This window comes from Marmota monax, unplaced genomic scaffold (genome assembly GCF_021218885.2).
Source record: "Marmota monax isolate L192 unplaced genomic scaffold, Marmota_monax_Labrador192_F-V1.1 WCK01_AAM20220418_F8-fsc00122, whole genome shotgun sequence".
Lineage (NCBI taxonomy): Eukaryota > Metazoa > Chordata > Mammalia > Rodentia > Sciuridae > Marmota > Marmota monax.
This window is the reverse complement of record NW_026695223.1, coordinates 6423248-6486949: the sequence shown is the minus strand read 5'-3', so window position 1 is coordinate 6486949 and position 63702 is coordinate 6423248. Positions and strand designations below refer to the sequence as shown.

General features: G+C 41.9%; 1 protein-coding gene, 1 long non-coding RNA gene and 4 gene segments (V, D, J or C); all 6 read right to left on the bottom strand.

The window, feature by feature from the left end:
• Nucleotides 1-13213: 13213 nt before the first annotated feature.
• On the bottom strand, nucleotides 13214-13976 carry LOC124086132 (T cell receptor beta variable 24-1-like). The segment is given in 2 exon segments: nucleotides 13214-13754; nucleotides 13883-13976. Coding segments are annotated over 2 exon segments (399 nt in total).
• A 5877-nt stretch (nucleotides 13977-19853) lies between these two features.
• On the bottom strand, nucleotides 19854-23967 carry LOC124086134 (uncharacterized). Its single transcript, XR_006849711.2, has 3 exons — nucleotides 23835-23967; nucleotides 23321-23728; nucleotides 19854-21608 (listed from the first exon to the last, which is right to left on the bottom strand). It is a non-coding gene; the product is annotated as an uncharacterized LOC124086134 (long non-coding RNA).
• A 13235-nt stretch (nucleotides 23968-37202) lies between these two features.
• Nucleotides 37203-38114, bottom strand: LOC131423810 (T cell receptor beta variable 20-1-like). The segment is given in 2 exon segments: nucleotides 37203-37723; nucleotides 38013-38114. Coding segments are annotated over 2 exon segments (552 nt in total).
• Nucleotides 38115-41818: 3704 nt separating this feature from the next.
• LOC131423809 (T cell receptor beta variable 20-1-like) lies at nucleotides 41819-42591 on the bottom strand. The segment is given in 2 exon segments: nucleotides 41819-42195; nucleotides 42500-42591. Coding segments are annotated over 2 exon segments (408 nt in total).
• Nucleotides 42592-49983: 7392 nt separating this feature from the next.
• On the bottom strand, nucleotides 49984-51466 carry LOC131423808 (T cell receptor beta variable 20-1-like). The segment is given in 3 exon segments: nucleotides 49984-49995; nucleotides 50237-50685; nucleotides 50992-51466. Coding segments are annotated over 3 exon segments (630 nt in total).
• A 2913-nt stretch (nucleotides 51467-54379) lies between these two features.
• On the bottom strand, nucleotides 54380-56563 carry LOC124086122 (uncharacterized). 2 transcript variants are annotated; one of them, XM_058575743.1, is made up of 2 exons: nucleotides 55138-56563; nucleotides 54380-54831 (listed from the first exon to the last, which is right to left on the bottom strand). In XM_058575743.1, the coding sequence occupies exons 1-2, from the start codon at nucleotides 55427-55429 to the stop codon at nucleotides 54443-54445; spliced, it is 681 nt and encodes a 226-aa protein (XP_058431726.1). In that variant the 5' UTR covers nucleotides 55430-56563; the 3' UTR covers nucleotides 54380-54442. The 2 variants fall into 2 exon arrangements, with proteins under 2 accessions (XP_058431726.1, XP_046290099.1); XM_046434143.2 differs by having other exon boundaries at nucleotides 54381-54834; nucleotides 55138-56562.
• Nucleotides 56564-63702: the final 7139 nt, after the last annotated feature.

The window sequence follows — 63702 nt, the reverse complement described above, 5'->3', positions numbered from 1 at the left end:
GTAGGGCTTTGGTATAATCCTGGGGAACCATCTCCAGTTTGGGATGAGGGATATGGAGGGCAGGGTCTCCCCCTTGGTTTGCCCCTTTTTGTGCAGAGAGGGACATGGCTGTGTGGTGCTATGGATTCACTTCTGGCATAGAGGTACACAGATGTCTGGTTGGCACAGGTAGACTCCAGGGTAAGGGGGAAATGTCCTATCTCACTTCGCAAGACGGAGTACCCCCCAGAGACGGCTCCTTTTTCAATGATGTCAGTATTGGGTGAATAATAGACCAGTTGCAGCCCAAATCCTGGGTCTTGTCAATACATTGCAAGGTGATTTATATTCTGGGACCCCTGTAGCGTTAATTCTTTTCCTGTCCCAGAGATCCTGTGTCTTGGGAAATGTGTGACTACAGCATCCTTGAGGCCTATGTGGAAAGAAAAAAAAAAAGATCAAATAAAGACAGAGGCTGGGGGAGGAGAGGATGATGCTATTGTCATAAGGTGTTTTATAGGGAGAGCCAGGGAGCCAGCAATAGGGATTCAAGACCTAAGCCAGGGCTCATCTGCTTCCAGGAGACAAATGACCTCACAGCAGAGGGGCCTGGTGCTCATGGCATCATTGGAAGCATAAAGCTGACTGTTACTCGGATGAATTTAGGCTCTATGACCAATGCTTTTCATCTACTTCCTGTCCAGAGAGCACATCCTCCTCCACTGCTTCAGACGAGAATCAAAGGACTCTCAGAAAACAGGGTGTGATAGTTCCATTTATTCAGGCCAAGGAACTGTTTATGTTGTTCCTTTGAAGAATCAGCAAGGCAGGTTTTTATTTTTTCTTTTTGGCCTCTGTGAACATTCTAATTTCCCTTACACATCCTTTGTGATATGATGATTTTGTGCCCTTTGAATGTGTACTAAAGTATGGTGGTAGATTTACTAGTATTTCATGGGACCGTGAGTGTATTCTCTGAACAATTCTCTGGGAACTCTTTTCCACCTTATCTCTATACCCGACTGTCAGTCATCTCTTTGACCAATCTATGTTACTTGTTTCCATGAATGTTGTGCAATTTCTACATAATTTCCTATAAGACGTGTGTCCTTTTCCTGGTGTCTCTCTTGGGGCTCTTGAGGGAGTGGGAGGCTATGGAGCAGCCATATATATTCAAAGGTAGGACAAACTAGGAGGTGCCTTAAAGTTCAGAGAGGATTTGGGGCTGGCGTAGTAATTCTTCTCCCCAGTGGTTGCTTCAAATGGAATTGGGGATTGAGACTTGCTGGTGATCTGTCTCTGGGTCATGTGACTATTCCACTAACTATTCAGAAAACTCTTCACTTTGGAGAAAAAAGCATTTGAGGAAGTTGAGGAATGCTACTCGGAGATGCTGAGGATCAGGGGTCACTGTTGTGACTTTCTGTTGTTTGGTATTATTTATAGGAAGATAGTTTCTCAAATTCTAGGCCAACTGAGGATGTGGCTGTGAATTGCCTTGGATGACCCATTGGGGCAGGGGTCCCTAGATGTCTCTGGGGCTAAGAAGAAACCCTCTCTTCTCCCTGGAGATACTGCACTCATTAGGGACCTCTCCTTCTTCACTCCTGCTAGTAACAAGGGAGTAGTGGCTTCATTGTTGCCCTAGCCCAGGGTCTTGGTCTTACCAGTACATGCCACCAGGACAAAATATTTAAGACATTTGAGCAAAGGTCTTTGCCTGTCCTTCTCCAGATATGAAGGCCCTAGCTTTTCTAACATCCAAGTGCCTTACAGGGATTGGAAGAAGTACCTACCAGGAAGTCCAATGTGTTGACCCTGATTTTTTAAAAAAATGCTTCTATTGGAGCCTAGAAATCCCAAGTCCTTATAATTTCTGATTTCACCACTTTTGGGGGACAGAAGGGAGCCTGATATGGAAGGTAGGACAGGGGAAGAACTATTTCAGCTATGAACATCATCGTTTATTACCGAGTCTTGTTTTTGTATGGAGATTATTTTAAACAACTTACGTGAAGTTTCTCAGCTAAATAAAACTTCTTGGAACCAAATATCACTGACTTCAGTTTTTCTAAGAAATTACTTTTAGAGAGGTTAAGTAACTTTGAAAAACTGGAGAGTGACTTGATAAATCAATTTTCAAAATCTGCATTTTCAGCTATTAATAATGAATTTTCTCAAGATTCTCTACTTTGCATTTTTTCTTTTTCCTTTCTCTTTTTTTTTCAAGAGTGATTGGAGACTTCTTTTTGCAGAAGTTATTTTTAATTTTGCTCTATAAACTAAAACTATACTTTATATACTATTCCCAGACTTCCTGAAATTCAAAATATCTTTTATTTCCAGGTGTGCTGCACTAGTTCTGTTGATTTTTTTTTTTTTCTGAAAACCTCAAGCACTCTTATAACAAGTGGCTTTCTCATGGCCAAGTCCTTTGTGCCTATGTTCTGGGCAGATCTCCTGAGAGTGGCTTCTGGGAAGCGTGGCCTTTTTATCTTTCTAGTTGAATCCTTGGTTGTCCTACTTCGACACTGATTCTCTTCAGCATTCAGCATACCCTCAACAGTCCTCCACAGTTCATTATGATGCTGAGTCATTCTGGAAACTGGGTTGATGTCTTGTCATGAGAACTGTGATAGAATTTGGAGGCATTGCATCTCCATACAAACATTTCTGTTTCAGAGTAAAAATCTCATCCACCTGAACATGATTTTTTTTAACAATTTCTCTTCCTATTGGCTACTAGCTTGCTTCCAGGGGAATAATTTTAGGATGGACATGCAGTTAAATTCGTTACATAGTGTCCTACCAGTCCTCCTTGGTGTTGCCGCCATATTGTTGCTGGGTGGGGAGAGTGCTGATATGTCCCTGTGTGTATCTGTAGGTTCACTGAGGGGAGGATATGGGATGGGGAATGGATATGCTTTCTGCATATTATAAAGAGAATAAATTACAAATTGAAAGTCCCTCAAAGGGTTACTTTCTGTGTCCCTCTGTCCTTCTCTGACCTTCCTCTCAAGAGCAGTATATGGTGGATTCCTGCTGCTCTGCAAAGGCCACTGTCCACACTACTGCCCTTAGGGGCAGTGAGCTCTGTGTTCCTCTGAACCCAGAGGTCACTGTGGATCCCTCCATTGGAATATTCTACCCCTGTTCCTGTGAAGGTGAGGCATTTATAGAAACGGGTGGGCTTAAACCACTGCCGTGACAACTAACATCAGAAAAGTAAGACTATTCTTATTCCTGTGCCACCCCTTCAGCTCTTCACACAGAGGCTTGTTTACCAGCCTCCTACTGTAAGCAATAGGTCCTGCCCTTGATGAGGGAAGATGGGTGAAACCTGAGACTTGAAAGTCTTAATAAATAATTTTTTGATGACCAGAGGATGGCAGGGTACAACTTCAGGGTCAATTCTCCAAGAGTATGTTGGAATTTATTCTACTGAACCAATGTATATTGAACAGTTTCTGTGTGCATCACATGTAGTACTCCACTAGGATTTGAAGGTGAACAAATCTGCAAGGTCTTTGCTTCCATTGCTTATCAGTTTGTATATCATGCATAGACCTAAGCTCCAGAACCGTAAGGATAGAAGGATGTTTAGTCTCTCAAGGACTAACTTTGCCAACAAGCAGTCAGACATGTCCAACAGAGCCTCACTATGATGACAAAAATTGAAGTTTGCTTATATTGTTGTCGGCACAAGGAAGAAGAGACCTCCATACTGCTCTAGGGAGGGGGACTTCAAAGAGGTTGTGTCATTTTAAGTAAGATTTGTAGGGAAAAAATTGTTTCTGATAGACTAGGCAGAGGGACCATGTCCAAGAGAACATGAAAATTTCCAGTATTTTGGGAGTCTCTGACCTATAAAAATTCGATTAAATTCCTGTGAGAAGCCAACTGGAAGGTGCTTTTCTGTGAGGAAATTCTATGACAATCATTTTGTCTTTTTTATTTTGTAGCCACTGTTCTGTTTACTCTTTCTATCCATATTAATGTCAATTTTGTTAAATTATATGTTCCTAAAATGTGAACTATTTCATTTTGGCTGTTAGGTAATTATTTGCAGAGAATTAAACAAAATATATTTAAAAAAAACAGTCTCTATGATGATATTGTTTCCTCTGGTCATTTCTTATTTATTATATTTGTTTTCTGTCCTGTAGTTGGCGAGTAGTTTTCTATTTTTTCCAATTATCTTGTTTATTTCTCTTAGTTCTACCATTTATATCTTTTCTGCCTCATTAACTTCTGTTTTTATGTTTATGAATTTCATCTCTCTGCTTTTTTTTTTCTGTGTCTACAAAGAGTCTCCTGTGGCAGTGTCACAGAAAAATACGGCACTAGAAAGAGACAAGCGGCACTTGGTGATGCAGAAGAGCAAGGTTTGCTCATCAGAGTCTTCTCCAAAGCTGAGCACAGCCCTTTGTTCTCAGTATCTTTCTGTGTCTCAAGACTTTCTTGGGCAAGTAGCCTTGACCCTCCCCCTTTCTCCAGGCAGCTCTGGTTCCCATCACAGCTGCTGAGCACAGATGATCACAGAAGCAGAAACTAGCAGGTTGCAGCTATTAACAGAGAGAAAAAGAAACATCTTAGGAAGGAGCTGCCGCTTCAGTGGAGGGCCAGCGTCCCCTCAGGAGGCTTCTGAGGAGGATCTGTCCCCTGCCTCTGCTGGCTCCTGGGTGTCCCTGCAGCATTTGCCTCCTGGTCCTGCTCCATCTCCAGGGTGCGTCCCTCCAGTCTCTGCCTCCACTGTCACTTCTCCTTTCTCTGAACCTGGTCCTCCTGCCTGCCTCTTGTAGCAGTCTTGTGATGATGTCGGACACACCCGGATAATCCAGGATATTTTCTCCATTTCAGGATTCTTAACTTAAATCATGTCTGCAGGGTCCTTTTAGCCCACACATAACAATATATTCACAATTTCCAGGAATTAGAATATGAACACTTGGGAGGGATCATTATTCAGTCTTCCACAATGAAAAAAAAAAGTAATTGCAGCAATAGTTTTGGAAAAGTAATAAACTGAGATCATATCTTTGCTGGAGAGGCAAGAGCTGATAGATAGAAAGCTGGTTTACTCCTTTATTCAATGAATAGCAGCCACTGATTCTGTTTGGGACACATACTTATGTTAGAAATGCAAAAATCCAAAACCTTAGACATGATCCCTGACCTCATTAAGCATAGTTTATATTAAACTTATTAACAAAAATCTATTAACAAATTCAACAGTGAACTCTGATTGAAGTTCAGGGTTCTGTGGGGCATTTGCCATAATCAGAGTTTAGCCGAGTATAGCTTTAACATGAAGGAGCAGCTAGTTGGATGCACAGGTCTCCAGGGACAGAAAGATTACTCTTGGTCCTGTGAATGGCATGTGCAGAGGCCTAGGAGTGAGGGAGAAAGCACTTGGGAACTTTGGGAGAAGTGACATATTTGTTCATGATTTGGTCCAGGGAGTGGATTAAGGATATGTGAGTTTCACAGTGGAGAAGTGTGCAACGACCAGAACATGGAGGAGTTTAAGAATTTGTAGGTTGGAAAAGAGACATTTACAGTTTAGCATTTGGTTGAATGCCTAGTATCAATGGAATGGGTTGAAACACAAGTAAGACCCCAGATAGGTGGATTATCTGGGAGATGTTGGAATCATTCAAATGAGAAATATCAGATGAGGGTTGGAAAGTTATGGTGGAATGTGGGGGGTTTTAATAAATAGAAAATTTAAACTTGTGATTATGCATTAGATGTGAAAGGACAGTGTCACAAGGGCAGGGAAGACATTCCTGGGTCTCTAGAAAGAGAACTTGTGTAAATGGTCGTATCATTTAGGGATTCGGGTGAAGCAGGAGATGTGTTACAATATGGCTTAGAGCAGATTAACAGTGTCAAGCAGCTGAAGATCCAGGATCAGGACCAGGATGGGGAGAGGTGATATGTGCACTTGAGTGGGATTAGGGAGGGGCTATTCTCTCTGAGGAGCAGTGAAGCTGGAAGGGTACATAAAGGGTCTTGATATGTGCAATTTAGTCTCATAAACAGAGAATGGTTCCATTTGAATGGGAAACAGACTGGGAGAAGTTTTCCATCCTCTGCACCCACTGGGATAGCACAAGAAGATTAAGGAAATATTGTCTTCTGGCCTTTGAAGTCAGAGGTAAGGATGCAGCTCATGTCAGATTGCACAGGAAAATCTCTTGCTGGAGACTCTGGAAAAGGCCACTCTGTACTCCTGTAGGAGAGGCTCTTCATCTGCATGGGGTGCTCTCCTGAGATGGGAGGCTACTGCCTCTTGAGACCACTATCTTTGTGCAGTGAACACAATACCCCTGCTGTGCTGTGGAAAGCAGAGGCACAGAGATGTCCAGAAGGCTCTGCAGATTTCAGACCTGAGTAGGGTAGATTATAAACTTTTGTCATAAAATATTGTTTGTAACAGAGACGTGTCTCTTGTTAATAACATCTTAATCAAATTCAACTCTGATTCTTATAGATACTGTTATAAACTTCCCTGGCCCAAGTTCTGAGAACTCCTTTTCTACCTCTGCAGTCAGGTGTCTTGGGGTCTGGGGTCTTCAGCTTCCATGGGACCTGTAAGGTGAGGAGACCAGATGGAGACAAAGCCCAAGGGAGAGCCTTATGCTGCAGTGTTTGGAACCTGGGCTGTGCCCTGGAAAGCGTGTAATTAAGATTTACCAAATATTGCTTAGACCCACCTGCTCCCAGGAGACAAAAGAACACACAAGGAGGTATATCCAATTACTCAAGAATGAAAAGGTCAGCAAATCTTCCTCATCGAAGGTGAGTAAAACTCCAAAAATTCTAATTAGAAGGAAGATATTTTCTTTTAAAAAAATTAATTTTTTTTTTACCCAGAATAAGGCACACATGTCTTCATGGCTCTCTGTGGGCTGTAAGCAATCATTTGAATCTGAATTTTATGCAAACACTTGTTTAAATTTAGTTAGTAAAAAAAGTAAATTTTACATTATGCTGCTATTTAAACTGTCTTAGCTGAAAGCTATCCCATTTCTTTTCCATTTTCTTATTTATTTTAAATTGACAAATAATTGCATATATTTATGAGGAGTGAACAACATGATGTGACATTTTGATATATGTATACATTATGGAATTATTAAAACAAAAAATATAATAATGTGTGTGTGTGTTGTATAAAATTTTTGTTTACATCATACTGCCATCGAGTTTGGATTCTGTCTATTATATCTCCACCATTTGAGCATTATGCCTTCAGTGTTCATATAATTCATATATAACACAAGTAGACTCCTGCTCATGCTTGCTCTCTCACATACATCCCAAAGGAATATAACAATTATGAATTACCAAACCCTGAAATAATCTTTTCCCATTTGGGGCTCCTGTAAAACAAAGGTAATCATTAATAATGTTGGGCATTTGCCTTTATAATAAAAACTAATCTTATCTTGGTAGGAAGTGCTGAGAAAGAAAAAGTAAATGAAAATTTACTCACCCTTGCTGAAAAAAGATGAAAAGTGAACTGGACACTTAGAGATTCGAGAAGATTTTCTCTGATGGATTTTAAATCAATTAGAAGAGGGGCTCCCAGTTGTGCCAATTGTGAGATGATTTAAAGATGAATGATGAGTTGACCCAAGTCCTGGTCAATGATTTAATGCAAAATCTATACCTCACTGTAGAAAGGATTAAATAGAGATGGAAGAACAAAAGCATAGATGTTGGGTTGGTAGGAAATTTAAGAGAGGCTCAACCCCTATTAAGATAAAGGGGTAATTAGAAGGTGAACCATGTGTCCTTCTTGCCCAATATAGGAATAGCTCATGCATGGCCAGACTTTTACTGATAAATGCATTTTCTGCTTTAGGTAGAGAAGTCTCTGAAACAGTTTCTGGTAATTTTTAAATGCCATCAATAAAGGATAAGGGAATTACCAGAGAATATTATTACGTATGTCTGTATACAGTTTTGGGTCAGTAAAATATTCTCATAGGAACTCTGGGATTCAGGACCTTGTCATCCTTCCAGTGTCCATGAAGTTACAAAAGAAAGAGATTCCAATAAGGGCAACAGATAAAATGGCACCAACATTCAGCCAGAATGGAAAAATCTAGAACCAGAGGGTAGAGCTGCTGAGTCAAAACTTCATATCATGACAAAAGGACTCACCAGTCGTCAGAAGAGGCAGAAGGAAGAGAGAAGGTCCTGGTTTCCAAACCAGGATGGCCTCCTGATTCAGGGCCCTGGCTCCATGTGGAAGTGGAATTAACTCTGAGAGTTAATCTGACCACACTGTTGCAGGAATCAGGCAAGAAACAACAACCAGCACTTGGGAGAAATCAAACTTTATTTTACACCAGCAGGCCCAGAAGAGATCAACGTTCCAAATTCTAAGCACTCCTTACCAGTTTTTCACAACATTTATAGGCTATCTAGTGAATAAATATCCTTGTCTAAAATAATACATTGTTGTGCACAGGACTTCAAAAAATGATATATGATTGTGTGTAAGAGTTTTCAATCAGAAAATAAAATATCAATAAATGGGATGGATTCAAACTAAAAAGCTTCTTATCAGCAAAGGAAATGATCAATAATGTGAAGAGAGAGTCCACAGAGTGGGAGAACAACTTTATTACATGTGCATCACATAGAGCAATAATTTCCAGGATGTATAAAGAACTCAAAAAACTTAACACCCAAAAAACAAATAACCCAATCAACAAATGGGCTCAGGAACTGAACAGACCCTTCTCAGAAGAAGAAATACAACCAATCAACAAATATATATATAAAAAGATTCAACATCTCCAGTAATTAGAGAAATGCAAATGAAAACTACTCTAAGATTTCATCTCACTCCAGTCTGAATGTCAATTAATTATCAGGAATACAAGCGACAAGTGTTGGAAAGGACATAGGGGGGAAAGATGCACTCATACATTGCTGGTGGGATTGCAAATTGGTGTAACCACCATGGAGAGCAGTATGGAGATTCCTTAGAAAACTTGGAATGGAACCACCATTTAACCCAGCTATTCCAGTCCTTGGTCTATACCCAAAGGACTTAAAATCAGCATACTATAGTGACACAGCCATATCAATGTTTATAGCAGCTCAATTCACATTATATAACTGGAACCAACCTAAATGCCCTTCAATAGATGAATAGATAAAGGAACTGTGGTATGTATACACAATGAAATATTATTCAGCATTAAAAGAGAATAAAATTATGGCATTTGCAGGTAAATGGATGGAGTTGGAGAATATCATGCTAAATTAAGTAAACCAATCACGAAAAAACAAAGGCAGAATGTCTCTCTGATAAGTGGACACTGATTCATAATGGGGGTCAGGGGCATAGGAAGAATGGAGGAACTTTGGATTGGGCAAAGGGGAGGGACAGGAGGGGAGAGGGCATGGGTGCAGGAAAGATGGTGGAATGAGTTACCCTAGGTACACGTATGATTGCACAAATGGTGCGACTCTACATTGTGTATGACCTGAGAAATGAAAAGTTGTGCTACATTTGTGTACAATGAAATGAAATGCATTCTGTTGTCCTGTATAATTGATTAGAACAAATTTTTTTTTTAAGAGTTTTCAAGGGGAAAGCATGTTTACAGAAGCAGAGTGCGAAAGGGGGACCTGGCTCTTCTTATAAGGCCTTCTGCAATGGGAGCTTAGGTTTTATGCAGTGGCTTGCATGTCTGGATCCCCACTAAGTGCCTTTTATGAGCTCCTATACCATGTTTTCAACCATGCTGAGCCAGCACTTGCAAGTTGCAAAGGTTCTTAGAGCACAATTCATTATCCCTGCTCCACACTCTGCTTTTTGTCCATCATAATAAAACCAGAACTCTGAGCATGAACTCAAATTACTAAACATTTCAACTAAATATATTTTAAAATCCATCCCAATAGATGGATATATAAGTTTGTGTTCAAAATTGAAAAATAAAAACAACAAATATGTACATACAGACACATTTTTACATGTCCTCTGCCTTAAAACCCAGACTCTATTAAGGAAGACAGGTTTCATTTCTCCTGCAGTATGCTCCCATGAATATTTGGGATTATGGTTCATTTTCCCCTTGTTCTCAGTCAATTATATATTACCATGAAGTATTATTATCAGATAAAAATTGTTACATATATTTCTATGTATTTTTGGTCTAGTAAAATACCCTCTCTCACTTTCCACACTTCTCCTTACCAAACATGCTTTGTTTTAAAGAACTTGTAAGTGGGAGGTGTGAGGGATTTAAATACCATGTACCAGAAGTTAGAAAATATGATACTTGGAATAAAGTCTTGAAGAACTACTTGGTGACTGCTCCTCCCGCCATTGTATTCTATTATTCCTCCACTGAGCTAGAAATTGTACCAAGTTCTAGGAATGTAAAATTAGAAGGAGATCACTCTTAATATAAAGAATACAGAGTCTTTTGAAGAGCCAGTATAAAAATAATCATAAAAAACATAACCACAGTACTTCAGGACTATATAAACTATGCTGAATCTTTTCTGTCCACAAGAGTCAGAAAAACTCTATGGATCAACTTCTCTCTGACCTGTAAACTGAAAAATGGGTACAAGATACTCAGGCAGTCAGAAAGAGCTCCGTTCAGATATAGGAAAGAGTGTTTGCAAGGGTGCAATGAGCAATTTAGTGTGGTCTATTCAGGGAAATAGAAGAAGTTCAACTGCACCAGAACCTACAGAGCTGGAGTGAATGTGGACGATGCAGCCACATTTCTACCCAGAGCAGTGTTCACAAAGGGCTTCACATAGTATGTGAAATATCATGGTCACAGTCACCCTGGTGGCAACATGGAAGCAGCGAGGTTAGAGGCCAGCACACCAATGACAAGGCCTCTTATCGTTTCCTCGGTAACAGATGATGAGGATCTGCACCAAAGCAGAGACAGTGAGGAGAGAAGCAGCTGAACCACGTGAGCACATGCATTGGGAATGGATGCTGACAGCCCTTTTGGTAAATTGCTTTGGTTAAAGGGACTGCTCCTCCTTGTCAAGTGTGTGGCCTCAGTGAAATGATGTGATTGTCCAATGACACCGTTGCAATGAAAATGGGCATAAGACCTGTCTCCCTGCCATAACTTAGATGACTCCGGGGCGGTCAGGCTTTGGAGCTCCCTGTAGGGCCAGCAAAGCTTTTGTGGAGGCTGTGGCAGAGCCCAACTCTTCGCTGTGCCCAATCCCACTTCCTGTCTTTCACAGCCATCCATGTTGACTGCAGGGCATTTTCCAGTAACTCCTCTGCACATGCTGATCTCCCTCTGTCTCCCCAACAGAGCAGTTGCATCAGGGCAGTAGAGTAGGTTGCAGATAAGTACCCAGAGACCACATGAAAGACATATGGTTTATTGGAGAAAGTATAGAGGAGGTCAGAGACTGCTTCAAGAAGAGTTCAGTGGCAGCAGGCTGACAGCACCTCTGTCCCTCAAGGGATTCACCAAGAGTGCCTCTTCTCCCTCAGGGTGTTTTTATCCAGTGCCAGTTGGCTGGATGAGTGACTTATATCCTTCCCACAGAGTGCCCTCAGTTTCACACCTGTCCCCACTCAGAGAGGGGTTTTATATGTTAGCTGCAGAGGCAGTGACATCATGGGTCTCAGCTTGCTTGTTTGACTGACCACAATCCCAAGGAGCAACCTTCCTGATGTATATGCAAGAGAGTAGCTTTCTAGAATGACACTACCTCGCCTTAGCTTCCAGTGTACATAAGAAAAATTCAGTGTCCTTCAAGATGATTCGTATCTGGACTTTCCAGCCCAGGCTTGCTCTCATCGTTCCCTTTGCTTGCCTAGGGTTCTGACCACAGAAAGGGTCATTCAAGGGCATGGTGTCCTTTTACTGTGTCCTTTGCTTTAGGGACAATACACCCTGTAAAGTCAGTTTTGTGAGAACCCAATCTACAATGACGTATGCTATAAAAATGATAGTTTTGGAAACTGATTTAATGTGAAAGCTAAGAGAAAAGAAGAGCCTAGAATGATTGTTCCATTCACTGAGACAGAAATACAGTGCCACCAAAACGGGTGCACGTAGAGTTGGAGAGACGACAAATTCAGCCATGAATTCTTTGAGTCACTTATGGAGCGTCCAACTCTGAGTGCCCAGTGGACATCAGTTAAGACCATGACAATGGTTGAAAAAGTTGAGGGGAAAGTATTTATACAGAAAACAAAAAGAGGACAGATGGAAAATTCTATAAAATATACTAGAAATATCCAGGAGCTAATGAAAAGGAGTAGTTAATAGCTTATGAGAGAAGAATTTCTACTATAGCTGAGAAGATTGAAGGAGAGTGTATGGACAGCAGGGAGGAAACTGAGGAAAAATACTTTTTTATTTTAAGGGAGAAATTAGATGAGACAGATCCCATAAGAGACTAATAGAAATAAAAATGGTGACATTATTTTATATGAGAATAGGTAGAAAGTGAAAAAAGTCAAATACTGTTTGCACAGTCACCAAGTCCTGTGGTTCTTTTGCTGAATAATCCAGGTTCATGGGCAAGAAGAGAAAGCACATGAGGAAAGACTCTTAGCAAAATGTTCACACTATGCTCTGGCTTTATCCTGTGCTTCTGTGCCTGGACTCATTAACCCCCAGGAGGGACCTCAATGCAGGGGAGATGGGGGTTCATTCCAGTGTCTGGATAGAAAGAGCATCTCCAAGTTCCTGGCTTTGGTCCCATGTGGGCCAAGGGAATTCTTCTGAAATTCAACAAATACAGATAATAATACAGATAACAATTAAAAGTCTACCTAGTCTTTCAGACTAAAATTAATCTCATCGGAGATTATGGTGTGGGGCAGTAGATGAAGAATTACTTTAATAGACCATGATCTCTACCACTGCACCTTCTGAATCAGATTTAATAATAATTAAACTTGGAGTAAAGCTTTAGAAAGCAAATAGTTCTCAGTATAAGGCCAAAAAGTCTAGAGCTGAATGGTGAAGCTGTGCTCAGAGGACCCATGACTGAGAAAGGGCACACAAGGCAAAGGGACTGTCAGCGGAGAACAGAATGGAGTGGGGGACGTTGCAGGGTGGATGGATACAACAACAAAAGGACCAGAGAAACCACATTGTATTTGAGCTCCTAAGAAATGCTCGCATTGCAAATCACGAGCCATATCAAATGCCTGGGTTCATTCCCCTGGAAGGTCACAAGTGGATAACCCCTCTAGATAGATAGATAGAATAGGCAGTGAAGACAGATCCAGTGTAGCCTGTGGCTTCAGAGTCATTATCTCACCTGGTGACATTGACCCAAAGTGGTCCTAAGCTCAATTGGGGGCTCACACTCAATAGGACCATTCAAGCTCAGAGTATCCCACAGCCCACAATCAGGAAGGCCTCTGTGCTCTTCTGACCAAATAACTCACCCATGTGCCTGTCTTTCTGTGCAGAGAGCAGGTGGCCCAGACACACCGTGTAAAGGAGAGCTGGCACAGAAGTAAAGAGCTGTCTGGTTGAGGGTGGCAGTCTCTACAGTCAGGGAGAATTTAGGCTTCTCTGTCCGAGAGGCACTGTACCCATTGGAGACCTCTCCTTGGCTAATGTCATTGACACCAATGGAGAAGTAGATCAGCAGTAGACCCTGCCCTGGATCTTGTCGATACCAGTACATTCGGTCATGACCCTTAGACTGAGAACATTCCAGCACGGTGCTCTTTCCTGTCTTTGTGATCCTTTTCCTTGGGGTCTGAGTAACGCCAGAATCCATGGACCCTGCGGGGAGGGGTGGGGAGAAAGACAGAAGCTGGAGACAGCTAAGGAAGGTCATCTTGCCACAGTCAGCTTCATCCAGGACCTGGGAAATTTAATGCAGGGATTTCCTCATCTCTTTCCAAACTTACCTGTTCCCAGGAAACATAAAAACACACAGGAGAGCACTGTGTAGCCCATGGCAGGGGGAGGCAGGAAGGAGGTGTGTCCAGCTCTGAGCACTGGGGAGACAGGGCCTGGCAATAGGAAATGGGAGGGATTCAGGAAGTGACATCATCCTCCTCTCACTTGACTAGCCTCAGAGCCAGGTGCAGCCACACCCCTGCCCAGAAGGACCCAGCCCTCCCCTTCCCTCCTTTCTGCTTCAGGCAAAGGGTACTTTGGATTAAGTACTTAAACCTCAGTGGGTGAAGACAGATCCAATGCAGCCTGTGGCTTCAGAGTCTCTTATCTCACCTGGTGACAGGTGAGATATTTTTCTACTGATTCTTCTTTTCCAGGCTCCTCACTGACAATTCCAGAGTTGTCTTTCTCCCTCTCCCCTCCGTGTAGCTATTTCAGTTGTCCAGGGAAGCATCCTCCTCCTGATATGACAGACTCTTAAAGGAATCTGGTCTCGCTGGAATGTTAGGACATTTCCACCCCCCAACCCCCATTTATTCATTTGCTCTCAGTTCTAGGCAAACTATGAAATTTAAATAAGTTCTCTAAAATTCAAGACTTTTTATTTGTTTGTTTAAAGAGGGCAGAGTTACTAACTTTGTTCCAAATGAGGGTGATTCTAAGAGGAAAGTTGATAGTATTGAGCTCATACATTAAAGGAACAGAAAGATACCAAATTGATCCTGAGTTTAGTGTCCCCTGCTTCTCTGGTAAATGTTTCCTGGGTGCAGATCTTTACTGAAAATATTGGCCCACTGTAGGCAGGTGAGTGTTTAATGTGGCTTTCAAAGAAATTCACCTTCACTCATGATTTGAAATAACTGAAAATAGGCTAATAAAAGGTAATTTTATGATAACATAAAATATTCCTATTTTTAGGAGGAAAATGTTCCACATTTCAATAAAATAAATTGCTAGTACATCCCAGCTGCAGAGATAGTGTGAAATCTTGTCCGACTGAAGAAACAGCTGGCTCCTTGCCGCTTCAGGTGTGTGTCTTGGTTCTCCCTGGTGGCAGCCTACCCTAGTTAGTCCTCCTGCACATCAAGTTCACAGTCATTTTTGGTGGGGTTGGGGTGGGGGGGAGGGAGACTGAACTCAGGGTCAAACCACTGAGCCACATCCCCAGGACCTCCCCCCACCTTTAAAATATTTTATTTTGAGACATGGTCTCTCTAAGTCCTTAGGGCCTTGCTACTTTGCTGAGGTTGGTGTTGAGCTGGCGATCTTCCTGCCTCAGCCTCCAGAGAAGCTGGGATTATATAACAGTCTTCTTTAATTTATCTATTTTGAAGTTTTTAATTTATTTTATTTTTGATTGACAGGCAATATTTAATGTGGTGTTTTGATCTCTATAGACATTGGATAGTGATCAAATTATGTCCTAGGAAAATTTTACCTATTCTTAGGTCAGGATAATTATTTTAAGTGTTCCTCATTTCTGCATCGTGAACACATTCGAAAGCCTCTCTTATTTGGAAGTACACATTGTATGAATAATGTTAACTATATTCAACTGACTGTGCCATATTGCCATCTAACTGAGCTGATGACCTGTGCTGGGTTCACAAACTCTGACTACTTCAACAACTTAAAAAAACAGCAAAGGAAGCACGCAACACACAGAAGTACCTTTTCAAAATCCGAGATGGCTCTCTGACCTTAGGGGTCTGTGGAAAGAGAGAGAGCCACCTGAATTCTTTATTCTTACATAGGGGAGAGACACAAAAGGGGAGTTCAATGAAATGTTTTTTTCCATGTAAGGCAAAGGGTGAGGTTTCAGGGGGTTGAGTCTAGGATGTCTGGTGGTCAGTAGGTTGACTGGCATCTTGGAAGGCCACCCCCATCCCATGTGCTGTGTGATGATCAAAGGCAGAGCAACTGAAAGGGACACATACGTGCACAGCTCAGACAGCGCAGCATCATCAGTCCAGTCCGCTTTGTGCACTCAAAATGCTCACAGCTCACACACAACCCGTGGCTGGCTTGCCACATCTCCACATTCCCATCGCTCAAAGCTAGGGGGCGCTCAGCTCCTATGGGCAGCTCCCAACAGCGACATAGAACAAAAGAATTTATTCTTCCTTTCTAACTGTAACTTTGTCCTCATTGACCAACCTCTCCTCATTTCCCTTACTCTTCTTTTCAAATATTTTTATGTTTCACTCTAAACATTTCAAACATATACACAGTGGACACAGTTGACGAAGGGGACACCACATGCCTCCATTATCCAGACTCTATAATCACCCACTTGTGGCCTCACTTGTCTAGGTACTCCACTCCTTCTCCCTCTCCTGTGTTTCATTGAAGTCACTGCTTTATTTAGGAGTGCTGAGCACACTTCACAGCATCTGCACACATTCCACATGGTATCTTCCAGTGACCTCTCCCTTCTTCCCTCCTAGTGTCTTCTATAAACAACTCCAAGAGAAGCATGGATTTACTCCAGTGAATTGCTTTTCCAAGGGTTTGATTAATACAGGATAATGAAAATGAGGACTACCATTTTTGGTTTGCCCTTAGTGTGAAAAATAGCTTTGTCCCTACCTGCAATTCCTAAACTAAAGATGCTGTGTTGCTGCCCCCTGCTGTATGGAGTGGTGTGGGTGAAAGTGAGATTGGGGAGCTGTTCTGGGAGATCACATCAGATGCGAGAACAGAGGACTCAGGTCTGGTGGGTGAGAGGCCATCCTTCAGCCACTCTGGACAGATGCATGCAAGGAGAAACAGAAATCATTCTGGGAGCAGGATCGATGGCCAAGGGGGAGAGAGATGGTTAGCAGAGGAATGGGTGGAGAAGACATGGGGTAGGATCAGATGGGCATGGAATTGAAAAAGACCCCAATTAATGGACAACCAAGAGAGTTTTAAATGGCAACGGCCAATATTTCTCCTCCTCTGGGTTCATATGGCCCTGGAATCACATTTATAATCCATACAATTCCCTCTGACTGTCCTCCACCACAGGCAGAGGGCTAATCCAACATCATGTCCTTTGACAGCTGTTTGTTGTGTGTGGATGAGATCCTAAGGACTCTGGACACTCCCTTCCCCTCATGAGTGATTTCTCTATGTAGCACACTCGCCAGCACATAGGATGCCAAAGGAGAAATGATTATTTTACCCCTGGTGGGTGATTTCTGTGTCTAAGGAAATTCTGCCTATTCTCAACTCACAAGTTTTTCTTTTATTTTTCTTCTAGAATATTTATAGTTTTAGTTTTTTACAATTAGGTCTATGACATATATCATTTATTTTCATTTAGGATATTGGTTAAGAGTCTAGGTTCTTCTTCTTCTTCTTCTTCTTTTTTTTTTTTTTTCATCCAGTTGTTCCAACATCATTTGTTGAGAGGTACCATCTCAATGTAGTGAAACTTCCAATCCATAAACATAATATGTTTCATCATTTATAAATGTTTTCTTTAATTTTGCCTAGCCATGTTTTGTAGTTTTTCATTGAATATCTTTTGCTGAATTTATTGTTAGTTTGTTATTGATACTATTGTAAATATTATTATTTTATGGAGTTTATTTTAAAGTTGTATGTAGCTAGTAAATAAAACATGATTTTTAAAAATACTGACCCTGTGTCTTGTGATCTTGCTGAATTCACTATTTACAATTGTTCTTCATCAATTTCTTATTTTTCTATATAAAATCATATAATCTACAGATAGTGATACTTCTTCCTTTTCAATATTTTAAATTTTTCTCCCATTCCTGTTGCTTTAGCACACTGGATAAAATGTGCAATATAATGTTGAATAATAGCAGTGAGAAAACATCACAGCTCACTTCCTATTATGGAAGAAAAGTGCTCCACATTTATTATTAAAAGGACTTTAGCTATAAAGCTTTTGTAAGTAACTTTCATCAGACTGGGAAAGCTGTAGTAACCTTTTGCCAAGTGTTTTTGAGTAAGTACTAGATTTTGCAAAATGTTTTCTCTGAAATGGTCAAATGGTGGTTCTTCATTATTCTACACTGGTTTCTGCCTGTGAAACCATTGTTTCTCCTGTACTTTTGGTGATTTTTCTTTATCATTATATACATGTTTATGTATAAATATACACATGTGCAAACCCATACGTGTATACATACTTATTTGAAATTGACCTGTTTAATGTGTTGTGAAGGATTTTTTCATCATTGATCATAATGTTGTTCTGGAGAATTTTATCAGTTTTTTGCATTAGGGTTTTGCTGGCTCCATATAATACATTGTGAAACAATTCTTCCTCTCCTAAATTCTGAAAAAGTTTATGTAAAACTGATATTTTTCTGTTAAGATTTTATAGAATTTATCAAGAAAGGAATCTGGGTTTGTAGTTCCCTTTGAGAAAATCTATTTTTAATGTTTCCATTTGTGCATTACAGTTATACACAATGTTATATTCCATGCATAAGTGACACAGCCACTTATGCATGGAATATAATTTGCTCTACTTCAGTCCCAAATACTTCCTATTTCCCTCCCTCTTACCTCTATTATTTTCTATTTTCTACTCTACTGATCTTCCTTCTACTTAGTTACAGTTTTTAAACTGGTGCTTTATAGATAAACATAAAGGTGAACTCACTATAGTATATTCATATTCAAATTTGGCTTAATTTGGTGAATTTCATTCCACCTTTTCTCGCTTTTCTTTCTCTCCCTCTGTCCTCTTCCTCTACTGCATGGTTCTCCCTTCTATTTTCATGGGATTTTCATCCCCCTTTTCACTAATTTTGCTCTGGCTTCCATATATGAGACAAGACATTCAATCCTTGATTTTCAGGGTCTGACTTATTTCATTCAGCATTATATTCTCCAGTTCCATCCATTTACCAGCAAATGTCATAGTTTTATTCTTCTTTACGGATGAGCTATATTCCATTGTGCACATATATCACATTTTCTGTAACCATTTGGTTCCATAACTTGGCTATTGTGATTTCACTGCTATAAACATTGGTAGGCATATATCAATATAGGATGCTGATGTTAGTTCTTTTGGATAAATACCAAGGAGCAGGATAGCTGATCATATGGTGGTTCTATTTCTAATCTTGGGGAGGAATCTTTGTACCGCTTTCTAAAGTGGTTATACTAATTTGCAATCCCATCAACAAAGTATGAGTGTACATTTTCCCCCAGATCTTTGCCTGCATTCATTCTTATTTGTATTATTTATTTATTTATTTATTTTAAAAATATTTATTTATTTATTTGGTCCTGAGGATTGAACCCAGCACCTCATGCATTCTGGGCAAGCACCCCAGCTCCAGCCATTATTTGTATTTTTAAAATGTGATTATTCCCAATCCTTAAGAAAATACCATTCCTTCAGAAAATTCTTTATGAACAAAAAGCCAAGAAAAAGTACAGTAATAACTTACGCCAAACACTATACATCTGATATAATAAACTTTAAAAAGCATTAACATAGGCAATGTGAATATAGAATACTTTAAAATATTTCTATTGACATAGCTAAAACTTAAATTATATAAAGACAGATATAAATAAAGCATTTCCTAATGTGTTATGTCTCATATTATAGTGCATATTTATTTCTGTGACATTAAAATAGGGACGAATACCACAGACATCTTGCCTAGCAGTTCAAATATTCAAAGGGCCACATGATTTTTTTGAAAGTACAGTAGGAATTTGAAGTTACTATTTATATCTGTACCTTCCTATATTTTGAGAACATGCACTGTCACTATTGCAAGAAAAGAAAAGAAAAATATACTAAGGAAAAGACAAGAATCGGTTGGTTGATTAAAATCACACTCAATCTTCAGCAAAGGCAAGAAAAACAATTAGAGAGTGTTTTATATCCTTGGCTTTTTGTATTGATACATAAACTTCAAGGAGGAAGGAAATTAATTGTCTATCACAAAATGCAGATATATACATCAAAGGAAAGTGTAATATAATCAATGGAACTTTCATATCAGAAAGGATTTTATTTACTTTGAAACACCCTTATTACCTCCTTTACATTTTCCTTTCTCAAATTGTTCAGATAATGTTCTGTGTACAATCTAAGACCATTCATTAGAAATATAGATTTTTTAAAAAGACACTTAAAAACTTAATATATCAATGTGAACATAGTGGCATGTAAAAGGAAATGAAAATTAAATGTATACATATTTCCTAAATATCATTATTTGTATTCTTGATGATTGCCATTCTAAGTGAAATGAAATGAAATCGGTGTGGTTTTGATTTTCATTTGCCTGATTGCTAAGGATGTTGAACAGTTTTTCATATATATGTTGGCTATTTGTATTTGATTTTTTTGCCCATTCATTGGTTGGGTTATTTGTTTTCATGGTGTTATATTTTGAGGTTCTTTATATATTCTGGATATTAATCTCCTGTTGGAGGAGCAACTAGCAAAGCTTTCTCCTATTCTGTAGACTCTCTTCATGTCTCCTCTGCTGTGGAGATCAGTTTTAATTTGAGACCATATAAAGTTCTTTACCTTTCTTATTTCATCTTGGGTGAGTTTGATAAATTGTGTTTTTCAAATAATTCCATTTCTATTTCATCCACATAGAATTTATTGTCATATACCAATTTATGATACTCTTTCAACATATTAATATTTATTGCAGCTGTATTCTCTCATTCCTTATCATAGTAATTCCACCCTTTTGATTATTATGGGTTAATCAATTTTATCAACAGATGAAATTATGACCATATTTTCCTCTAAGTCCTTGACTGTATTTTTACAATAGATTAAAGATCCCCACCTGAAATTTCCAGGTTCTGTTATTTCATGGTTGATTTCTACTGCCCACTTTTTCCATGTATGGGTTATATTTTCCTGTTTCTTCCTACATCTACTATTTTTTTAAATTGAAGTAGCCATATTTATTCATATTCAGTCCTTATTTATTCTGCTCTTGCCATTTGGAGGCACAGATGGAGTGGACAGTAAGTGGTATTTTGTCTTGTAGTAAGTAAGGAGAGCCCACAGAGGTGGAAGCCATCTATAGCCATGGCTCAGGCTGTCACCACTGATGCCTCTTCTTTCCCAGTGCATCTCAGGAATGTGAAGGTCTTGAAGCATCTCAGCCAGACCCATTTGAGATGCTCCCTCTTGTCTGTGTCACTTTCCACAGAGATAGATGTTGACATTTGTTGACATTTTCCCAACTGCCTCATCTTCAAGTTTTTCAAGGAAATCTTGGTGTTGCCTTTCCTTGTCAGTATTCTGTTGTCTCTTTCTGTTGGAGGCACTTTCAATTTCCAGTCTCTATGATACTGACATTTGGTATGGCCAAGCTCTTGTTGATTAATACCACATCTGGAAATGCTATCCAAGTTTATTTTGTTGACATGCTAATCATTTGAGCGACAGTTGGTCAAATCAAATCTTCAACACGAGGTTTCCAGGATTTAGAGGATGTCCCAAATGAGAATTTCAAAAAGACTGTTTCTGTGTATCATTTCAGGTGTTTTCTGTGCTCCAACTTTTCTTGAGGATGTGTTTTTTCCACATTATTCCAGCACCAGCACTGCAGGTTGATTTCAGTTGCTGCATTCTCTCACAACAATCTCTTCTACCCATTTGAAGTAACAAACTTTGAAATGGCAATTCCAAAAACAGCTGAAATTCCATGTAACGTAACTGGAAGTTTTTTAGTCATCTTGTGTTTTAGTGAATGAACACAATTTTGCAAGCATCTGTGGAATGAAAATGGATCAGCTGTCAGACCAAGAAATTAATGGGATTGGTGATTACAGTGGATGGAATTTAGCCATAAAAAAGATAATGTCTATGCAAATATTAAGTCTTTAAGAAAATATGTAAAGTGTTACTGTCCCCTTCCTGTACCAGGCAGCAAAATCCAATTAGAAAAAAGAAAAGGAAAAAGTTTAATTTGAATCAAGTTGACCAAAACCACAACTAAAGGGAATATTTTTTTTTCTCCAAGCATTTCTGAATGAGAAGTTCTGTTTTAGGGGTGAAAGTAGTTTGGGGGGCAGCACTGACTGGAAACTTCCATGGTGCTCAAAGATGTGAGTTATAATGGAGGAGCTTGCTCTGGATGCCTAGGGATATGGCAGAGAGAGGTCTGATTCAGATAGTGGAGCTAATTAACATGCACCCACTCAGGAAGAGGTCATGTGCTTCCCCCATGCCCACCGGCTCTTTGAAATCTGACTGAGACTATGGGTGGCACAATATTAGGAGGTGACATTTTCAATGTCTAAAATAAAAAGGGACTATTTAATACCTAGTATAAAATCATTGAGTAAACTATAGAGCTCCCAATAAAAATGGTCTAAAAATGAACAAGGAGTTCTGAGAACAGAAATGCAAGATCAACATCACATGAAAAAGTGGCCAAACTCCTTAGTGATCAGAAAAATGCAATTAAGAAAGGGAAAGAGAGAGTAAGAGAATAATCTAGCTTTCTAATTGATAGCACTGTTCATTTTCAGGTTGCTGCTGATTATTAGGAATAGTGGTATAATATTTCCCTCTCATTAAATTCTTACTTTTATTTCTTTTACCTTAATTATTTACCTGCATCTTAATGATAAATACTGATGATGTTTTGGGAGAAAGCAAGAGAGATTGGGATCCCCTAAATCTACTCACACTGCTGGATTGGCAGCCATTTAGCTTGCTGGATAAATGTCCTAAGGAGATACGAGGATATGGGGGGAAAACTTATGGCCTTGTTTGAGGGGTTGCAGATGTAGAGGGTAATTTTAAAAAAACTTTCTGGAGAAATTTGGTCACATAAAGTAAAATAAACATGTAGTCGTCCATGTCTGAACAATCATGATCCTAGGCATATAAACCTACAAAGGGTCATGAAGGGATATATTCGAGTATTTGCAATGGTGGCAGGAAACTGGAGGATAATCAGGTATCTTTTCTCACAGAAGTGAGAATGGAGTACAGTGCATTATTTAGCAAGAGACTAAAATGCAATGTTTTACTCAGAGCTGAGTGAAAAGATCTAAGAGGAAAATAGCACCCATAATAAAATAACATTTGCATGATTTTAAATACACACATCCATGACTGAGCTGAGTGTTCTATGAGAAGGTCACGGCTGAGTCATGACTAATCCTTTCTTTCTCTTGAGATTTTTAATCCCAGGCTTAGAAAAAGTGGGGCTGACCTTATCAGTGGGGTGGGACAGTGCCAACCGGATTTATGATCTTTGGTGACCGTCTTATTCTCACTGTGAGGATTGGACAAAAGGAGAAAGACAGTGTGTAGAGAGAGAAAAGAATGAAGCAGAGCAAAGAAGAAAAAGAAGAGCAGCAGGCAGCAGCCCAGCCCCTCCCCCAGGTGGTGTTCTTGCAGCGTGGTCAGCCCATCCCTCCTAGGCTTCCCATGGCCCTTTGGCCTGTGTAGGCTCCGCTGTGGTTCATACCGGCTCCAGCTGATCTCTGTTACTTCCTTCCAACCTAATGCATCGCCTGCTTCCTGAGTCGGGCTGTGATGGGTTTATGCACCAAGAGGAACCAACGCTTCAGTGCTGTGGATGGACTGCTGGCGCAGAAGTAGAGGGCTGAGTCTCCTGGTTCAGAGGACTGGATTTCCAAGCTGCAGGGGGAGTTTTGGGGGTACTCAACTGTGAATCGCTGCTTGACCATCTCGATTTGCGCAAGAACTTCTCGGTTCTGAAAGTAAATCAAGAACTGAAGCTCTTTGTTGGGCTTCTGTTGATACAAGTAAACGGCGGTGTGTCCTGTGGTGGGGACACAGTGCATCTTTGCTTTCTGTCCTTTTGTTTTGACCAGATGTCCTGGAGTCTGGATGACTTCAGCAACAAAAGAACCTGCAAGAGAAGGAGGCAGAAGTTATGGACTAGCCCAGGAGGGACCCCGGCTAGGAAAGAGGCTTGGATCCAGGACAAGGAGCTGTCTTCTGTGCTCAGGACTCACCTGCTCCCAGGAGACAAAGCACCAGGCAGCAGAGGACACTCGTGCCCATGGTCACATTGGAGTATTGAGAGAATGAGGCTTTTTCATTCCCTATCAGTGACTTTCTTGTCACATGATCCCTTTGTGACTCATAATCAAGGTGTGAGTGGTAAAACCCTCACGATATTGGAAGGAAAGCTTTCATCCTGATGTAACAAATACAACTGGTTTATATTTTATTCATGTGGAAGCATCTTGCAAAATTCTATTTTTACTAACATCAACCAGATAGACATATTTCAGAAAGTTTGAAAATAAGCAAAATAACAAAATAAAAACACTATACTACCGCTGAATAATGATTACACTGTGAATGCCTTAGTGAAAATCTTTGAAGATATTTTTTCTCTTTCCCTGTGTGTGTGTGTGTGTGTGTGTTATATTTGGACACATTTTTGGTTAAAATTTTTAAGTGTTCTTTCATAAACTTTTATTCCATTAAACAATCATCCTTCCCTGTTATTGCATTTTTATCTTCTTCGCTAACTCAGTTTTTATTTAAAGTTTCACAGTGTTCTCATAAATGTCCTTTACTGCTAATTTGCTCAATTTCTAGCTCAAGGTCGTGCATTGTTTCTGGCTATCATCTTTTAGTATCTAATTAAATTTTAGAATAACATATTCCTGCTGTTAGTGTTGTTTTATGATTCTGAGACTAGCCACTGCTTTGGAAATACTTTACGTTCTAGCTGTTTCTGATACATTTGAGCTTGCTCTTTTACGACATTTATTTTACATGATCTCTTTTTCTCTTCCTTGATTTCTGTCTATTTAACATGGTGCACTTGTTTTTGCGTGTGATATTTTTTCTTATTTTCTTCTTCCTCTTTCCTGTCCCCATCTTAAGTAATTTTAAGAGCTTAAGTATTTCCGTGGATTTCTACTTACTCTCTGAATAGTTCAAAGAAATTGAACTATTCGATTTCTCCATGTTAAAAATGATATCGAATATGCAGACAAGAAGCTGATAAGATACCAGCAGAATGAACCCTGCAACAAACAACTTGCTAAAGGAAAAAGAAAAGTCACCAGAGTCTTTGAAGTCTCATGTTTCTTTCCCCAGATCCATTCCCATTTTCCAACTCTATGAAGTGTTCCAGTTTATCTTTCTTTGAGTCTCTGACATTTTAATACGTAGGAGTATAACTAAACAAACTCTATTTTATGCTTTCAAACTTTACAAGATGTGACAATACTGTACATTTCTGAAATGTAATTTTCATTCACATTTGTAAAATCCAGTCACTTTCGTTTTAATTCATTAATTTTCAATGCTATAAAATTATTATAGTAACATACCATCATTTATTGATTCTTCTGTTAGTGTCCACTTGGATACTTTGTAGTGTTTTCCTGTTACTGGAGATATTACACTGAAATTTTGGTCCTGGTTTTTATGTGTAAGATTTTTCTCTAGGAAAGAATTTCTCAAGTGTGAAATTGATGGGCAGTGGGTGCACACATCTTGAACTTCACTAAAAAATAACAAATTATTTTCCAGAAATGGTCTACCAATCCATATCCCATCAGAAATTCAAGAGGGTTCTTGTTGCTGCCTTAACTTGACAAAACTTTGTGTACTTTCTTTTTCCACTTTAGCTCTTCACGTGGGTGTGTATTCACTGGATTCTTAATTTGCATTTCCTCTAATTATGAAATTTAGCAATATTTCCCCATTAATGATAAATTAAATTTCCCCTTTTGTGAAGTACTTGTTTTTTTTTAACCCATTTGTCTATTGAATTATCTTTTTCTGGTTGGTTTATGTAGAAACTAATTTATAGATACTTTTTAAAATTCTATATGTTAGCCTTTCTTAAATACATAAATATAGATAGGGACAAGGATTTGGGATTGACATATATTCACATCTTTCTATATAACTAATCTTTTCACTGTTCAATGATTAGTGTTGATAAATTGCACATGTTAATTCTGATATAGCCATTTTAATCAATCTGTTCTTTAGTGGTCAAGAGCTTCAAGAAATCCTCACCTGATTTGAGAACATGAAGATGTTCTTCTATAGTATATTTTAGAAGCTTTGTAATTTTATTATGTTCATTTATTCTTTTTGTTGAAATTGATTTGTGATATATTGTGATAAGTGTCCAGTTGAATTTTTCTTTGCACAGATTCTCAATTTCCCCACTATCTTCTGTTGAAGAATCTGTGATTCCACCTCTGCAGTCCACCTCTGTGTATGTGTGCACACACACGTTTTCCCCACAGGTCTGTCTGTGTGTCACTGTTCCTATATTATTGTGGTCTTATAATAACTCTTAAGTTGGTTAAATAGGATCCTCCCACCTGCTTCTTTCTTTTTTTTTTTAATTTTTTTTTATTGGTTGTTCAAAACATTATAAAGCTCTTCACATATCATATTTCATACATTAGATTCAAGTTGGTTCCACCTGCTTCTTTCTTGTCGGAGCTCCTTAGCTAATTTGATCCTTGGTAGCTTCATATAAATCTTAAATTCAGTTTATCAAGTTGTATCTAAAACCTATGGGGATTTTAATTGGATATATTTAATATATAAATTAATTTCTAAATCTGGAATTTTTTTTAGAAAATTGACTCTATTCACCTCTAAAGACAAGGTATATTTTCATTTATTTGAATCACCTTTAATAGCGACCCACATGGCTTCACACTTGTTTTTTCCAGAGAAAACTTTGAGTTCATTTTTTTAGTTTTCTCACTTTATTCCCAGGTTGTGCTCATTTGTATCTCTGTTTACCTTGATGTTCTAAGTCAGTTGCTGGGGCGTAGGTGTTTGGGTCTATCAGAGCTGCAAGCCTCCATTCCCTGAAGCACACCAGGTGGGAAAGACTCAGTGTGTTGCTCCCTCCCTTCCCCACACCTTTCAATGCAGCGGCACCCCTGCATTCTTCCTCTGCCACCAGCCACTGAGGGCAGAGGGCAGACACACCCTCACTTACCGAGGCCATGCATTGCCTGCTTTGGTGGCCTTTTGGAATCCTATCCAGGTCTCACATCTTTCTAAAGGCCTCATAAAGAGACTGCAGTTGAAAAGGTGAGTTCACTGGTGTAAACTAACATGTCACCCATGCAAACCTGTTGCTCAAGGTGCGTCTGTGGCTTCTTGACTTTACCTTTTTTTTCATTTTCTTACAAGTATTAAAATTAAGATCAACCTGGATTCTTACTCTTCTCCTTACTTTGTTTTTACATCTCCTACCTTGACTTCTCCCAACCCTCAGCCTTCTTTAATCTCCCAAAGAATCAGAATACTACAGTCCATAGTTTCAACCACTTTCTCTCTGCCATCTAAGTCTATGTTCTGGAATTTGGGGGCCCCATTTTGAATCCCATATATGTGAGTTCTGTGGACTCTAAACCTCTCCTCTAGTTCCATTGCATCTTATTCTTCCATCTGTAAGGACAAAATCCTACTCCCAGTTTTCATCTGATTGTCTCAAAGACCCCTGAAACCTTTTGTCCCAGATGGGAATTGCTACTTTCAGCAAGGTCTAGTATTGTTTGACTTTTGTAAGGGACCAATGTTATATGGAGGCAATTAAAAAATTTCATGAATTCCCTGTCTACTAATGACAATCCAGTATTCCTCTCAAGCTTCTCTTTTGAGCAACAGGCTACAAGGGGCTTCCACACTCATATCAATGAAACCAGAATCTCAACTTGTTTAAAAATGCATTCTACCTTTTCAAATTTGTTCCATTGTATTTATTTAACTCATATCAGTGAATCAGTTGTCTCCTCTTTCCTAATTGTTCTCCAAAGTGTTGCTTTCTTTAATCTGATTTTGCAGAAATCGTTCTCTGCCCAGCATGTCCTACTCACAGCCAGATGCCTCTGGTGAAGCTCATATGAAGCCTCCCCTCTTTTAGCTTCTTCTGATCCAATGAGACAGAACCAAGCAGGCCCAACCCTGAGCTCCCTCAGAACTTCTGATTATAGTACTATTTCATATTATATTACATTCGGTTTTATTCCATTCCATTATAATTATTTGCTTTTTTTATTAGACTGCTAACTCCTTAGAGAAAGGATTGGTTTTCTATTCAGTTTTGTATCCTTGGTATTTGGTAAAGTAGTAAAATCTTAAGAAAAAACATAGATAAATCTAGAAGGAAAAGTTGAAAGATTTGGGGCACAAGGGGCAAAGTATATCCTCTGGGACTGCTGTCATGAGAGCTAGATTAAGAATTCAGTTGTGTGTGGTGGTACGTGGACATTCACATTCACAGCACCACAATTCACAGTAGCCTAGTTATGGAACCAGCCCAGGTGTCCATCAACAGAAGAATAGACAAGAAAAAACATGGTATATATTCACAATGGATATTTATTCAGCCATAAAGAAGAGTGAAGTTTATGTCATTTGTAGAAAAAAATGGATGTAACTTGGGAGCATTATGTTAAGCAAAATAAACCAGAATCAAAAAAGATCAAGGGTTGTATGTTTGGTTTTGTTTTGTTTTTTTCCTCCTCTGTGGAGGCTAGAGAGGAAAAAAAAGAAAAGGGGGCGGTTGGAGAAAGGGATCTCCTGCAGCAGGGAGACAGTAGAATAGAGGAAGGAGACCAGGGGGAAGGAGGAGAGAGAATGGGGAAGTTCTGGGGAATGAAAGTGACCAAATTAGGTTGCATTCATCTATGAATGTGTCCCAATGACTTCCACTGTATGTACTATGTTATATAATTATAAAGTACCAACAAAAATTAATTAATAAAACAAGAATTCAAGGATGCAGGGAATGACACTTAGCAGAAGAAAATTTAAAAAGAAAAGTTAGGAGTGCAGGTTTGTGCCCCTAGGGTCAATGGGGAACACCACTGCGGGGCGCTACCAGAACAGAGGGATAGAGCCATTGATGGGTGTGGGCCAACTTCACCATGAGAGAACAGCCCTTCTCCTCTCAAGAGATGCCACAGCCTTCAGTGATGTTTCCTTTTTGAACACTCTTTTCAACTGAAATCAGTCTCAGACCTTGCCCTGGGTCCTGTGGGTACCAGTACATGGCATTATACCTCAAATTCTGTTTACGTCCAGGTTCACGTGGGCTCACAGATGGTTGCTATTACTAATTTTTGGAGAAAATATTTTTATGTAATATGCTGAGGAAGAGATATCAATGGAGAAATGTAAAAATCAAATTGAATTATGCTGACAAGAAATCTTGGTAGAAAATATTTTAATAAATTCCTTATGAGTATTAAAATACATTCATAGTTATTTTATTAAAACAAATTTTTTAAAAATTAACAAAATATGGGCTGGGGATTTGGCTCAAGCGGTAGCGCGCTCGCCTGGCATGCATGGGGACCAGGTTCAATCCTCAGCACCACATACAAACAAAGATGTTGTGTCCGCCGAAAACTAAAAAACAAATATTAAAATTCTCTCTCTCTCTCTTTAAAAAAATTAAGAAAATATGTGGTAGAAGACCTATCTAATAAAAAACCATAAAACAATGCTGAAAGAAACTAACAAAGACATCAATAAAGAGACATTGGGTGCTTTGGGGGCAGGTGAAGAGGCTCTGCATCTTGTCACAGTGGTTACATGGGTGTAAAAATTTATCCGGATTTATTGAAGGGTGCACTTAAAATGGGGTGTGTTTTATTGCATGGATTTTCACCTTTATAAAGTTGATTTATAAAATCGCACTATTTAGTTTTCCAGAGGGCGGGAGTTGCTGAGGGCTTCTGGGAGGTTCCCCTGGCAGGACAGCTGTGGGCAGCAGTCACTTAACCACACTGGAGAACCTGGGCCCCCTTCATGCTTTGCTGGCCTTTCCTGGGCTTCTGTCCCCCTCAGCTCTGTGAAGCGCCCCTTTGTGCAAACTTCCAGTTATCGGTTATACTTTTTTCCTTCGGCCTTGTGTTTTTTCAAGCTGAGTCTCTGTTAGTTCTTCACAACTGAACGTATCACTTGCTTCCTGAGCAGGTCCACAACGGGTTTGTGTTCTAAGAAAAGCCACCGTTCAGCACTGCGGATTGGCTACTGGCACACAAGAACAGGGCTGAGTCAGTGAGCTCCGTGGACTGGATCTCTATGCTGCAGGGTGAGTTCTTGGGGCACTGGGCTGAAATTTGCTTATCTTTCATTTCTGTTTTCTCTATGATGTCTTCATTCTGAAAGTAAACCAAAAACTTGAGCTCTTCTCCCAGCTTCTTATGATACCAGTAAACATAACTGTGTCCTTTTTTTAGGGATGCAATCCATCTTTGCTCTTTGATCCTTTCCTTTGACCAGATGTCTTGGGCTCTGGGTGACCTCAGTGTCCATGGTCCCTGTGGAGGAAAGAAATAGAAGCTGGAGAACAAAAGCCCAGAAGGGAACCTGGTATTTCAGCCACAGGAGAAAGGGCTGAAACTGGAATCCACCCCGTTCAGAACAGGGACTTACCTGCTCCCCAGAAAACCAGAGCCACACAGCAGAGACATCTGAGGCACATGGTTGGCTCTGGGAGACGCAGTGAGAGGCCACCTTTAGTACAGGCTTCCTCGTCCTCCTTCAGCAACCTCCTTGCAATGTGATAATTTCCTCAGCCTTGAAGCCCCTGAGCACGTGGCATGAGACATTTCACAGGGTGTGGGAGGGCAGGCTTTGACCTCCCTGGTGGATATGGACAGTGTGACTTTTAGGCTGTTTTTATTTTCTTCTTCTGTGACTGACTATTCTATTCTTTTAATAAAATAACTTACATATTATTTATTTGCTTTTTTTCCCCCCTTCATACCAGAGTTTGAACTCAGGTGCACTAGACCACTGAGCCACATCCCCAGCCCTATTTTGTATTTTATTGATAGACAGGGACTCATGAGTTGCTTAGTGCCTCAATTTTGCTGAGGCTGGCTTTGAACTCACTATCCTCCTGCCTCAGCCTCCCGAGCACCTGGAATTATAGGCATGTGCCACTGCACCCGGTTTATTTGCTTTTTAAACTTGTCAATTTCCCTCCTTCCTGCTCCGTTCCATCCTAGATAATGAGTCACTACTCTGTCACAGCAATCAAAGTTTCTGCCACATTTATCACATAGCAGCTACTTCAAAGAATTAAATGCTTGTAACAAATATGCAATACATACGCTATACAAATATGCAATATATATTCCTACTCCCAGTTAGCTTAAGAGATGGATTTTAGCTGAGAATTTTCTAGCCCATGTCCTGGTAGCTGTAACTTACTTGCTTTTCATTATAGTTCTTAGCATTTATATTAGAATGTGTAAAGTCTGTATTATTTGATACTGTATGTCTTTGAAATGTGTCTAGGGAGAATTATTCTGTTCATAGTTTCATATGACATTAGTTTTTCATTCTAACTCACATTGACATAGAATATTCTAGAGAATCAATTTTCACTACTATTTAATATTCCATTATATTAATTTTTTTGAATTCATTATCCATTCTTGAATTAATGGCCACTTCCCCACCTCTCAATTGTTTGTACTACTGCAAATGGTATTGTGTAACTGAACATGTCTCTGCATGCCTAGGTGCAAGATATTCTCTATTTCTGGGAATATAAAAAGTGTGCTTTATTTAACATGTTTTATTTAACTTTACAAAACATGACAACATGCTTTCCAACTGATTAAGTCAAGTAAATAATTCCACTAACAGTTCATGAGTGATTTCAAATGCTCTATATCTAGGACTACAATGACGATTCAGTATTCTTTTAATTTTGCTTGTCAGTTGGGTTAAAATTTTATCTCACTGTACAATATAGTTTCAGTTTTAACTTCTCTGGTTGCCAAGGATGTTCAAGATATTTATTGTATTTATAGGCTGCCAGTATTTTTTGTAAGCTGTCTTTTGCCTGATTAGCTACTCATTTTGGCTGATTAGCTATTATTTATTTGTAACTGTAACTGTTCTTTATATGTTGTGGATACTAAACCTTTTTCGCTGAATGTATTGCTTTTCAATTTGTGGCTTGTTTTCACTCTCTTCATGATGGTTTTTGTTCAATTTCTTAATTTAGTTGAATGTGCCCTTCTTTTCTTTTGGGTGTATTTTTTCTTATTCTTTACAAGGAATTCTCCTGTAACCCAAGTTTGTGAAGATATACTCCTTTGTTATTTACTAAAACTCTTAACATTTTGAATTTTGCACTTAAGCATTTAATCCATTTGTAATTTATCTTAGCCTATGCGGTGGGGAAGCCTTTTAGTACATCTTTTTTTGTGTGGATAACATTTGTCACAGGATAACTCATTGTATATTACATCACCCCTCATATATATGCAATGACAGCTCTGTTATATGTCAAATTCCTATATATGCATGGGACTATTTTTCATCTTACAATTCTTTTCCACTTGCCTATTTACTTATGCAACTTTTATTATCTTAAACTATAAAATAATTTGATAATTGGTAGGACAAATCACTTCAATTTGTACTTCATCAGTATTATCTTGCTATTCTTGACATTCTTGTTCACTTATAATTTTAGATTATTTTGTCAAATTTTGTGAAAAAAATCTTATGGTTTTGTAATATCATTATGTATATTATATTACAGAAATAAATGATATTACAGAAACAGGAATACTTTTCTATTGCATTCATTTGCTCATGATCACAGTGAATATCTCTACTTATTTCAAGGTTTTTTAAATACATTTTTAGACATATGAAGTAATAATTTATTAATTAAATTCACAAATATCCAGTAGAAAAATTGCTAAAGCCCAAAGGAAACCCCAAGGAAAAAAACACCAATAAAATTAAGGAATTCAGTAAACTTAACTAAATTTAGCTATTAATAACAACAATGCTTCTTTGTAGTGTCTGGATCTTTGGAAACAACCTTATCATCTAATAAGAATTACTTCCTTTTCCTTCTCATGCACATGGTTTTTCCTTGTCCTACTGGCTGCAAATACAATACATTGTAGAGTAGAAATGATGTTTCACTCATTTATGAATTGAACGATTATAGGTGCCAGATATGCAGTAAATGCTCTGGCAATTATGAAATGTAAGATTAATTTTGCTTCTTATGGGACCAACTGGCCTCTCAGGGTATTTTTGAAAATCATTCTTCTGGTCCTAAGCATCTCATCTGAAGTATCTTTAGTATCTAACAACTCTTTCCAGGTGAGTGTATCTGGGCTCTAAGAGCCACAGGCTTTTTATTTTTTTTAACAGAAAGACCCACATTGCCACCTAGTGGTGAGAGGGACAAACTCATCTGATGCCCCTTGTTCCTGGCTGCCTCTGCCCCACCTGAGATGAGTTGGTACCAGTTCCACACCTGGTTATAGCAATATCGAAGCAAGGCATCTCAAGTGCCTGAAGGAAATCAGGAAACAAGAAACACATGTGTATGGTGACATGACTCCACAGAACTGTTACCCTGTTGCACAGTGAGTCATTTAACATTGGTTGAAGGTTTATGGGTACACTTTGTCTTCTAAACCTTTTCTTGCCACCATTCAAGGTGACTGTGCTACTTGAGTCTCTGTCCTAAATTCTCTGCTCTTTGAATTGCATGCTCCATCAACAAGGGATCATGCTTCCAACCAGTCCTAAGCACCTCGCCTGAAGTATCCTTGGCAGCTAACAACTCTTTCCAGGTGAGTGCTTTAGGTACCAAAGGGTTTTTTTTTTTTTTTTCCTACAGAAAGACCCACATTGTGCTAAGTGTCTCCAATGTTTACTTCTCCTGCACATCCATTTTCTGAGTTCAGGACAGCCAATGGCTTTTTGCACATTTCTAGTTGGATTCTGCCTCAGAGTTTAATTTACCCCAATCTCAGAGTAACCCGTGATCCTCCTCATTTGGTCCTCCTAATCCATCTGCTGAAGGAGTCATATTCAACCTCAGACTCCACCCCCATCTGTTGCTGCTCATACCTAAGCACTTACCAAGTCTTTAGGTTGACTTTGTAAACACTGTGCCCTCCCTGTGCAAGAGGAAAGTACCTTTCTCATCCTCAAGGACAGGAAGTCAAAGTGCAGAGAAATCTGCACAAACAACCCTTGTTAGACTATTCCTATCTTCCTCACCATTTCTCCATTGACTTAACTGCCCTGGCCCAAGCCAACTGCCTTATCACAGTTCCATGATTTACTACTCTCGGTCTGATTTGGTACATAAGCGTTCAAGTTCAACTCCAACTACATATCTGGGTCTTTTTTCCTTTGAAGGATCCCATGTCATATAAAAATGTGTATCAAATTTGTTTACCTTTCTCCTGTTGATCTGTCATATGTCAGTTTAATTCTCAGGACTAGTGAAAAAAACCTTAAGAGGGTAGAGGTAAAATGCTGCCTCCTCTCCATGGTCCTTTATTTCTTCCCATGGCAGCCCAGGTGATCTGATTATTACCCAGAGATCTGATTAAGACAGAGGTCAAATGTAATGCTCTAGTGACTCCTTAAACTTAATGTTGAATTCCTTACCAATTATCTTGACTTGTAAGGCCATGGTGGTCCGATGTCTCCCTCCATCTCTCAGCCTCACCCTGTCCTCACCCTCCCTCACTCTACTTCTCCATCATTGCTAACTCCTTTCCAACCCTTCCAATCTCTTCTTTCCCTCCTGCCTGGAACACTTTGCACTGGCTCTTCCATCTTCCTTAAATTCCTTTCCTTGCATTGTCTTTCATTACCCATGGTCCCACTGAATTTACTCGAGCTCAAGTTGATATAAAGTGTTTAGGAATAATACTGAATGTTTTTCCCCATATTTTTTCTCAAAAGGAGGATACCCACTAAATATACAGTGTCAGGAAACATTTGATTAAGAGTCAGCTGCAGTAAATTAGCCACATTCCATTTTTCTTAGGTAAAAACTGAATGTTGCTGATTTTTAAAATAGTATCTGAGAGTAGTTTTCAGATAAAAGGCACACATATTCATGGGTATTCCACCACAGGTAGTCAAAAGTAGTCCAACTGCTTTTCATATTCCAATGGAAGAAAATGGCAGCAGCAGTTTGAAATCATCAAGGAACTAATCAATCTATCACCTTTAGGCACCTCCGATGTATGTACTATTGCAAACGTGTCAAGACTTCTGTGAGTCAGCCCCAGAAATTATTTTTTGAGCTATTGAATTGCAATGTCAGTTGTCCCATACAACTGGCATTTCAACCCAATTAAATCCTGTAAGATAAGATGTCAAGACAGAAGTGCGTGCTCAGAATAGGGGTGTGTGTTAAAAGACATTGAGGTCCTAAGGGACCTTGTCTCCCTCTAAACCTGTGAAATTCTCCGCATGGTGTCTCCATTTCTGGAGAACCAGATGCCTCCCTTAAGAGTGTGTGTGTGTGTGTATGCGTGTGTGTGTGTATTGTGGGGCAGGGAGGGGGAGACAAGCATCTGTCTTAAAGGTGAACTTGGATTTAAATATAACATAGCCCAGAGATAGAAAATTGAAAGAAAGAGTTATAATTAAAAGGAATTGATCATTTATATCATCAAATATTTGGAAGAAGTGTTATAGGATTTTATTTTGATGGCTATATTCCGAGGAGGACAGAACCAATTTGGATGGGTTATATTTGACACTATGGCCATATCCTCCTATGGTAATGCATGTGGGCAGCTGGCTGGGTCTCTAACGGTGAGCTGAAGTGCAGAAGGCAGTCTGGCCACAGCACTCATCCATGTCCACAGACACTGCAGTACCCTTCAGCTTAGTGTAGAGGGGGAATAACTGACTGCATGCGGCAGGCATGTCACCTCTTTCTGACTGTGTTTCAGGCCAGAGCCTTGAGTGCTCATGTCTTCCCGGTACCAGTGCTGAAGCGGGTGGTGGAATATTTAGAGCTATTTTGCTAGCTCTCTTCTTGAGGCTGAAAACACTGGCAGAGTAGGAGGCAGCAGTTTATGGGTTCTTGGTTTCCATGGCAATGAATACAGTCTGAGGGGACTAAACCTATTTAATCAGCAATGGCAAAATGGACCCTGTCATCATGTAGGTATAATGTGATCCATTGCTAAACTGGCTTTGTTAAAACAATTAATTGGGAAGCTATCATGGTTAGCAGATCTGAATTCCTGAGTTCTTAGGTTAGCAACCCCAAACCGAAGTCGGCGTGAATGGTCATCACCTAGGAAAACAAACCGTCAGCTCAACCAATCAGGAACTGCCAACTAGACTGTACCTAAGGTCTTTCCACGTTGACCAATCATGTGTTTTCTTTGTCTTGCTTCTGAGAACACCTTGTGAAAGCTGCCCGCCGGGTCTCCATGGACCCCAAACCACCTGGGATCTAGCACTGCCCAATCTGTGAATTGTTGTTGGGTGAAAACAACTCATCAACGTCTGTATGTGCTTTTATTCTGTAGCAGTTCCCATCCTATTTTAAGTCCCACTGTGGTCAAGGGCAAGATCTTATCTGCATGCTTTCATTTTCATGCTGAGCCCCTGCTCTCTGTGGTAAAGGCATTTACAAGGCGTGAGTCTGCTGGTTGGCAGAGCGTCCCCTGAGGGAAATCCACTGGGTGGTGGCTGAGCCACCTTGGTTCTCAGTAGGTAATGCTCTTCATCCTCCATTGTCAAGACCTCTAATCCTCTGTAACACTTTTACACATTCATTTCTTTCTCTCTTTTTTATGCTCAGAATTTAATCAGTCTTAACCTGTGATTCAAAACATGCAGGCCTTGCTTGTCAATGCATGGTTATTTACTTAAAACTAAACTATGGGCTTTGGAAATACCTCCCCTTCCCCACACAACAATATGAAAGACAGATGCTCAGTCGTTTCCTGGTCCCCTCTCTTCACATATTTACTGGACATATTTTCTTCTAATAAATGGTGCTAATGTATGTTGCTTATTTTTTATCGGATCATGCAGATTTGTTGGTCAGTATCATTTTTTGCTTTTCCTTAGGAAATGATTTCTACCTTCAGTGTTCCACTTATCATCTTCTACCTTCTGACAGAACATTCTAGATCTTTCAGCCATGTAACCTGAAGTCTTCCTTCTACCTTCGCTATTGAACTGTATCTTGAGAGCAGCTCAGCAAAACCTTCTCTAGGTGTTTCAGACATGCTCTGTAGATGCACAGGGAGTTCGCCTCCTGTGCTCTCTGTCTCTCCTCCTCCATCATCAATAACAACCTGGATACTTACAGTGTGTTGGATCTTTCGATAAGTAACACTCTCTGCCTGGTTGCTGCATAATTTCTCTCCATCTTGAGGGAACAGCATGGTGACATGATGGTGCTGAACAGTCACAGAGAGCCAGTTACCAAAGGAAACATAATAGAAATGTACAGCAATGTGTAGACGTGTCTACAGCTCTAGCTGTGGGATTACATGTATATTTATTAAAAACATAGGAACTTGGCAGAGTCAGGCAAACACCTAGGTCTTGAGATATGGGGGAACTTTCCATGTCAGTTGGTCACTTGATTCCCATTTTTCTAGGTCTAGACACACATGCTCCCAGAGTTCTAATTCACAGAAGCTGTGGTGTTCCTTCCCCAGGCTCCTCCCACAAGGCCCCTGGGGTCTTTGGTGGGGGAGGGCAGGCTGCTGCAACCCTTCTTGCCTAGGTCTCTGACTTCCACCCAGCACTGTGTCACCAGCACAGAAGTAGAAGCTGCTGTCTGTAGAATGTGCGTTGTTCAACATCAGAGATGCAAAGTTGAGGTTTGGGTGACTGATGGGAAACTTTTCCTTTTCAAAATCTTGTTCGTGGGTGCCCTCAGATCCCACATTAGAGGTTGCCATCAGGACAAAGCCCTGTTTGGGGAACTGACGGTACCAAAACACAGTTGAGGCCTGGAAGTCCACAAAGCGACACTCGATCTTCACAGAGGTCCCACTCTCACAGATGGCCCTGCTTGGATGTTGAGAGACATGAGCACCAAGCCCAGAGCCTGCTGAAACACAGGGACACAAGAGGCCAGCAGGACCAGAGTCAGACAGGACCCAGGACACTCAGCCTCTGCCATCACCTTTCCCCCAGCCCCTGGAGAATCCCTTTCTGTCCCCAAGCATCCTCTCAGACTCCCTGGGTCATAACTGGTACCTCACCCTGTACACTTGAGAAAGCCTGGACGTGCCCTCTCACTTTTAGAAGCACACATACTCCACAATGCCTGGCACACTTCACTCACACCAGCACACGCACACATACGCCCACTCTCCCAGGCAGGAGAAGGCTCATACTGGGCCCCAGAAGCAGCAGGAGCAGCAGCATCTTCAGCGTTGGCCTCACACCTCCTTCTCTGGGGAGGTCTGACCCTTCTTCCTCTTCCCAGCCCTGGAGGATGGGCGCCTGAACACAGGGTCCTGGGGTGCTCTCATCTGCCCCCTGGTGGTGATCCTTGCCAGTGATACAAGATGCAGCCTTAGCAAATATATAGTCGCTGCCCTGAGACCTAGAACTCTGGGATGATTCAAGCGAGTTTCTTAGGTGGAAAAGGGGACATGCATTTTACTCAATCCTTAGCTTTTTTATCCTATCTTCGAAGTAATCTTACCAAGACATCTAACAGCTGTAAATCGCTGGACTACAGGCCAACACTGCATTGTGAATCCACAGTGCCCAGAGCAGCACCTGGGCGGGAGGCTTGGTGCTTCATTATAATCAGGTTGAAGGCCCTTCTTATCTTCAAAAGTGCTCTTCCCCTCATGATCATTTCATGACAATTTCCCTCACATGTCAGTGGACTTGATTCCAAAAAAAGAAAAACATACTCATTTATCCTGTATGTCTTCATGTAAAGAAAGTTATGACAGTAATTAATTTATCATCATTTTACTGTAATGTAGATCTCACTAAGTACTGGCCAATGGAAATGAATTCTCGGTGGTGTAAGGAATGCTTTCTATTTGAACATACTGGGCTAGGCCTTTTAATGGACCAGTTTTGAGAAAATTTAGCAATTACCAAAAAAAAAAAAAAAATAATCAAAAGAGGGCTGGGGTTGTGGCTCAGTGGTAGAGCGCATGCCTAGCAGGCACGAAGTACTGGGTTCGATCCTCGTACCACATAAATGTAAAATAAAAATATTGTGTCCACTTACAACTAAAAAACAAATATTTTTTTTTTTTTAAAAATCAAAAGCAAACAAAATAACGTAGAGCTGAAAGTTTTTTTTCCCATAGCACTACACTTTCATTTGGAGAACAGCCTACTGGTTGTACTTTTACTTAATGTTTAGTTAAAGTTCTCTTGAGTGGGGAGCTTACAAAGGTAGAATTAAGACATGAATCATCTAATTATATTTGTGACATAATGAAAAAGATTTTTATCCTAAAAATAAAACTTTTGCATTACATCAGGGTTAATATATGTTCCTAAGGTCATCTGCACTGTCTTGTGACTGCATTTGCCTTTCCTGGTTGGCTGGGCCCCTTGGAATGAGGCCAGTTCACAATGTAACTACAGGGTGGAGCAAAGGAGTACTTGCTATGGATGGTCTGGGGTCCAGCTTTTGCTTTGTCTGGGAAGAAGAGGCTGGAACTGCCCTCATCAGAGCAAAACCTTCCTGTTTATTTTGAGAGGCACTCACTAGGTGTTTTGTTACTGTGCCAACTTAGCTAAGCAGCAAAAGAATTTCTGAGAATTTCCTTTGTGATTTGTGTAGGTCTGGCTTAGAGTTGAACACATGGAGAAGAAATGCATGAAAGTATTCAGGGAAAGTAAAATACCTGCCATCATTAAGAAATCATCATTGAGAGAGAGGAGGGGAGGGGAGGGGAGAGGTGGGGAGGGGGGAGGGTGGATGATGGGAAAGGCAGCGGAGCACAACAGACACTAGTATGGCAATTTGTAAATCAATGGATGTGTAACTGATGTGAATCTGCAATCTGTGTATGGGGTGAAGGTGGGAGTTCATAACCCACTAGAATCAAAGTGTGGAATATGATATGTCAAGAAATTTGTAATGTTTTGAACAACCCACAATAAAAAATTAAAAAAAAAAAAAAAAAAGAAATCATCATTGATCTGAAGCTGTGACAAAGAGGACCAGAGGTGCTGGGTTGGCTGTTAGAGCACTTGATGGGTACACATGAGGCCCTGGGTTTGAATCCCAGCACTGAATAAAAGAAGTTAATAAAGGGTGCCAGTGGTTCCAGTGTGTGCTGACCTTTCTCTACTTCACGTCCTACTGACCATGCTGACCACAAACCCCGCTACCAACGGGACACCCAGTCCCACAAGCCCTCCCTGAGAACTCATGGGGCAGTGCACACAAAGAGCCAGCCTCCTCTCATGGACTCCAGCCCCCGCCTCATGCACAGTCCATCCAGGGCTTTCGTGTACCTAACTTATCCCAGGCTCCAGTTTGTCCCCCATCACCAGACCTACTTAGAGTTTTTTTTTTTTTTTTTTTTTTTACCTAGCTAGTTTTGGATCTTTCCTAATCTAGTTTCTCCCCAAATTGTGTCAGGTCTGATTCCTAACATAAAATTTTTAGTTCTTCAGGCTGTGCTACTTAATTTTGTGTCATTATTGACATTGTCATATATAGTATAGACTAGTCATGGGCCAGGTCAAACATGTTGTTAACAGCCAGTATGTTACTAGTCCTCAGTTTTAGAGTATTTCAGTGTGACTTTGTTTCATAATTTTTTCTTCTTTTTATCCACGTGATGAGTTTTCTTGATGTCTGGGAGACGTTAGCGTTCATGAGAACGGTGGGGTAAGCAGACAGAAGATAGAGTCAGAGCTCTGGGATCACAGGACTGTGGCCCATGAACAGCCCTGGTACTGGGATCTGATAGCCCCTAACAGGGTTCTACTCATTGCCAGGACACATCTGCTTCCACGATTCTAAGGGCAAACAGCCAAGAATCATGCTCCACAGGGCAGAGGTAAAGTTAGATGTATCTCTGAGCTGGTATGTGCTAAAGATTTGCTTGAGGAAAATGGAATGTGTAGATAATGGTAAACATGGCTATCTATCATCATCATCGTGTAGGTGATGGTAAGCATCCCCTATTGGCAAGCCACTTGGTGGTGGCTGAACCACTGTGGTTCACTCTCTGGTTCTCACAGGTAATGCTCCTCATACTCCATCTTCAAGACATCAAATCCCCTGTAACCCTTCATGTATTATTTTTTCTCTCTTTTTTTATGCACAGAACTTAATCAATCTTTATCAGTGTCTCATAACAGGCAGGCATTTCTTGTCAATCCATGGCGATTTATCTAAAACTCAAGCATGGGCTTTTGAAACATCTCCCCCTCCAAACACATCAATATGTAACACAGATGCAAAGTGGTTTCCTTCTCCCATCTCTTCATATACATACTGGATACATTTTCTTCTTCTAAAAAAAATGAATGCCAATGCATTTTGCTCATTTTCTATTGGATCAAGCAGATTTGTTGTCAATGGAGAAATCATCTATTAGGAAATGATTTCTTCAAGATCCTGCCTTCAGTGTTCCAGTTATCTTCTACCTTCTGACAGAACTTTCTAGATCTGTCAGTCATGTAATCTTAAGTCTTCCTTACAGACTTCCTCTGGCTCTTGCACTATTGTAGCCTATTTCAAGAGAAGTTCAGCAAATCCTTCTCTAGGTATTTTTCAGATATGCTCTGTACCTGCAGAAAGGGATTTACCACAGCAGTGGATTTGTTTATGACTAACTCTTTCTGACTGGTTGCCTTCTGATTTCTCTTGATCTTGAGAGTATAGCATGCTGACAAGATAGTGCTGAACCATCCTCGAGAGCCATTTGCCACAAGAAACAGAGAAATGTACAGTCATGTGCAGAAATGTCTACAGATCTAGCTGTGGGACTTTACATAGACTCATGAAAAATATATGGAGAGCACGGCAGAGTCAGCAAAGATTCAGGTTTTCAAATACTTGGGGAATTTTCCATGTCAGCGGGTCACTTTATTGGACAAATTTTATTCCCATTTTTCTAGGTCTAGAGAAAAAACCCTCACAATCCTCCACACTCAGATTCTCTGTCCAACTCCTCTTTGTGGTTTTCCCTCCCCCAGGCTCCTCCTAGAGGGCTCCTGGGGTGTGTGCAGGGCGGGGGGGTGTGCGGGGGGGGGTGCGGGGGGGGGCAGGCTGCTGCAAACCTTCTTGTCTAGGTCTCTGACTGTCTGTAGAATGTGCGCTGGTCACCTCCAGAGATGCAAAGTTGAGGTTTGGGTGACTGATGGGAAACTTTTTCTTGACAAAGCTTTGTTCGTAGGTGCCCTCAGATCCCACATTAGAGGTTGCCATCAGGACGAAGCTCTGTTTGGGGAACTGACGGTACCAAAACGCAGTTGAGGCCTGGAAGTCCACAAAGCGACACTCGATCTTCACAGAGGTCCCACTCTCACAGATGGCCCTGCTTGGATGTTGAGAGACATGAGCACCAAGCCCAGAGCCTGCTGAAACACAGGGATAGAAGAGACCAGCAGGACCAAGTCAGACAGGACCAGGACACTCAGCTTCTGCCATCACCTTTCCCCCAGCCCCTGGAGAATCCCTTTCTGTCCCTAAGCATCCTCTCAGACTCCCTGGGTCCTAATCCCCCATCTCCCCTAACTGGTGCCTCACCCTGTACACTTCAGCCAGCCTGGATGCGCCCTCTCACTTTTAGAAGCACACACACTCCACAAGGCCTGGCACACTTCACTCACACCAGCACATGCACACACACGCCCACTCTCCCAGGCAGGAGAAGGCTCATACTGGGCCCCAGAAGCAGCAGGAGCAGCAGCATCTTCAGCGTTGGCCTCACATCACCTTCTCTGGGGAGGTCTGACCATGTGCCCCCTTCTTCCTTTTCCAGCCCTGGAGGATGGGCTCCTGAACACAGGGTCCTGGGGTGCTCTCATCTGCCCCCTGGTGGTGGTCCATGACAGTGATACAAGATGCAGCCTCCTCAAATATATAGAAGCTGCTCTGGGACCATGAACTCTGGAATGATTTAGCAAGTTTCTTAGGTGGAAAATAGGACACATATTCGAGTAGTAAATGCATTTTACTCAATCCTTACCTTCTTTGTCCTATCTTGGTAGTAATCATACCAAGACATCTCAAGCTGTCAATCACTGCACTACAGGCCCACACTACATTGTGAATCCACAGTGTCAGGGCAGCACCTGGGCTGGAGGCTCAGTGCTTCTCCATAATCAAGTTGAAGGCACTTGTCACCTTCCAACAAGCTCTTCCTCATGACCATCTCATGATAATTCCCTTCTCAGTGAATTTGATTCTTAATAAATACTCATTTATCCTGTATGTATTCAGGTAAAAAAAAGTTATGACAATAATTTATGTATCATCATTTTACTATTATGAAGTACACACAAGTATGAAATGAATTCTAGGTGGTTTAAGGAACATTTTCTATTTGAACATGCTGGTCTAGGTTTTTTAAAGGAATAGTTTTTAAAAGTCTAGCAATTAAAAAAACAATTAAAGAAAACAAAGAAACAAAAATACAGAGCTGAAAAGTTTTTCCCAAGCACCACACTTTCATTTTGCTAACAGCCTAGTGGTTGTAGTTTCACTTAATATTTAGTTATAGTTGTCTTGAGCAGGGAGCTTAAAAAAGTGGTATTAAGGGCTGGGGTTGTGGCTTAGTGGAAGAACACTCAACTCACCTAGCACATATGAGGCACTGTGTTCAATCCTCAGCACCAAATAAAAATAAAAGGTATTGTTTCCATCCACAACTAAAAAATCATTTTTTCAAAAAAGTGATATTAAGACTTGAACCATCAAATCATATTTGTGATATAATGATAATTTTTATCATAAAAATATGATTATTGCATTACATCAGTGTTACTGTCTGTGACAAAGGACATTTGCTTAGTCCTGTGACAGCAAGAGGCCCTGTTTGGTTGGGCCTCTTGGAATGGGCCACCTCACCAGGCAACTACTTCTGCAGTGTGGCACTAGGACTCCTTGCTATGCATGGTCTGGCCCCAGCTTTGTGCTTTGTCTGAGAAGAAGAAGCTGGAAGCCACCTGGATCAGAGCCAAGTCTTCCTGTTCATTTTGATAGGCACTCACTGTGGTGTCCTGTTACCTGTCAACCTAGCTAAGCAGGAAATGTGTTTCTGAGAATTTCCTTTGTGGTATGTACGGTTCTGAGTTGGCTTAGAGTTGATCTCAGGGAGAAAAAAAATGCAAAAAGTCTGAAGGAAAAATAAAATCCTTGCGTTGTTCTGAAATCATCATTGATTGAAGCTGTGACACAGAGAACCAGAGGTGCTGGGCAGGTGTCAGAGCACTTGACAGGTGCACATGAGGCCCTGGGTTTGATTCCCAGCACTGAAAAAAGAAGAGAATAAAAGGTGCCAGTGGTTCCAGTGTGCAGACCTTTCCCCACTCCACATATTGCTGTCCATGCTGACACCAGTCCTGCTCACCAGTGGGACACCCTGCCCCACCAGCCCTCCCTGAGAACTCGTGGGACAGTGCACACAAAGAGCCAGCCATCTTCCATGGATTCCAGCCCCTGCCTCTTTCAAGGTCCATCCAGGGCTTTCATGTATGTAACTCATCCCAGGCTCCATTTCGTTCCCCATCACCAGACCTAATTAGAATATTTTTTTTCCTAATTAGTTTTTGACCTTTCCTAAACTAGTTTCTCCTCAAGTTGTGTCAGGTCTGATTCCTATGATAAATTTTTTTATTTTTTCATGCTTGTGCAGGTTGATTTCAGTGTCATTATTGTCACTGCCATTCATAGTATCGATTAACCACAGGCCAGGCCAAACACGTTGTCAAAACCCAGTACATTATTAGTGCTTATTTTTAGAGTATTTCAGTGTGACTTTGTTTTGTAATTTTTTTCTGCTTTTTATCCTTCTTTTTGTCTTCTTTTTATCTTTTTCTTGGTGTCTGGGGAACTTTAATGTCCACATGAACCATTGGATAAGCAGAAAATAGCAGAAAATAGAATCAAAGCTCTGGGATTACGGGACATCAGCCCAAGAAAAGCCCTCTGATAGCCCCTAACAGGGTTCTGAATCTTTGCCCATGACATATCTGCTGCCAAGAATCAAAGACCATGAAGCCAGGAATTGTGTTCACAGGGCAGAGGTAAAGCATGATGTATCTCTCTCTGCTCTGAGCTGGTACATAATAAGATTTGCTTGAGGAAAATGGCAAGTGTAGATGATGGTAAGTGTCCCCTACGGACACACTTAGTGGTAGCTGAGCCACCATGGTTTTGCTCCCTGGTTCTCACTAGGCAATGCTCTTCATTCTCTGTTTTCAAGACTTCAAATCCTCTGTAACCCTTCATGTTATTTGTTTTTCTCTTGTTTTTTAAATGATAGAATTTAATCAATCTTGCTGTGATTCAAAACCTGCAGGCATTGCTTGTTAATGTGTGGTATTTGCTTAATACTAAACTGTGGCTTTTTGAAACATTCTTCCCTCGGTACACGCAACAATATGCAAGACAGATGCTCAGTCGTTTCCTTGTCCTGTCTCTTCACATGTTTCCTGGACACATTTTCTTCTAATAAATGGTGCTAATATATTTTGTTCACTCTTTATTGCATCATGCAGATTTGTTGGTCTGTGACATTTTTTTGCTTTCTCTTAGGAAATTATCTCTGCCTTCATTGTTCTACTTTTTATTAGCTACCTTCTGACAGCACTTTCTAGGTCTGCCAGCTCTGTAATATGAAGTCTTCCTTGCAGGCTACCTTCTGCCTTCTCACACTATGGAGCACTATCTCAAGAGCTGCTCAGTAAAACCTTCCCTAGGTATGTTTGATAAGCTGTGTAGCTGCAGACAGGGCTCCCTGCTGTGCTCTCTGGCTCTCCTGCTCCATCATCAACAACACACAGGAAATTCATCAGTGGATCCTTCTATGAACCCCTCTCTCTACCTGGTTGCCTCATGTTTTCTCTTGATTTGAGGGTCCAGCATGTGACAAGATGGTACTGAACAGTCTTAGAGAGCCAGTTGCCAAAGGACAGATCATAGAAATGTACAGTAACGTGTAGAATCACCTACAGATCTAGCTGTGGGATTTCACATAGATTCAGCAAGAACATCTGGCCAACATGGAAGAGCAAGGCAAAGATCTAGGTCTTCAAATATTTGGGGAACTTTCTATGTCAGTTGATCACTTTATTCCCATTTTTCTAGGTCAAGACAAACAACTCCAACACTCAACACAGATTCTTATCTAGAATTCTGTCCCCAAACCTATGCTCTCAAGTTCTCATTCGAAGGAAATTGTGGTCTTCCCTCTCCCAGGCTCCTCCTACAGGGCCCCTGGGGTCTGTGTGGGGGGAGGTACCGGCTGCAACCCTTCTTGCCTAGGTCTCTGACTTCCGCCCAGCACTGTGTCACTGCCTCCACAGAAGTAGAAGCTGCTGTCTGCAGAATGTGCGCTGGTCACCTTCAGAGATGAAAAGCTGAGGTTTGGGTGACTGATGAGAAACTTTTCCTTGTCAAAACCTTGTTCATATATGACATCAGAGCCCACATTAGAGAGTGCCATCAGCACAAAGCTCTGTTTGGGGAACTGACGGTACCATAACACAGTTGTGGCCTGGAAGTCCACAAAGCGACACTCGATCTTCACAGAGGTCCCACTCTTACAGATGGCCCTGCTTGGATGTTGAGAGACATGAGCACCAAGCCCAGAGCCTGCTGAAACACAGGGACAGAAGATGCCAGCAGGACCAGAGTCAGACAGGACCCAGGACACTCAGCCTCTGCCATCACCTTTCCCCCAGCCCCTGGAGAATCCCTGTCTGTCCCCAAGCATCCTCTCAGACTCCCTGGGTCCTAATCCCCCACCTCCCCTAACTGGTGCCTCACCCTGTACACTTGAGACAGCCTGGACGCGCCCTCTCACTTTTAGAAGCACACACACTCCACAATGCCTGGCATACTTCACTCACACCAGCACAAGCACACACACTCCCACTCTCCCAGGCAGGAGAAGGCTCATACTGGGCCCCAGAAGCAGCAGGAGCAGCAGCACCTTCAGCGTTGGCCTCACACCACCTTCTCTGGGGAGGTCTGACCATGTGCCCCTTCTTCCTCTTCCCAGCCCTGGAGGATGGGCTCCTGAACACAGGGTCCTGGGGTGCTCTCATCTGCCCCCTGGTGTGGCCCTTGCCAGTGATACAAGGAGCTTCCAACTTCCTGTGAAAGAACCATCTTGCTGGAGAAGGCCTCAGAGGCTTGCCAGGTCAACCTCCAGATGTGTAGAGGTGCTCTGAGACCCATACCACTGGGACAATTTCAGCGAGTTTCTTAGGTGGCAAAGGGGACATACTTTCAGGTAGTAAATGCATTTTATTCAATCATTAGCTTCTTGTGCTATCTTCAAGTCATCCCTTCAGGACAACTCATGGCTGTTAATCACTGGACTACAGGCCGGCTCTATCTTGTGAATTCTCAGTGCCCAGAGCAGCACCTGGGCTGAAAGTTCAGTGCTTCTTTATAATCAGGTGAGGGCACTTCCTGCCTACCAGTGAGCTCTACACCTCATGACCATCTATCTCATAACAATTCCCCTCACATTTCAGTGGACTTGGTTCTAAAAACAATGCTGGTTTATCCTGTAAGTCTTCATGTAAAGAAAGTTATGACAGTAATTAATTTACATCATTTTACTAAAATGGAGGTCACACTAGTAATGCCCATGGGAAATGGATTCTTGGTGATTTAAGGAACTCTTTCTATTTGAACATGCTGGGCTCTGTGTTTTAGTGGACCAGCTTTGAAAACGTCTAGCAATTACAAACAAAACAAAACAAAAAATTCTTAGAGCTGATAGGTTTTTTCCAAAGCATCACACATTTATTTTGAGAACAGTACTCTGTTTTTACTTTCATGTAATTTTTTTTTATAGTTCTCTGGAGCAGGGAGCTTAAAAGATTGAATTAAGACTTGAACCACCAAATTTTATTTGTGATATAGTAAAAAAAAGGATTTTTATCCTAAAAATATAACTATTGCATTACATCAGTGTTAATGTATCTGCTGAAGGGCATCTGCATGGTCCTGTGACTGTATTTGTCTTTCCTGGTTGACTGGGCCTCTTAGAATTGGGCCACCTCACAATGAAACTACCTCTGCACTGGGTAGCTAAGGACTCCTTACTATGGGTGATCTGAGGCCCAGCTTTGTGCTTTGTCTGGGAAGAAGAGGCTGGAAGTGCCCCCAGGATGAGAGCAAAAACTTCGTGTTCTTGTTGAGAAGCACTCACTGTGGTGTTCTTTTACCATGTCAACCTAGCTACACAGGACAATATTTCTGAGAATTTCCATTGTGGAATGAATGGTTCTGGGTTGGCCTAGAGTTGATCATAGGGAGAAGAAATGCCTAAAACTATCAAGGGAAAATAAAGTGCCTGTCATTCTGAAATCATCATTATGCTGTGAAAAAGAAGATGGGAGGTGCTGGGGAGGAGGTGTTAGAGTACTTGACAGGTCCACATGAAGCCCTGGGTGTGGTTCCCAGCACTGGAAAAAAAAAAAAAAATAAAGGTTGCCCGTGGTGCCAGTGTGTGCTGACCTTTCTCTATTCCACGTTCTGCTGTTCATGCTGATCCCCAGTCCTGCTCACCAATGGGACACCCTGCCCCACCAGCCCTCCCTAAGAACTCAGGGGGAATGGGGCACAAACAGCCAGCCTCCCTCATGGATTCCAGCACCAGCGTTGTTCACGGTCAATCCAGGACGGGGTGAACCTAGCTTATTCCAAGCTCCATTTTGTCCCCCATCTCCAGAGCACGTTAGAATTGTTTTTTTTTTAACTAGTTTTGTGGAACCTTATTTATCTAGTGTCTCCCTAAGTTGGGTCAGGTCTAATTCCTCTCATACCTTTTTTATTCCTTCATGCTCCTATTGGTTAATCTTTGTGTCATTATTGATACTGCCATACACAGTATGGATCACTCACATCTAAGCTAAACATGTTGTCAATAGCCCATATGTTACTAGGCCTTATTTTGAGAGTATTTCAATGTCAATTTGTTGTGTAATTTTTTTCTTCTTTTTTTTATATGAGATGTCATTTCTTGATGTCTGTGGAACTGTACTGTCCACAAGAACCATTGGGTAAGCACCCAGAAATTAGAGTCAGAGCTCTGGGATCATGGGGTCGGAGGAAGCAGGGGTAAAATGACACAAGAAGATCCCTCGTACTGGGTCTGAGAGCCCCTAACAGAGTTCTACCTATTTGTCCAGTACATATCTGCTGCCAGGAATCAAAGACCACGCAGCCAAGAATTTTGTTCCACAGGGCAGAGTTAAAGCGTGATATATCTCTCTCTGTTCTGAGCTGGTACATGCTATGGATTTTCTTGAGAAAAAGGCAATGCAGATGATAGTAAGCGTCCTCTATGGTCAGGCCACTTGGTGATGGCTGAACCTGCTCCATTTTGCTCCCTGGTTCTCACTAGGTAATGCTCTTCATCTTCCATTTTCAAGACCTCAAATCCCCTGTAACTCTTTCATATATTTGTTTTTTTCTCACAATTTTTATGCATAGAACTTAATCCATCATAACTTGTGATTCAAAACATGGAGACATTGCTTGTCAATGCATGGTTATTTATTTAACACTGAACTATGGGCCTTTGAAACTTCTCCCCCTCCCCACACAACCATATGCAAGACAGATGCTGTGTGGTTACCTAGTTCCATCCCTTCAAGTTTAAATGGATACATTTTCTTCTTCTAATAAATGGAGCTGATGTACTTGGCTCTTTTGTAAATTAGATCCTGCTGATTTGTTGGTTAATGTCATGTTTTGTTTCCCCTTAGAAAATGATTTCTCCAAGGACCTGCCTTCAGTGCTCAACTTCTACCTGCTGACAGAATTTTCTAGATTTGTCAGCCATGGAATCTAAAGTCTTCATTACTGGGTTCCTCTGCCTTCTCTCACTATTGACCGCAATCACAAGAGCAGTTCAACAAAATCTTCTCTAGGTATGTTCCAGATACTCTCTGTAACTGCAGCGGGGGTTCCCGCCTATGTTCTTTCTCCTGTTCATCATCAAGAACCCACAGGATACCTCAGCAGTAATTCTTTCTAGGAGTAACTCTGTCTGCCTGGTTGCCTCATGTTATCTCTTGCTCTTGAGAGTCCAGTATGGTGAGAAGATAGTGCTGATCAGTTGTAGAGAGTCAGCTACTAAAGGAATCCTCATAGAAATGTACAGCCATGTGTGGAAATGTCTACAGCTCTAGCTGTGGGATTATACAGAGAGTCAACAAGAGCATATGGACAACAATATGGTCGAGTCAGGCATCGATCCAGGTCTTCAAATATGGGAGAACTTTCCTTGTTAGTTGGTCAGCTTATTGGCCAAATTTATTCCCATTTTTCTAAGTCTAGACAAAATCCTCCCCACAACTGTCCACACCTCAATTATCCCTATATTTACATACATACAATACACACACACACACACACACACAATGCCCCTACATACATGCTCCCAGAGGTCTCATTCACAGAAGCTGTGGTTTTCCCTCCCCCAGGCTCCTCCCACAGGGCCCCTGGGGTCTGTGGGGGAGGGGAAGGCTGCTGCAACCCTTCTTGCCTAGGTCTCTGACTTCCACCCAGCACTGTGTCACCAGCACAGAAGAAGAAGCTGCTGTCTGCAGAATGTGCGATGGTCAACATCAGAGATGCAAAGGAGGCATTGGGGTGACTTATGGGAAAGTTCTTCTTGTCAAAATCTTGTTCGTAGGTGCCCTCAGATCCCACATTAGAGGTTGCCATCTGCACAAAACTCTGTTTGGGGAACTGACGGTACCAAAACACAACTTGGGCCTGGAAGTCCACAAAGCGACACTCGATCTTCACAGAGGTCCCACTCTTACAGATGGCCCTGCTTGGATGTTGAGAGACATGAGCACCAAGCCCAGAGCCTGCTGAAACACAGGGACAGAAGATGCCAGCAGGACCAGAGTCAGACAGGACCCAGGACACTCAGCCTCTGCCATCACCTTTCCCCCAGCCCCTGGAGAATCCCTGTCTGTCCCCAAGCATCCTCTCAGACTCCCTGGGTCCTAATCCCCCACCTCCCCTAACTGGTGCCTCACCCTGTACACTTGAGACAGCCTGGACGCGCCCTCTCACTTTTAGAAGCACACACACTCCACAATGCCTGGCATACTTCACTCACACCAGCACACGCACACACACGCCCACTCTCCCAGGCAGGAGAAGGCTCATACTGGGCCCCAGAAGCAGCAGGAGCAGCAGCATCTTCAGCGTTGGCCTCACACCTCCTTCTCTGGGGAGGTCTGACCATGTGTCCCCTTCTTCCTCTTCCCAGCCCTGGAGGATGGGCGCCTGAACACAGGGTCCTGGGGTGCTCTCATCTGCCCCCTGGTGGTGGTCCATGACAGTGATAGGAGATGCAGCCTCCTCAAATGTTTAGAAGGTGCTCTGGGACCATGAACTCTGGCATGATTTAGCAAGTTTCTTAGATGGAAAAGGAGACATATATTTGAGTAGTAAATGAATTTTAATCAATCCTTAGCTTTTTTATCCTATCTTTAAAATAATGGCACCAAGACATCTCAAGCTGTCAATCACTGCACTAGAGGCCCACACTGCCTCATGAATCCACAGTGTCAGGGCAGCACCTGGGCGGGAGGTTCAGTGCTTCTCCATAATCAAGTTGAAGGCACTTGTCACCTTCCATCAAGCTCTTCCTCTCATGACCATCTCATGACAATTCCCCTCACATGTCAGTGGTCTTAAGACTAAAAATACATGTGTTTACCCTGTGTGTTTTCAGGTAAAGGAAGTTATGACACTACTTTATCATGAGTTTACTGTAATGCAGGTCACACTAAGTACTGGTGAATGGAAATGCATCCTGTGTGGTTTAATGAACGCTTTCAATTTGAACATGCTGGGCTAGGTATGTCAATGGGCCAGTTTTGGAAAAGCCTAACAATTACAAATAATCAGAAGAAAACAAGCAAGACAAACAACAAGAAAAATGTAGAGCTGAAAGGTTTTTCAAAAAGAACCACACTTTCATTTTGAGAATAGCCTGCTGGTAGTACCACCACTTTGTATTTAGTAACAGATCTCTGGAGCAGAGAGTTAAAAAAGTGATATTAAGACACAAATCATCAAATCATATTTGTGATTTAGTGAAAATGACTTTAACATAAAAATTTAATCATGCATTGGATCCTTGTAAATATATCTGCGGCATGCCATCAGCAGGGTCTTGACTACATTTGCCTTTCCTGGTTGGCTGGGCCTCTGGAATTGGGCCACCTACTTCTGCATTGAGTTCCTAAGCAGTACTTGCCATGGATGGTCTGGGGCCCACCTTTGTGCTTTGTCTGAGAAGAAGAGGCTAGAAACCCCCCAGATCAGAGCAAAATCTTCCTGTTCTTCTTGAGAAGCACTCACTGTGGTGTTTGATACATTGTCAACCTAGCTACTCAGGACAATATTTCTGAGAATTTCCTTTGTGGTATGTATGGTTCTGGTTTGGCTTAGAGTTGATCACATGGAGAAGAAATGCCTAAAAGTATCCAGGGAAAATAAAATGCCTGCCATCACTGTAAAATCATCATTGGTGTGAAGCTGTGAAAAAGAGGATCAGAGGTGCTGGGCAGGTGTAGAGCACTTGATGGGTACACCTGAAGCCCTGGGTTTCATTCCCAGCACAGAAGAGAGAGAGAGAGAGAGAGAGAGAGAGAGAGAGAGAGAGAGAGAGAGAGAATAAAGGTGCCAGTGGTTCCAGTGTGCAGACCTTTCTCTACTCCATGTCCTGCTGTCCATGCTGACTACCAGCCTGGCTGACCAATGCTACCCCCAACCCATCGGCCCTCCCTGAGAACTCGTGAGGCAATAAACACAAAGAGTCAGCCTCCTTCTGTGGATCCCAGTACTGGCCTCATTGATGGTCCATCCAGGGGCTTCCTCTAACTGACTTATCCCAAGCTCCAGCTCATCCCCCTACCAGACCTCATTAGAATTTTTTTTTTTTCTAACTAGTTTTGGACCTTTCCTAATCTACTTTCTCCCCAGGTTGAGTCAGGTCTGATGCCTATCATGACTCCTTCTCACTCATATTGGTTCATTTTTGTTTCATTATTGACGCTGCGGTAGATAGTACGGATTAGCTACAGCCCAGGCCGAGCCTGTTTTCAGCAGCCAGTTTGTTATCAGTCCTTATTTGTAGAGTATTTCAATGTCACTTTCTTTTGTGTTTTTTTTCTTCTTTTTATCCATGTGATGACTTTTCCTGATGTCCTGGTAACTTCAGTGTCCACGAGAACCACTGAGTAAGAGTCAGAGCTCTGGGATCACAGGGAAGGTGGGTGGCACAAGAAGATCCCTGGTACTGGGGTCTGAGAGACCCTAACATGGTTCCACATCTTTGCACAGGACACATCAGCTGCCAGGAATCAAAGGCCATGCAGCCAAGAATCCTGTCCCACAGGGCAGAGGTAAAGCATGGTGTGTCTCTTTCTGCTCTGAGTCGGTACATGCTAAAGATTTGCTTTGGGGAAATGGCAAGTGTGGACGATGGAAAACATGGCTATTTATCATCATCATCAGATGATGGTCAGCATCCTAAATGGACAAGCCACTAGATGGTGGCTGAACCACTTGTGATTCTGCTCCCCATTTCTCACAAGTTAATGTTTTTCATCCCCCATTTACAAGACCTCAAATCCTATGTAAACCTTTCATATATTTGATTTTTTTCCCTCTTTTTATGCATAGGACTTAATCAATCTTAACCTGTGATTTAAACATGCAGGCATTGCTTGTCAATGCATGGTTATTTACCTAATACTAAACTGTGGGCCTTTGAAACATTTCCCCGCCCCACACAATCATATGCGAGACAGATGTGTGTGGTCCCCTTGTCCCATCTCTTCACATGTTTACTGGACAAAATTTTTTGATCTCATAAATGGATACCAACGTAGTTTGCTTTTTAAAATCAGATCCTGCGGATTTGTTGGTCAATGTCATATTGGTTTGCTCTTAGAAAACGATTTCTCCAAGGCCCTGCCTTCACTGCTCAACTGGTCATCTTCTACCTTCTGACAGAACTTTGTAGATCTGTCAGCCGTGAAATCTTCAGTCTTCATTACAGGGTTCCTCTGCCTTCTCTCACTATCGACCCCAATCCCAAGAACAGCTCAGCAAAACCTTCTCTGGGTATGTTTCAGATACACTCTGTACCTGCAGACGGGTTTTACCTCAGCAGTGGATCCCTCTATGAGTAACTCTCTCTGTCTGGTTGCCTCATGACTTCTCTTGGTCTTGAGGGTCCAGCATGGTGACAAGATCATGCTGAACAGCCCTAGAGAGCCAGCTAACAAAGGAAACACCGTGGAAATGTACTGCAATGTGTAGAATGTCTACAGCTCTAGCTGTGGGATCACATGTACATTGATCAAGAACGTATGTTAGAGTTAGGCAACGATCCAGCTCTTCAAATATAGGAGAGTTTTCTGTATGAGTTGGTCACTTTATTGGCCAAATTTTATTCCCATTTTTCTAGGTCTAGACAAAATCTCCCCCACAACCATCCACACAGATTCTCTGTCTACACACACACACACACACACACACACACACACACACAAACTCCCAGTGGTCTCAGAGAAGCTGCGGTTTCCCTCCCCCAGGCTCCTCCTACAGGGCCCCTGGGGTCTGTGGGGGAGGGCCAGGCTGCTGCAACCCTTCTTGCCTAGGTCTCTGACTTCCACCCAGTGCTGTGTCACTGCCTGCACAGAAGTAGAAGCTGCTGTTTGTAGAATGTGCGCTGGTCACCTCCAGAGATGCAAAGGAGGCATTGGGGTGACTGATGGGAAAGTTTTCCTTGACAAAATCTTGTTCGTAGGTGCCCTCAGATCCCACATTAGAGGTTGCCATCAGGACGAAGCTCTGTTTGGGGAACTGACGGTACCAAAACACAGTTAGGGCCTGGATGTCCACAAAGTGACACTCGATCTTCACAGAGGTCCCACTCTTACAGATGGCCCTGCTTGGATGTTGAGTGACATGAGCACCAAGCCCAGAGCCTGCTGAAACACAGGGACAGAAGAGGCCAGCAGGACCAAGTCACACAGGACCCAGGACACTCAGCCTCTGCCATCACCTTTCCCCCAGCCCCTGGAGAATCCCTGTCTGTCCCCAAGCATCCTCTGACTTGCTGGGTCATAATCCCCCATCTCCCCTAACTGGTGCCTCACCCTGTACACTTCAGACAGCCTGGACGCACCCTCTCACTTTTAGAAGCACACACACTCCACAATGCCTGGCACACTTCACTCACATCATCACACGCACACACACTCCCACTCTCCCAGGCAGGAGAAGGCTCATACTGGGCCCCAGAAGCAGCAGGAGCAGCAGCATCTTCAGCGTTGGCCTCACACCTCCTTCTCTGGGGAGGTCTGACCATGTGCCCCCTTCTTCCTTTTCCCAGCCCTGGAGGATGGGCGCCTGAACACAGGGTCCTGGGGTGCTCTCATCTGCCCCCTGGTGGTGGACTTTCATAGTGATACAAGATGCAGCCTTCTCAAATGTATAGAAGATGCTCTGAGACGTAGAACTCTGTAATGATTTAATAGAGTTTCTTAGGAGCCCAAGGGACATACATTTGGGCAGTAAGTGCATTTGCCTCAATATTTAGCTTCTATGTCTTATATTCAAAGTAATAGCACCAGGGCAACTCATGGCTGAACTTGCTGGGCTAGGTGTTTTAATGGACCAGTTTTGAAAAAGTCTAGCAATTATAAAAAAATTAGAAGGAAAGAAACAAACCAACAACAACAACAAAAATGGAGCTGAAAGTTTTTTTTTCCCCAATGCACCACACTTTCATTTCTGTAACAGCGTACTGTCATATTGTGACACAGTGAAATTTTTTTATCAAAAAATTTAAGTGTTGCATTGCATCAGTGTTAACGTATGCTCTTAAGGGCATCTGCATGGTACTGTGACTGCATTTGCCTTTCCTGGTTGGCTGGGCCTCTTGGAATGGCGCCTCTTCACAATGTAACTATCTTGGTAATGATTTCCTAGGAGTACTTGCTATGATGGTCTGGGGCCCAGCTTTGTGCTTTTTCTGGGAAGAAGAGGCTAGAAACCCCCCAGATCAGAGCAAAATCTTCCTGTTGTTTTTGAGAAGCACTCACTGTGGTGTTTGATACATTGTCAACCTAGCTAAGCAGGATTATATTTCTGAGAATTTCATTTGTGGTATGTACGGTTCTGGGTGAAGCAATGTCTAAAAGTATCCAGGGAAAATCAAATGCCTGCTATCACTCTAAAATCACCATTGATGTGAAGCTGTGAAAAAGAGGATCAGAGGTGCTGGGCAGGTACACATGAGGCCCTGGGTTCGATTCCCAGCACTGTAAAAAAGAAGAGCATAAAGGGTGTCAGTGGTTCCAGTGTGTGCTGACCTTTCTCTACTTCACGTCCTGCTTTCCATGCTGACCACCAGCCTGCCTGACCAATGGGATCCCCAGCCCCACAAGCCCTCCCTGAGAACTCATAGGACAGTGGACACTAAGAGCCAGCCTCCTCCATGGATTCCAGCACTGGTCTCATTCATGGTCCATCAGGGGCTCAGGTGTACCTAGCTTACCCCAAGCTCTTGTTCATCCTCATCACCAGACATAGTGAGAATCTGTTTTCCAACTAGTGTTTTTTACCTTTCCTTATCTGGTTCTCCTATGTTGTGTCCGTTATGATTCCTAACATAAAGTTTTTATTCCTTCATGCTTATATTGATTAATTTTTTGTGTCATTCTTGACACTGCCATATATGGTAAGGATTAGCTACAGCCCAAATCAAACATGTTGTTAATAGCCAGTCCGTTACTTGTGCTTATTTTAAGAAATATTTCAATGTCACTTCCTTTTGTGTTTTCTTCTTCTTTTTATCCATGTTTTGAGTTTTCTTGATGTCTGGGGGACTTTAGTGTCCACGAGAACCACTGGGTAAGCAGACAGAAGTTAAGCGCTCTGGGATCACAGGTCTGTATCCCAAGAACAGCCCTGGTACTGGGCTCTCTAGCCTCTAACAGAGTTCTACTCATTGCCCAGGACATATCTGCTGCTAGAAGCAAAGGCCATGCAGCCAAGAACCATGCTCCACAGGGCGGAAGTAAAGCGTAGTGTACAGCCTTCCTTCTCTGAGCTGGTACATGGTACCATATATAGCTTGAGGAAAATGGCAAGTGTACCATTGTCTAATGATAAACACACAGGAAAGTGACTAGTTAAGTATTGTCAAAACAATAATATCTCCAGTTACTACAGTTAGAGCTCACATTCTGACTACCCACAATATTGGAAACCAGAAAGGAAACAAAGATGTGAATTGCTCTGCCGCAGTCCGGCTGCAGCAAAATAACCGGGGGTGACGAACAACTTGTGTAGATTGATACAGCAGGAGTGGAAGCCGTTTACTGCAGGACAGGAGCAGTATTTATACATTCCACACAACTTATCTAATTAGCATAAACTAGATACATCAGTCAACCAATAAGAAATCTCCACACTTAATGGCTCTCTGGTGTTACTTCACAAACCACTCCCTCTGGCATTTTGCCAGGCGCCATCCAGACTTGTTTACAGACTCTAACATTTTCCAGGCGCCATCCTGACTTGTTTACAGACTCTAACATTGCTCGAAAGTTCATGTGTGCTCTAGAGAAGTGTAAAGGTAAGACCAGTCCCAGGGTTTGTGAAATTTTATGGTTATCCATCAAATAAATGGAAATAGGTTATATATTTTTGGAATAAAAAATAATGAAATAAAACATCCAAATGTCTTCCATAAATGATGGGAAAAAACAATCCTGGCAAAATTAGAGGGTAAAACTAAATAAAAGATAAATTCAGATCTTATTAATTACATACTAAAGGAAACTATACAGTAATACAATAAAATAATCCGCTGGGCATTCTAGTTGTATAAGTCATAATACTCAAAATACATTATACAATCCTTATAAAACACCCACCTACAGAATAAGGAAATTAATCATCAGGGAGATGCAAATCAAAATCAGGAGGAAATATCTGCTCAAATTAGTAAAAAGAGCTATGGTCAAACAGACTATAGATAAAACATGCTGGCAAGGTTGTGGGGGAAAGGCGACACTTGCACACTGTTGGTGGGAATGTTAATTAGGATATTCACTATGGAAAACATCACCTGAATTCTTCAAAAAATTAAAGATATAACTACTATATGATCCAGCAATCCCAATCCTGGGTATATATCCAAAGGGAATGGAATCGGTATATCAAAGAGACTCTATACTTCCATGTTCAAAATAGCCAAATAATGGAAATCACCTGAGTGTCCATCAGCTGATAAACAATGTGGTACATATTCACAGTAGAATATTATTCAGCTTTAAAAAATGAAATCCTATTTGTGTCAGCAGGGATGGAACTGGAGATCATTTTGTTAAATGAGATAAGCCAGGCACAGGAAGACAAGTACTCCAGGGTCTCACTCATGTGTAATATTAAAAAGTTCACTTCATAGAAGTTAAGAGTGGAATGGTGGTTACCAGGGGCTGGGGAAAGCCGAGTGCAGGGAAGCATGGGGAGAGGTTGATCAATGGGTTCTGAGTTCAAGTTCAATGGGTATAAGTAGTTCTGTTGTTCTATTGCATAGTAGAGTGTCTATAAATAATAATATTGTGCTGTATATTTCAAAAAAGGGAGAAGGATTTTGAATATTTTTACCATAAAGAAATGATACTATTTGAGGAGACAGGTATGTGTAGCCGGACTTAAACATTATACAATACAAGTTGGTGTTCTAACAGCACGTGGGACACCATTGGTAAATACCACTTTTATGAATTTATGTATCACTTAAAACTCAGTTTTATTAAAAAAAAGACAAAAGGGGGATAAATATAGAAACATAGAAAAATAAATACTGGATAAATACTATTTTTTTAGAGAGAGAGAGAGAATTTTTTAATATTTATTTTTTAGTTTTCAGTGGACACAACATCTTTATTTTATTTTTTTATGTGGTGCTGAGGATCGAACCCAGCGCCCCGCACATGCCAGGCGATCGCACTACCACTTGAGCCACATCCCCAGCCCAAATACTATTTTTTTTAAAAGAGAGTAGCTTACCAGGTAATGACCACAGATTCAGATGACCATAGTATGGCATCTGGCCTTCAGAGACGCGACCGGATCAAACAGCTTCCAGCGCTCCCATCCCAGAGAGTCCTCCTGAGCCTGAGAGGACGAGAATGTGGTGGAAACCCGTCGCATGTTTTCCAGGCTGGACCATAAACAGCTGCGTAAATCCCACTGCATTACATGAAGGCTGGCTCTCAGGGAAGCCGGCTACCATGTAGGAATTCTGACCACCCAGAGGCCATCATGCTGCACAGAAACCCACCTGGTCACATTGAAGGGCTGAGTGGAAGGGGCTTACCTGCCTTGGCCTCCGGCTGCCCCAGCCTCCAGCGGAGGTGCCAGAAGGTGCGTGGAGAAGCTGGTCGAGCCTTCGGGTGTCCCCAGCCTCAGTGACTATCTGACTGCAAGTACATGTAAGGCCCTAAGTGAGACCTGCCCTGCTGGGCCCTTGCAACCTACAGAACCCGTCTGTTCTGACTTCAGAGTGTATTCATCTGTGTCCGGCTTCTTCTAGTCAACATTATATTTTTTATATTCTCCCATGTTGTTTTAAATCATAGTTGATTTTTTTTTGCAATATTTCCTTCTGTGACATAAATGTAACGCAGTCCATCTACCACTGCCTTGCTGACATGGAGTTCAGTATTTTTCAGTTTGGGGACATCATTAATAAGAGTACTGTGACAGCACCTTCTCAGATACCCTTTTCTGTACCCTTCACACTCTCTCCTATTTCTTGAGCTTTGACACAGTAAACTAATTGGCTTTCTGACTTGCCTGATTTTTGGAGGCTCTCTTACAATTTCCATGCTTAGATGTACAGGAGCACCTCCTGGGCATGTGACTCAGATACCCCAAAACAAACCAGAAACTCCATCTTGTTCAATCAGTTCAGTCCATTCATTGTTCCAAATTTCCTCCCACTGCCAGATATAGGGGTGTAGATCTTCCTTCCTGACACCATGTCACCACTTGTCCCTTTCATCATTCCCGAAGCCTGTGCCACTCTTTTGATACTTGTACAAAAGATGAAATCCTACCCATCATTCAAGTTTCACCTCAGAATCTCCTGCTCTCTTGTTAGAGTCTGTAAACTAGTCAAAAATAACACCTGGCATTTTGCCAGGGGAATGTTAGAGTTCGTAAACAAGTCTGGATGGTGCCTGGCAAAATGCCAGAGGGAGTGGTTTGAGAAGTAACAAAAGCGAGCCATTAAGTGTGGAGATTCCTTATTGGTTGACTGATGTATCTAGTTTATGCTAATAAGATAAGCTGTGTGGAATGTATAAATACTGCTCCTGTCCTGCAATAAAGGGCTCCTACTCCTGCTGTATCAAGTATACAAGTTATTCGTCACCCCCCGGCTAGTTTGCTGCAGCCAGACAGACTGCGGCACTCTCTGAAGCCCTTCCTGATGTCTTGGGGCAGAACTGGCCATGTCATTTCCTAGGCACCAAACGCCCTTGATTAAAGCACACGTATGATACAGGGACTCCAGAATATCTAGGGGTGGGACTCACCACTTGGTGGCTGAGTGAAGTTCCCCCCAGAGTTCCCTGGTGGCAGCAGCTGCTTTGCTTTGGGTGCCTGGCTGTGGTGGAAGAGGGCAGAGCAGGGACTGGGGACAGAAGAGCCACCTGGTGGGGGAAAGCAGGGCTTGAGAAGTTATCTGTACAGAGAGGAGGTGGCTGTGCCCCACTGTGATAAACTACTGGCACAGAGATAGAGGGAAGTGTGCTTCTTCTCAGCTGATGTCACGGTGAGGGGAAAGGAAGGCTTCTGCTCCCTGGAGGCACCATAGCCCTCAGCTAGGTCTCCTTCCTGGACATCCTTTTCCACTGTTGAGTAGTAGATCAGTCTCAACCCCAGCCCTGGGTCCTGCCGGTACCAATACATGGCATTATGACCCGAATTCTGTTCGAATCCCAGGGTGACACCCTGTCCTTCCTTTCTGAACAGGAACTTTGGAGTTTGAGTGATGCCACCATCCATGAGTCCTGGGGATGAAAGAGAGAGACTGGAAACGCAGCCCAAGAGGAGCCTGAAGCTGCTGTCCCAGGGAAAGCCTTGGAGGATGACCTTCCAGATAGGAATGGCCTCCATAACCCAGGACTCACCTGCTCTGAGGAGACAAAGGACCACCCAGCAGAGCACATGGTTGCACATAGTGGTAGGGGGTCTCCCTTAGCTCCAAGCACTTTCAGAGGAGAAGGCGAAAGAAGCTTGGCTCCAGGACTTGCTTAATTTGCCTAGTGGCTTGGGAGGCAGATCCTATAGGGCTTCCTATTTTGCTCATAGGGAGGCAGCAGAGTGCAGAGCCTATTGCTCTTCCCAGAACTGCACAGAGCTAGTGAGGAGCTGTTGTCTGATTGGCTCTGGTTTCTCCTTCCCACTTTTCAGAGTGCTTGGAGTCCTGTAGGAGCACTCCAGACCCAGTCTGGCCACCTGGTAATATTTGCATTTATCTCCCATTTGGTTTTTAGAAATTGCTTCATTCAAGCAATGATAGAAGACTCTTTTTATTTGTAGATGCCCAATATTTGCTGCATGAAGAGAATTAAATTAAAAAAAATATTCACCTTGAGAAAAAAAATTGAAGTGGTCCATTTCTCATGAATAGTAGTTGTGGGCCAGAACTTTATCCTAAATTCCTGACCAATTCATCCAACACTTGCTTCCCACCATGTCTAAGGTATGCTGTGTCCTGGCGTCCATGCAAACCTGCACAGGCACTGGGAAAGGAACAAGATGAGGATTTTGCCAGAAAGAATATCCAGCAGCATGACTGATATAAACCACAGCACCTCCCTCCACACAAATCTGAGTTTGAATCCTTTCTTGCCACTCACACTTTCTCTGTTCATTTAATGAGATACAAAAATTAACTCATGGGGGATATCTATGACCTGCAGTGACATGAGTCTGCCCTGATGTGGATGTGGAGCTGGCACAGATGCACACTGCCGAGTCTCCAGGTCAGCTGGCTCCATCTTCACGGTTCTGGGTCCCCTCTGGGAAATTCAGCAGATTACTGTTTCTTTGACATTCCTGAGTCATCGATGACATTTTCTTTTTGGAGGTGAACCATGAATTTGAGACCTTCCTCAGGGAGCTGCTGATACCAGAAAGCATTGTTGTGGCCTCTCACTGGGCTGACATCATGTCACCACTTGTCCCTTTCATCATTCCCTAAGCAGGCCCACTCTATTGATACTTGTCCAGAAGATGAAATCCTACTCATCCGTCATCCAGGTTTCACCTCAAATTTGCCTTCTCTCTGAAGCCCTTCCTGGTGTCATGGGGCAGAGGTGGCCATGTTATTTCCTAGGCTCCACCTACACCCTTGATTTAAGCATAGTGTGATGACACTGGGACTCCAGTGTCTATACCATATCTATAGCGCTCTCCTGCTCTCTCTCTATAGATAGATAGAAAGATGGTGTCAGTCTCCGTATCAGGCTTTTCATGTATCTGAAGGACCTGACAATTTCTGTCCATTTTACTTTCTAGTGTTCAGTAACAGAGATAAAACCTTGGGTGGTACAATTAAATTATCTTCTGCCTTTTTGGTCTCTCTCTCTCTCTCTCTGGGTTTGTGTGTCTCTGTGTGTGTGTGTGTGTGTGTGTAAACACATGTACTTTTTGAATCATCTTGGTGGCTGAGTGAAGTTCCTGCCCTCCCACAGAGTTCCCTGGTGGCAGTAGCTGCTTTGCTTTGGGTGCCTGGCTGTGGTGGAAGAGGGCAGGGCAGGGACTGGGGACAGAAGAGCCACCTGGTGGGGAAAGCAGGGCTTGGGGAACTTATCTGTACAGAGAGGAGGTGGCTGTGCCCCACTGTGCTAAGCTACTGGCACAGAGATAGTGGGAAGTGTGTTTCTTCTTAGCTGATGTCACGGAGAGGGGAAAGGAAGGCTTCTGCTCCCTGGAGGCACCATAGCCCTCAGCTAGGTCTCCTTCCTGGACATCCTTTTCCACTGTTGAGTAGTAGATCAGTCTCAACCCCAGCCCTGGGTCCTGCCGGTACCAATACATGGCGTCATGACCCGAATTCTGTTCACACCCCAGGGTGACATCCTGTCCTTCTTTTCTCAACAGGAACTTTGGAGTTTGAGTGATACCACCATCCATGAGTTCTGGGGATGAAAGAGAGAGACTGGAAACGCAGCCCAAGAGGAGCCTGAATCTGCTGTCCCAGGGAAAGCCTTGGAGGATGACCTTCCAGACAGGAAGACCTCCATAACCCAGGACTCACCTGCTCTGAGGAGACAAAGGACCACCCAGCAGAGCACATGGTTGCACATAGTGGGAGGGGGTCTCTCTTAGCTCCAAGCACTTTTGGAAGAGAAACGGCAAATGAAGCAGGGCTCTGGGGCTCCCCCTTGCTTAATTTGCCAAGCAGCTTATAAGGCAGATCCTGGAGAAACCCTATAAGGAGTCCCAGTTTTGCAGATAGGGAAGCAGCAGAGTGCTGAGCCGCTTGCCCCGCCCAGAACTGCACAGAGCTGCTGAGGAGCTCTTCTCTGATTGCCTCTGGATTTTGCTTCCTTAAAGCTTGGACTCCTGCAGGAGCACTCTAGACCTCTTATAGAAGAATTTACATTTCTTTTTTAGTGCCATCAGCTGTCTCAGGAAAGAGTGACTGCAGCCATCTGTGACCATGCAGTTTTGGAATATGGTTAGGGGACACCAAGTTCAATGCCCTGCTGTGCTAGGCATTGGCTCCCAAAGCACAGGTGGCCTGGGTGCCTCCTCACACTACC

What these genes read in the sequence shown, in the direction of transcription:
- LOC124086122 (XM_046434143.2), bottom strand. Translation starts at nt 55,429, where the DNA reads ATGCACTTACTGCCCAAATGTATGTCCCTTGGGCTCCTAAGAAACTCT. An exon ending in CCTGCTGCTTCTGGGGCCCA is followed by an intron (nt 54,835 to 55,137) that starts GTATGAGCCTTC and finishes CCTGTGTTTCAG; the next exon opens with CAGGCTCTGGGCTTGGTGCT.